The sequence below is a fragment of the Electrophorus electricus genome, chromosome 4 (genome assembly GCF_041902795.1).
Source record: "Electrophorus electricus isolate QZ-2024a chromosome 4, ASM4190279v1, whole genome shotgun sequence".
Taxonomy (NCBI): domain Eukaryota; kingdom Metazoa; phylum Chordata; class Actinopteri; order Gymnotiformes; family Gymnotidae; genus Electrophorus; species Electrophorus electricus.
Genome location: NC_137500.1, coordinates 15,961,584 through 16,033,672, shown reverse-complemented (window position 1 = coordinate 16,033,672; position 72,089 = coordinate 15,961,584). Strand labels below are relative to the sequence as shown.

The 72,089-nt window shown below is 42.2% G+C and overlaps 2 protein-coding genes across 22 annotated transcripts in view; both read right to left on the bottom strand.

Annotated features, from left to right (window-relative positions):
• Positions 1-27,122, bottom strand: part of nrcama (neuronal cell adhesion molecule a) — a 51,457-nt gene extending 24,335 nt beyond the window's left edge. For 12 of the 13 annotated variants that reach the window (XM_035521679.2, XM_081712638.1, XM_081712636.1 and 9 more), the window contains exons 1-2: positions 26,978-27,122; positions 13,179-13,248 (exon numbers count right to left, since the gene is read on the bottom strand). The gene's annotated coding sequence lies outside the window, so the exon portion shown is untranslated. Of the gene's footprint in view, positions 1-13,178; positions 13,249-14,846; positions 14,930-26,977 lie in introns of those variants that run through there. The other variant, XM_081712632.1, reaches the window with a different exon arrangement.
• A 13,268-nt stretch (positions 27,123-40,390) lies between these two features.
• On the bottom strand, positions 40,391-63,941 carry pnpla8 (patatin-like phospholipase domain containing 8). 9 transcript variants are annotated; one of them, XR_014123240.1, is made up of 20 exons: positions 63,673-63,940; positions 62,672-62,896; positions 61,608-61,756; positions 60,996-61,246; positions 60,502-60,703; positions 60,313-60,406; positions 60,053-60,123; positions 59,721-59,878; positions 59,393-59,513; positions 58,901-59,110; positions 58,554-58,670; positions 58,165-58,289; positions 57,613-57,742; positions 57,387-57,490; positions 56,548-56,663; positions 56,147-56,181; positions 55,383-55,755; positions 55,049-55,191; positions 54,310-54,978; positions 52,741-52,935 (listed from the first exon to the last, which is right to left on the bottom strand). XR_014123240.1 is itself a non-coding variant. In XM_027011110.3 (20 exons), the coding sequence occupies exons 2-20, from the start codon at positions 62,865-62,867 to the stop codon at positions 54,709-54,711; spliced, it is 2,781 nt and encodes a 926-aa protein (XP_026866911.2). In that variant the 5' UTR covers positions 62,868-62,896; positions 63,673-63,939; the 3' UTR covers positions 54,265-54,708. The 9 variants fall into 9 exon arrangements, 7 of the variants coding, with proteins under 7 accessions (XP_081568757.1, XP_035379458.1, XP_026866911.2 ...); XR_014123241.1 differs by having other exon boundaries at positions 54,423-54,978; XM_027011110.3 differs by lacking the exon at positions 52,741-52,935 and having other exon boundaries at positions 54,265-54,978; positions 55,383-55,497; positions 55,582-55,755; positions 63,673-63,939.
• Positions 63,942-72,089: the final 8,148 nt, after the last annotated feature.

The window sequence follows — 72,089 nt, the reverse complement described above, 5'->3', positions numbered from 1 at the left end:
ATGCAAAGTAGGTTTATCAGAGTTGAAATTTATGCTTCTTCTTTCATTAAGGCATGACTCTTTGCAGCATTTATTGTTTCCTTATAGAGTGTTTGGGCAGCTAACATTCAGAAAAGCACATGAAAAAACAAATATGGATTATCAGAGGTGGGTGCAGACTAACGCTCCGTGGGATGACCATGCAAAGCAGACTTAGAGTGACCATCTCTGATGCTTAGAAAGCTGCGCCAGGTAAACATCTCTCACTTTGCATAATTCACAAGATCTACAGCCTTGACTCTCAGACAGACAGACAGGGGGAGAGAGAGCGAGGGCAAGCGCGAGAGAGCGAGAGAGAGAGAACATGACACAGAGCTCTTCAAACACATCAGGGACTGAGAGCATGCTGAGTTGGCCTTGAACTGAAGGTGGGGACTCGCCTTATGTCAGTGTAGTTAACATTGAAGATCCATAGAGCACAAAGGAAACACTGCTGCTCATTTAACCCTCGTGTTCTGACTTTCATCTGTTACTTTTTTATCTGCATGAAATGTCTTTTCCCGAAATGATCAAATGTCTTCAGGTAATTTTTGACCCAGTAGTTATTAAATGATTTATAGGTAAATTGAAGCATTATTAAATTATTTGTAGCAACTAAACAGCATGAAAACACTATGAATATAAAACATTCTACTGATATTATTTCAAAAACATTTCATACACACAGAGAAAGAGAGAAAATGGAGGAAGGGAGAGAAAGAGAAAATAACAAAGATAATTATACATGCTTCAATAAAAAAACCTTTCCTGTCAATTTACAGTATTATCCATCCCCGAGCTTCACACCTGACCCTGCTTCTTGTGGGAACACATATTTTTCCCCATGAGAAACACATACCTTTTGTGCTTTTGAACTTGTAATGCTCACAAAGTAAAAGCGTTACTCGTTGGGAGAGCATTGTTTTCTCACATGACATGGGTAATAGGGGTGGTTGTCATATTTCTATAAAAGGCACCACTTATATCAGGACCCCATTTTCTCTCTGCTGAAAACATACAATACAATATCCAACAGGTCCTTGACTTGCTGAGGTCAGAAGATGTACAAGAGGAACAAAATCATAATAGAAGCTAGGAAGAAGAGATATCTGAAGAAGATGATGAGAAATATAATCCTGATCATGATGATTCATCTTCAGATGAGGAAGAACTCCCTGAAGACCATCAAGATAAGAGAGACATTTTTGTCAAAGAACACACTTAAATGTTCCTCATCACGCTTTGCCAATCAGGGCAGGCTGGCAGCACACAATATAATGAAGATGACTCCAGAGCCAAAAAGATTAGCTATGTTCAATGCCAAGGTCAACGTTCTGTCTCTATTACTCCAGCCACTGAAAAAATCATCCTTTAAATGACAAATATGCAGGGTTTCCGCAAGTATGGAGAAGACTGGAAGAACTTGGATGCCATCAACCTGCATGCCTGTGAATCAAAGCCTCTGTGTGTGATTCCTAGTCTGTCTTAAAGCCTAGTTGCTGTTTGTGTTAATCCTAGCCTTTGTTCATTTCCAAGCTTTGAGGTTTCTCTATCTGTATGTTAATCCTATCTTTGCATTAATTCTAGGCTTTGTTTATTCTAGCCTCTGTGTGATTCCTAGCCTGTTTGGTATAACCTGCTTCCCTTTTCCGTTGCCTTGAGTTTGTGTTTACGATGTATTCCCAGACTCTCCATGTTGTCTTCTTGACCCTGGACTATTCTAGTGACTACAACTCTGGATTCGCGTCCACCTCCTTATCGCTCAACTCATTTTTCCTTACCGCTCAACGCTACATATTTTTACAACCTTTTTATCTTTATATATATATATATATATATATATATATATATATATATATATATATATATATATATATATATATATATATATATATATATATATATACACATACACATACACACACACACACACACACACTACTGAAGAAGAAGATAACCATAGTAGGCAAGATTAGATAGAACAAGTCTGAACTCCCTGCTGCACTCCTTACAACAAAGCAGAGAGCAACCTTTCCCCCAACTACCATGTTTGATTCTTATTACCCAAAGAGTAACAAAAATGTGGTCCTCATGAGTGCACTGCACAAGGATGCTAAGACCAGCCATTGTGAAAACAGGAAGTCAGTTATTATACTGGACTACTAGCAAAGCAAAGGAGGTGTAAACAACATGGACAAGGTGAATGGAACATACGGTTGCAGGCAGAGGACTGCCCACATTATTGATGTGTCTGCTTACAATGTATCTGGAATGAGCTCAACCCTACCTGGATGCCTGGTAATCTTAACAAAAGGAGGGTGTTCCTGGAGCAGCTAGGAAAGGCACTAGTAACCCCTAGTAACCCCCACACAGTAGCCTTTGCAACAATTGTGAGAGGTATTCAAGGGGCTGAATCTGCTCCTGATCCACCTGAGGATTTAGCCAGGGCAGGTGAAAGAAAGATGCCAAATCTGTCCCCCAAGGAAGGACAGTAAAACAAACACAGTGTGCTGCAAAAATCAAAAATACAAAAGTACAATGCCCATGTGCATAAACTGACATACTGCTTTACATGTACAGAATACTCCAAAAATAATATGCTGCATTTACCTGAATGTTTATGTTTTTGCTCTCAATTTTCAGTGGTTCAGTAAATTTGATGTGATAATTGTTTATGCATCTGCTAGGCTTATAGCAGATTCTGATTCAATAAATGTTATGAATATATTGTCTTTTGCTTAAATGTATTGTCTTTTACTTAAATAATTTAGTTTAAAAAATGTTATAATAATGACTAAGTTTTTCATGTGTGACAGTAGTTTGTTCTGCTTAAATTGATGTAATGAAAAAAATTAGATAAAAATCAGATGTCATAAATGTAACGTTGCCCGAGTGCCACAGGGCGCGGCAAGGTGCGTGCCATCATGGGGATGTGGCTACAAACACGGTTGTGTGGCTACAAACGTTGTATGGCTTGCACACAGCAGGCCAGACCATGTGACATATGGGGAAGCGTCCCGTGACAGAACCTCCTCCCATGAGGCGCGGCTCCCAACGCGTCCTCTCCAGGACTGCGAGCCCCAGGCCACCCTGTAGACATATAAAGCACGGCTTTGCCTGGTGCCCACCCAACATTAGGCGGGCTAGGAGCACAAAAGCCCAGGAGACTTCTTGACCGAAGGGAGGATGGCAGAATCCCTGCTTCCCTCAGGGCAGTCTGGTATGCTCCTTGTAACATAATTCGCCTAAACACACAAAAGGCGCACATATACACAAACAGACGCGCCTTCACAAAAACACTTCAGGCACTGTGCTGCAGCAGCTGCTGTCACCACAGGAACTGTAAATGTGTCCCCAGCCTCGACAGACATGCAGGTTGCACGTTCGCCCCGGTTCCGGCCGTGCTCCTCCCCCGAATAGTCCTCCTTCTCCCAGCCGCTCTAGGAGTGCCCCAGACGCGGTTTGCCTACCGAGGCTTTGGACAGACCCCTCTGCAGATCCCGCTGGCTCGACCCAACCGCGCTCTTTACGGTTGTCGTGGGGCACATCGGTCCTCCTTGACTCAAGCTCGATAGCTAGAGTGGACACAGACACCGGTCATGGTCCTCTCCCCAATATCCTGGGATCCCGGCGGGGGTGCCTACGTACCTCCTGTAAGGAAGTCCGTCGCTAGCCGAGGGATCTGGCATCCTGTGGTGGTTGGTCATTCTGTAACGTTGCCCGAGTGCCGCAGGGAGCGGAACAGAACACACAGATTCCCTCAACTTTGTGCAGCATTTAATGACATTTAAACATGTAAGACAATAGTGGCACTCACACATAACAGTAACAGCGAACATAAACACACAACGCTAACGATAACATGGGCTACACTAACATGGATACTAACATTACACTGACAAACAAACAATGACCAACAGTGAGGGATGCACTGACAGGGGTTTAAATAGACTGACAAAACACTAACGATTAACCCCATACAAGGGTGAACCCCCATGCACACGACAGGCCATACCACGTGACTTATGGGGGGTGGAGCGTCCCATGACAATAAAGACTGTCATGGAACGCTCCCCCCCACGAGTCACGTGGTACAGCCCGCTGTGTGCAGGGGGAACCATGTCTATTTGTGGCCATGCCCTCCATAAGGACACACACCTGCATGGGGTTTATCGTTATGTGTTTGTCTGTGTATTTAAACCCCAGTTAGTGTGTGCCTCGGTGTGGGTCACTGTCGGTGTAGGTGTTGTTGTAAGCATTAATAATTTGTATAATCAAAGTTACTGTTGCTTAGCCTTTGTCATCATTATTAATGTTCACGTTGTTAATGTAATAATGTTCACCATTAATGTTTTGTATGAGTGCCATCATTGTCTTGTATGTTTTAAGTCATTAAATGTCTTTCAACGTCGAGGGGGTCCGTGCGTCCTGCTCCACGCCCTGCTGAACTCAGGCGGTCACAGAGACATGGTGAAGGTGTGTCATTTCTGACTCTGAGGACAAGGGGAGTATGCAGTAAATGAAGGCATTACAAGGGTTAATAGTCACACAATTAAACTGCATGCTACGAGGAATCATTGGAAATCATTGGAAATCATTTGGCCCCAGTACCACTATTGCTGAATTTCATTCTGTGCTTCATTTTTATAAAAAGCGCTGCTTGTCGAAAGTGTATGCTGTGAGATTACTCATGAAACACATCCACTAACAAACCACAAGAGTTTTCTTCATCTCAGGTGTTCTTGCTGAACATGCTGGTGAACAGCAGGTGTTCACCAAGTCTAGGCTTCACCATGGAAAGCGCTGTCATAGTGCGCTACCATGGTCTTTTTACCGTTAATCACAAAAAGGGATTGTGGCAACAGTGTCGCTAAAAATACCTGCACACCATCGTCATACGCCACCTTGAAAGGGCCCAGCTGCATGAAGGTCACCTAGAACAGACACTGTTGGAGCAACTTTCTCATTTCGGTCCACATAATAAGTCCTTTCTACTGTTGCTAGATCAACGGGTATGTGTTCTAGCTCTCGAAGGAGAAACTTAAATCCTTTGTTGAAGGGAAAAAAAGGAGGACATTGACTCAAATGAAAACTGCAAATCACAAGCCTCAACTGCTGCATTTAGGCCCAATGGAACCAAAGGCCTGATGCAAAGTGGACTGCAGGGGAAAAATGTATTTGTCAGCATATGAAAGTGAATGGCAGGGGCTAACTCAACCATCTAAAACTCTATATGATGTTAAGCAATGGCCCACCTGTAGAGTCGCAGATTCCGCACATTACAAACTTGCAATAACATCATGCATGAAAAAATACATTTGGTGTCCAGGTCCAGCTATGTGAAAGGATCCAATTCATTTATGCAAGGAAGGAGCGTCTCATATTTCGAGCTAGATTTTTGCATCACAAGTCGATTAGCGGCACCAATGTGGGTCAGATGGAAATTGCATCGTTCTAACTGACTGGCTTCAACTTCGCATATCATTATCTCACTAATGACTAAGGATAAAAGTGCTTTCACGCAGAACCCACTCAAAAAGAGGCTTGTTTGAACCATCACTGAATGCACATCCACAGCAAGAATGGCAAACAGTAGGTGGAGTGACACCTGTAACTGCAGGTGTAATAAACTAACAGAAAGTCATTTCAGGGTTGGAAAAACAGAAACAACTGCTGTTTGGGACCACTGAGAAATCACTCCACTAACACCTGGCATTTTGCTTGTGTGTTGTGTGCAGGATTTGTGTATGCCTTGTGAGGAACTAATGACTCTGCTTCATGCTTCACGATGTCCAAGAAAGCGGAACATTCCTCCATGCCTTCATGGAGCCACCTGAAATCAGCCATTAATGAGGCACCCACACTCCATACACCATACATCATGCACCACACACCAGAGGTGGTATAGACAGCCAAGCCTTATCCTAGTCCCATTCTACACTCCCATGCTACGCTCATGCTACCATTATTATAATAAATAATAGTATAGTAATAACAACACAGAGAGACTGGTGCACGCACACCAACACACTCACACACACACTTTTGCACTCATCTATTTGCACTCATCTATGTATTTATACTTGTGTAATTTGGTGAAAACCCCCAAACGTAGGCCTCAAGCATCAAGGAAGACTTGTGTGAAGGTGTGTGTGTGTGTGTGTGTGTTGTGTGTGCGCGCATGTACACCTGGGAAAGAAAGGATTATGCCCTTCCCCAAAACTGCTACTTAATTTATGTACTGCTCTTAATTTAAGTACTGTACATGTCAGGTCACATGACCTGACCTCTGGTGCTGCAAGACAGATATGAACCATAATAGGTTAGCTGATAAAAGACTTAATTTTGCACTATTTGGCAGACCAAAAAAGTTCTTCTGCCAATCACAATAAAGGAGCTTTCAAGAAAGAAGTATCATGAGGTAGACTCAGTACACACACACACACACACAGCAACAACAGCAGCAACAACAGCAATAACTCTGTGAGTCACCTTCTGAAGGCTGTGTTTATACTGAATGAGCAAACCAGTAATGAAAGTGTGAGGCTATGTGAAAGACAAGCTGGCATTGCTCAGTGGTTTGAATGCCCAGGAAATGCCTTTGAATTGCTGGACTGGTTAGACATAATTGTAAACCCAACAGTATGTTAAAAATAAGAATGCCATGTCACTATGATTTTATGCCTTTGTTAACACACTCTGATAAGAGTGCAAAGACTTGGTTTTGGTTCAGTCGTACATTACGTTACATGATCTATAAAGTCCTAAACAAACTGCAGGAGGACACACACACACACACACACACACACACACACACACACACACACACACACAAACACAAAATAGTTGAGGGTGAAGGGGTACACACATGGTCAGAAAGCTATGAGCCTAAAGGACTGGGAGTGGCCCAGCTAAGCTTTGTAACCTTTCATCTCAGCTACCACCAATCAGGTCAATTGCCCCCTCACCAATAACTTTTCCTTCTTATGATCTAGGGAGTCAGTGAGGCGACATCATCTTGACTGAGTCACACTATGATTGACAAATATGAGACCGTAAAAGGGAAGCCAATGCATTGGACCGTGGCGCCGACTCCGTTACGTGGGCATGGCGGCTGTGAGCGAAATCCCTCTTGAGCTCCCCTTCTGCAGGCGATTGGGCCACTTTCCTTCCTGGCTCATCACCATAGCACGACGTGGCCAAGGCTCCTTACTCCTCTGGGGTACAAAGCCAGAGGGAAGGACCATGAGGCCTGGAAGAAGCCCCACACCAGCACACCCTGCCTGGGGTAGCCAGCGTTGGCTCGAGCATGGTGCTTTGTTAGATGACTCCAGGTGCCAGGAGGCATGGTTGTCAGATGAAACATGGCATTTCTGAGTCCTATACCCTGATACAGACTAAAATGCACTTTATAGCTATACGGCCAAATGTCTAAGCCATTGTAATTTCTGTGAACATGTGAGCATGAATTGTTGTGATATGGAATTTATATTGGAAAAGTTACAAGATCAGATCCTGACAGCCGGTGCATGTTTGCTCAGGCTGCAGGGGAGACTTCATGCTTTTGACTTAAGTAGTAGTTCTAGTCCTGTTTTATTCTATTCAATTTATCTCTAAAGTGTTTAAATAACGGTTAATGAAAGGACAAGCTGCCCATGTATTTATCTCAACATAATGCCTGCATTAACTGAAAGTGGTATATGCAAACGGTTAGTGTGATTTACATCTGAATAGAGTTTTGCTAGTGTAGTGAGACTCAATTAAAAGCCGGCCTGCATTCATCTGGTCCCATTACACAGGCCTCACGCCACGTTTTGTGTGCTTCTTAACTTGCCTGTGTAAACAAACACTGGTCCAGTTTGGCACAGAGGTGCATGAGATTCCATGCCAAAATGACTTCTGTTGTTTGATGCCATCATTAAAAGGGTTATATCTGACATATAACCAACTAGCTGTTATGACCCAAAATAAATCCCATGTATTTACTTTGTATGCAGTCAGTATTGTAGTGGTAGAATTAGTACCACTAGTAGTTCTTACAATAGACAAGGACAACTACATGTGTGCATGTATGCTACTAAGAAAATATCATAGCCTCTGGAATGCAATGGGCAAATTATTAGCAGGCACACATGTAGAGAGAGAGAGAGATACAATAGACCAGTATTAAGTACAGGGCTGCTAAACCTACATGAACTTAACAAAACCAAAGTTACAAAGATGACAGTACCATCAGTGAGGTTTAGACCTGTGACTAACACCTACACCCAAAACAGCCACTTTTAACTACCTGTCTAATGGCAAATCCTGAGACAGAACCCAGAGTACCATTCAGGAAGAGTTCTCTCTGGTTTAAGTGATTGCATCCAGAACAGCTTTTAATGTTCTCTCTTTTTTTAAAGAAAAAAAAAAAGCTCTTTCTATTATTTTTAAATAGACTTTCTCATTTTTTAAAACACTTTCACCACTTTAGTTTATTTCTACTAAGGTACAACCCTTAAGTGACCAAACACTGTTAATGAGCAACTGGGTGAGTCCATATGGGAACGAACACATGGGAACGAAAACATGGGAACACATGGGCAAAAACGAGTTCTTTCATTCCTTGCAACAGCACCTCCACTCTGCCGAAGCCTCGGGGGTCGAGTGACGAGCCCAGCACTTCCCCTTCACTCTGTATCCACGGCAACATGCTCATCTGACAGGCCCGGTTGGCCTCTCTCACATGCGCAAATACAGACGAAGAGGCACACAAAAGGCATGTGGGCCCGTCTGTCATTTTAATGTAAATGTGCCAAGAGGATGGACACTGCACAGAGAGCCGCTCGAGAGCTCTCCGCTGTCCTTGGGAACAGACCAGAAAGAACTATTCTTTACCTAAGCACTGAGTGTCTTCAGGGCAAATGAGCACACTTGATTAAATGTCTCTTTTTAGGCTACAGTTTGGCATCCCAGAGAGCTGGGTTACAGAGGCAACGATACAGCATTCCAGCATTACTGCGACTATTATTTACCTACATGCACTTTTTTGACAAACAAAAACAAGTATTGCCTTACACTTACACTGTTACTCAACATAACAAAGCGCTTACTTTATCTATTTTGGAGGACATGACTTTATGACAGGAAAAGGGGCCTGAATTTCATATCCAGTAAGCCGACACAAATGTATCCGATTTTCACTGCACTGCAAATGAATACACCTGTAACAGTTTTCTTTTTCACTAGCTGGTCTGCTCTACAAAGTCCTCTGGTATGCTGTCAATAACAATTTTCAGTACAACCAGCTCGCCCGGAAATCAGAGCTTTCTAAACATTGCGTCTGTGTTGTGTCTGTGTTTCAGGGACTGGCTTTAGCGTAGCAACCCTATCCAAATACATGAGCTCAATGCTTTCCACATAAGACGGGGAGTGTGATTGTGCACGGTTAGCAGGACCTGCTTGCTCCAGTGGTGTTTGCAGTATGAGAGCTTTGTTTCTCGCCTGGGCTTTGCAAGTCTGCTGACCATCAGCAGACTCCCAGTGGGGCCACATCAGTTGTGTTGCAGTGTTTACCAGCAGTGTAAGCCAAGTCTGGTAATAATTCTGGTAAATAAAAATGAAACTTCTTTCTGTGAAAAGTTCACAAACACAACAGCTGCCAGTTGATAACACCTGACATAAACAGACTTAGCATAGACATATGGGTAACATGGGATTAGTCGGCTTGAAAAGTGCATGCTCCAATGGAAGAGCTACCTTTGAGTAAGGACATCTCACTAAAAGCTCACGTAGCTGTCTGAAGGCCCATGTAGCTGTCTAAAGGCCCACGTAGCTGTTTAGCACCTCCACATACACTTATATGTTGCCATGGACCACATGGACAACAGAGTGACAAAAGGTCCTTGTCTCTGCTAGTGCTAACTTCTTTCATTTAGATGAATGCCAATTACTTCCCCTGTGTGGCTGTCATGAGGTAGGTCCAAGGCTTCTCCTGCCAAGACCAGACTGAGAACCTGCCATAGAGCATCTTTCGATGATTATATGGAAGATGGCTATGATACAAAAGTATATTCATGGGTATTAAACCTTTCTCCTTTCTAGCAACATTTGCCATAATTTGGAAATGTTGAGAAATGTTCACAGTAGTTTGGGTTCCTCTAAATTCCAACTTTTTTTTTATTCACCTCAGTTTTCTCCCGGTGTTAGCTATCTCCAATTCCACCTACTAGTTTACTAATTTTCCCCCTATCACACAATATATCCAAGCCAGGTGGGTGAAGGCTAGCACCTGCTTCCTCTGATACACATGTAGCCAGCCACTGCATCTTTTCAAACTGCCACCAGTGCAACATCCCTGGATGGCTTAACAAACTTGGAGGAGAGAGCCAACCTCCAGCTCCGCCTACACTGGCCAGCAGACAATCAGATTGGTTAGCACTGTGCTGGAGGATTGGGGGGGGACATCAAAACAACCCAGAGAGTGATGCTCTGTTGGACTCTCTCTTCGCATTTCCAGGGATCAAACCAGCAGTCACCTGATGACAGTGCTAATTCCAATGTTCTTAGGCAAGTGGAAGACCAAGTGGATGCAGTGGAAATCAAGTATGAAGTCAAGTGTCTTTTCTAAAATAATCAGATACATTTACATTTACGTTTACATTAAATATAGTTTAGCAGACTGAATTATTTACTTGTTTTGAAGTCAGTGGCTAAGAGAACTTGATGTATTGTAACATTGCGGTTAAAATTAAGTAACAGAAAAGGTACAGTCTAAAAGACACAGATGACCATACTGGAAACAGAGACCAAACAGCAGCTAAACTCCTCACTTGCAGCACTTGACTGAAGCTCTCGTTACAGGAGATAATATAGTTTATACACTTCATTATGTGCTAAAGTGCAAAAATCCCAGCTTTAGTTTCAGTGCTGTGCTCACTGTCCACAAAGCGAATAATGCACTCCTGGCATTGGGACTTGAGCCCCAGTAAGCATACCAATATGGTTCTATCAGAGCACCCCACTTGCTTGCACTAAATGTCACAGTGAAGCAGTGTGGTTGGCCACAAACTTGAGTAGAACCGGCCAGCCAAAGCACCAAAACACTCAACAGTGCTGAGAAAAAACGGGCTGTGGTTTTGAGAATCCTTCAACGAGACAATAATGGTTTGAGGAGTAAATGCTAAACTGCATAGCATGAAGAGCACCTCGAGGGCAGGGCCTGGAGCTCACAGCTAGTCAGCCTTATATATGCCGTGGTCAGGCAAGAACGGGGGCAGGTGGTGGAGCTCGGAAACTCAGAAAAGGTCAGAACAAAAGGAAACACAGGAGGGAATCTAAGAGGAGAACATTTTCTCGGACCTCAATTTGGACATAACCTCGTGGAGAATTTAAGGGCAAAATTTACATGTGCAGAAATTTCTCACTGAAATTTGCTACATCCAAAATCTGACAGTTTTTACAGCCTTTCTCAAAAATGCTCTGCTTTTGTGGTAGCATCTTTTATTTGCTACATCTTTTTCATAATGTGGCCATCATGGTGCTTTTTGAAGCCAGTTGAATTTTCATTCTTTACTGTAGCCTTGGGACAGAGGTGTAATTAGTTTTATGGTTTTCCATCCTTATATACCACATACTTATATCTAGTCACAAAAACACAGTACACAAACATACAGCAGTGTATGAAGAAAAAAAAAAATCATTATTGCTTTTAGCATGTGTGTGCAGGGACTTTGGGCATCCCACATTTTAATGAAAGTGAGCCAACAGGGAGTGTTCAAAAGCAAAACTCTGTCCCAGATGCTGTGCAGAAAATACATAGAATTTTTTAAGGGAAAAAGAAGAGGGCTGTATAGGATATGCTGACAGGTGAGGCTCTCTTGCACACCCCACTTATGGTGATCTAATAACAAAGTCAGCAGAAGCTTTAAAGCTTTGTCTAACCTGGGCTTTTAAGCTTCTGAGGCAGGTTCACACCATGCACTGCAGGAGGACAGGAAAGCTAGATATTTGCTTTTTAATCAGTGAATATGGGATCTAATTTGAACTAAAAACTGTTTATGATGATGTAGGTGATAGTGATTATGATGATCATAGCTACCTAAAGGAACCAAACCTCAATGGGACTCACAAGTCAAGTCAATTTTATTTATATAGTGCTTTTTACAACAGCTGATGTCTCAAAGCAGCTTTACACATGTCCGAGTCCAAGCCCCCAGTGAGCAAGCCAAGGGCAACAGTGGCAAGGAAAAACTCTCTAGAGCAAAGAAACCTTAAGAGGAACCAAGACTCATAGGGGAGGGCCATCCTCCTCTGGATTGTCTGATTACATGAAAGAGAAATACAGAGAATTTGCTAGAACAGAAAAGATTCTATGAGGGTAGAAAAAGCCAGTACCAATACAAGCATGAACATTTACAATAGATTGCTCTATTTCCCTTGGTAATAAAAGTAATTGCCAATATAGATACATTTCACCTTATGCAACTACAAGTAAGAAACACTGCTCAACTTAACAAAAGTAATTTCATATGGACAACAATGACCCAAAATCTAAATCAGACCGGAGCTGTGCAGGAATGTCAGGTCAAATAATAAAAGGTGCTATTGGTATTGATATAAGGAACTTATACGGAGCCTCTGTGCTGTTAAACAGTATCTGTAGTGGGAAAAAAAAAAACTGCAGGCCAAAAACACACACACACACACCCACCCATACACTCATGTCCTTGTGTCATAGTCTATGCGTCAAGACTGAAGCAACTGACTAACTACCACTGCAGTGATGGTTAGCAATGTTCTCATTACAAGGTGTCAGGGCATCTTACATACAGAGAAGACACAGCATAACACGGCTCAACCAGAAACCTGGCAGGTTTGCATCTATTCAACATCCCCAACAAATAACAACACATAATATAAAGAGTGTATTTGTACTTTATAGTGAGAGATCTAACTTTTTTATCTGATATGCTAAATTTCTAGGGCTATAGAAAGGATGTTTATCTGGTTAGCTTTTTGATTTACAGATGTAGAAGAAAGCAGATTTTAATAGAATTAAAAGCCACACACTATTCTACAATAATTACCTATTCTCTCTCTTTCTCACCCTTTCATGTTAGGCCATGGTTAAATATTAGCTCCTTGATTTACACCCAGAATGTACAAGCTAACAGCCCTACCTTCTTGATTGATTCAATTTGGTCTTGCTTCTGTAGCTCCTACAAGTTGGTGAATTACAGGATCTCAAACCTGAAAACACAAAAATATCACACTGTCAATGAGATACAGAGCCTTTCATTTCAGAATTAGTGCCGCTGGCATTATTCCAAAATAATAAAAAATAAATAAAAGATTTAATTCTCCTAACATCCTTTAAGAATTCACAAGCATATGATTCTAAGAGAAAATACATCAGCCAATGTGGGACAGCTTTCCAACACATGCACTTGTTCAATGGAATATCCTGAGCCTGTAAGTCACCAGTGCCTCTATGTGTGCCTGAGATTTTAGATGAATCTTTTAACCCACCTTTTTATTCTAGCAGCACCACTGATCCCATCCAAATCATTAAAAAAAAAGGTTTTATCACATTGCAACAAAAATAAAATAAAGCAGATGACTAGGAGAGAGCCAGTGATGAGGAAATGTGTTCACTTATAAATACAGAAATATATATAAATAATATAATATATATGTAGAACATATAGAGAGTGCACACAGTAATTAGATATTGGAATTCCTGCTGGGATTTCAGACATTCTCGTGGCCAATGTAAACATTTGTCTTAAATTAACAGACAAAATGATTGAGGAACCAGATTTGATTTGCACATGTAGACACATGTGAACACGCGCACACACACACACTCACACACACACACACACACACACACACACACACACACACACACACACACACACACAAACATACACACTGTGCTGATTCGTGACCGCGCATATATTAGCCTGCTCCCCGGAGACACGTACATTAATTTCACATTAGCAAAAACATCACAAGGTCTCCACAGCTTCCAGAGCTCCTGAACACATTGTCTCATTTTCTGCTCCTATATAAGAACCAAGCGGACAAGATCCCTCCTCCTTGGTCCCCCACTCTCCCAAACCAGACACATATTCAGAGACACTGAGAAAAAGAGAGATGGAGAGACTGCTAGAAAATGCACTCGCAGGCTCACACCTTGCTAAAGCTGACCTGAGGCGTTTCTATGGAGACAGGGCGAATGCCAGATTTGGAAGAGGGGGGTGTTGCTGGCAGATTAAATAGTTGCATCTATTATTTAAAGACCAAACCTGGAAAACGCTGCATCATCGTACAGCTGAGAGAGGCATGTCAGCAGAAAAGACTGTGAGGGTATTCACCAAAGCATATAGCTAAACAACAAACCTATACACCTCCACTAAAAGCATAGAAACAGTCCAAAATAGCAAAGAGGGGATTTTCCAAACCATATGTTCCAAAGACCAAAACTTTAAAACTTAAGACTGTACAAAATGACCTCTCAGTCATACTATACTGCTATAATATCTGAATGTAAACGAAGACTTTTCCTTCATTGATCAGATCAAAACAGCTGACAGCAGTTGTAAACGGTACCGTGTGCAGCATTTGGTGTCTTTCACTCTGAAACAGATTCAAAGCCAAAGTCAAAGCGAGAGAAGGGAAGAAAGAGGAGAAGAGAAAGAATGCATGTACCCCTCCAGGTGTAACACTGACCCAGGGGTGTGTCAGCTGAGGAGGGTGAGAAAAAAAGAGCAAAACACCACAAGCAATCCTGCAAGCGTCTCGGTGAAAAGCAGCTGTTCTGGGTTAGCGGTGGACAAAATTACCTTGCTGTGGAGGCAGAGAGTGGCAGACAGCGCAGGCACGGTCAGCGTTTGCAGCAGGTATGCCTCTCGGCCTGTTCCCTGTGGCTCTACAAGCCCCACGATGCTGGTGGTGTGTGTGGCCCCATGAGCACTGACACACACACACACACACAAACACACACACATGAGGTGGCACACACACGCATACGCCTCTGCCTCCTCCCCCCACAAGATTAACATGCGCCTTTGAAATCAAACAAAGGGGGGCGGGGGGGGGGGGTTAACACATTTCCTGACGCTCATTTTGACAGCATCCATCAAGGTTGAAGGATAGGGGTTGGGGGTAATGAGACGGGGGAGGGACTGATATCTTTATATTCATATAAATGACAGACCCCGCAATAGCTGTGCACTCCAGTTTCGTCCTCCACGGCTACTTGTCACTGATAAGCCAAAGATTTTAATTAACCTCTAACGTTTGAAAGCAGTGGTCCTGGACAAAGGGTGTTCTCTGCACACTCAATAAACTACAGGTCCTATCATGCTACACAAAGCTTGAATCCCAGAACCTTGGCTGTTCATTTCAAATGTGTGGAAAAAGTAAAACCTCTACCAACATTATAGAAATCAAAACAGCTATATATCATTGCTTTGTTTTTTTTGTTGTTTGTTTTGGGGTTTTTTTTTTGGATGGGGGGGGGGGGGTTACAAAAAGCTGCATCTGTAGCAAGCACATGACCCATGACATCTGTTTTTATACAGGCTACTATTTGTACAGCATCCTGACTATTATCAATTTCACTGATTAAACACACACTTTAATGCTTAACATCTGCCAGATCTATTGCACGAACAGCAAGTGCAAACTGTAAAACAGCTTTTCAAAGCTACTTTTTTATAGATTATGTGGAAGACGATTCCCAGAACATTTCTCAAAACAACCACATTCCTATAACTCTCTTGAACTTCCAGGCTAATCGAGGGACAAAGGCATTTTGTCTCCAATAATATTAAATTGTTCTTTGAGTCAAGGCCATTAAAACCTTTCCCAGACATAACAGCTAGTGGGTTAAACTGGACCAAAGTATGGGCATAACACTAATCAGGACTGCAGCACTATCAGTAACAAGGTTATAAAATGTACTGTCTTCACACAGCTTTATGAAAAAAGACTCAATGATGAAAATCTCACAATATTGTGGAAAAACTCCCATACATAGAGCTGGATTTTTAAAATCACATACCCCCACATGTACGGCCATGTGATATGTACATATTTTTCCCTGGGCTCAGATGTTGTACAATGAAAGGCAGTAATGACTTTCCACTCTCTCAGCATTTTTCATTTGCACAGACAGTGTGTTAACAATCCTCAGACTGGGAATGTTCGTGCACACACATGCGTGCACGCACACACACACACACACACACACACACACACACACACACACACACACACACACACACACACACAGAGGAGAGCTGCACAAAAGGACATGCAGAGGCCTTTTCACACAGAGGATTTAGAGCTCTCCAGCAGAGAGCAGGACCAGTGCTGTCTCCTCTGCCATTTCCCCCTTCCAACATCAGGACGTTGTCAGGGCCAGCAGACAATAAGGGACCCGCATCCCACCAGCCTCCGTGTGGAGCAGCAGTTGCCTGTTATGCAGAATTGAATAATTCAGATTTCAGACCAGGAAAGTTAATTACTTTATAGTATTTTCATGTAATCAGCCAAAAAAAAAAAACAACCTCAAAACCCCCCTCCCAAAAAACATTTACTGTAGATCTGGGTGGGGGCAGACACTGGGTTTAGAAATGTTTGCTGTTAGGAAACAGAGAGAGGACCCCCACTTGAAAATGCTAGATTTCATGAAAAATAAACATTTTTGGGAAGTCATACTGCTTGATTGAAGGCAGAGAGGCAGAAGGAGAGGGGCGCAGTGAGAGAGTGAAACAGAAAGAGAGGGAGAGAGAAAGAGAAGAATAGATAGGGAGAGAGATGAAGAGGGAGAGGTAGAGAGAGAGGAAGAGAAGGAGAGAGGGAGAGAGATAAATAGAAACAAAGAGAATATCGCACTGTATTCTTTACTATGAAAAATTCAAGCTACTATGAACACCTTTCACAGACAAAAATGTTATTATAATTTTAAAAAAAATATGACAAAATATGACAAATCTGTGAATCTTCCTCAGAGCGAGAGAGAGAGAGAGGCATTACTGTTAACTATTTTACAATATCATACCACCTGAGAGTAAGTAGATGATAATGTTTTCATTTTGACTTCATCAATCAGGATTAATATCTGAAATATCTTGCCCCCTTCGGTATGTTATTATTTTAATTATTACTTATGGGTGCTGTTGCTATTTAATTCAAACAATAATACGTTCAGTTACAAACTGCATCCAGCTGGTAATATTATACTTGATACAGTCCAGTCAAAAAAGGTATTTTGAACTTAACTGAGAGGGAGAGAGACGGTCGGGAGGGAAGGAGAGAGGAAATGAGAAGGGGCGGGGTTTGTTACACGTGCAATTAATTGCACTGACTTAGGAGCTGGTGTGCTACCTCTACTGGGGCTACATATTCAATGAGAACGTGCGCTATGATTTTTCATGGTAATGTAGCAGGCTGAATTATAGCCTCCTGCTAGCCATGAACAAAGCAGACTGACAGCAGGGTTCCACACAATTCCTGTGGTTGCCCGCAGTTCCCCGCTGATGCATATGTGGCAGGATGCAGGGCAAAGCTCATTTCCAAAATTTAATCTAAGACACTCTCAATGTTGCATGTGGGCAGAGCAGTATTCTGTTTAGAATAAACTGGGAACAGCATGAGCTCTCTTTCTCCATCTACCTTGTCCTCTGTTGACTTTTTTGTCACTTCCTGTAGTGCCAACCTATATATATATATATATATATATATATATATATACACACACTCCTCTGGGTGGGTTTTTTCCTTCAGGCTCAGGTGCTCTACCAGAGGCCTGTGAGCTTGGGGGTCCTGCATATTATCTTAGCTGTTCCCAGGATTGCACTCTTCTGAATGGGGATATCTTTGATCCTGTTCCTGGGAACTGCTGGAGCCATTCTCCCAGTTTAGGGAGAATGGCAAGACCTTAACTGCTACCTCTCTAGCAAAAAGAGTTACACTGGCTAAGCCTGGGTCAACAAGGTGTGTGTCAGATGCTTGGCATATTTAATATATATTTATTTATTGAAAAAAGAGTGTTTTTCTCTTTTTTGAGGTATTTCTGCAAAGAATTTAAGTATTGAACTTATATATATATATATATATATATATATATATATATATATATATATATATATATAGATATTTAAAATTCTTAACAAAACAATTAGGTAATTCCCTAATGTCTGTGCTTTTTTGCCATGCCTTTCTGCAGTGGCAGATGGGTATGGGTAATGTGTAATGTAAGCCTATGGGTAATGTGTCTCAGCCAGTTCACCCAGGTGGGTCCAAGGTGTAGCCAGCGGACAAAATATGGTTATCCAAATGGATCCCATGTATCAGCCCATTTGAAATACGGGCCCCACATGGGCATATTGGCTGGGACAGGAAAACAGCATATGGCCAGGCATTAAAAAGAGGTACCAACAAGGCCTCCATGCAGTGGCTAGGTATTGCAGTCACTCTGCAAGAATCCAAATGCAGAGATCTCATTATTGCCACAAACTGATCTCCAATCCTAAATCCCCTATGTAATACAACATTTGTAAGGGGAAAAGACAAGTTAACAGAAGAGGAAATCAAATCAGAGGCCTCTAATCTTCAAGGATTCACTTCTATCTTCTCAACACGCCTTTCAAATGCTGTCACTGTGTGACCCCCAGAACACGCGGCCCAAACTTGCGACATCATCGCCATGGTGATCCTCCATGGCAACAAGCCCTGGCAATACCACTGCCACCCTGCTGACAAACCAAAAAACTAAAACTCCAGAAACAACCTCATCTCATATATAGGATGCAAGAAGGGTGTGAGGTGAGAAAATAAGTTGTGTAAAGAAACAGTCAAAATCAGGGTTGGGGTGGGGTTTGGGGGGGCAGACAGCAAGCTAACGCTGAAAGCACCACCAGCTGGAACTGCAAACAAAGAAAGATGGTGCACCAGCTGCCTGAATAAAGTGTCAAACACTTCCACTTCTAGTGCAAGACTGAGGGAGAAGACCTTAGGGGTAAAGGAAAAGCATAGTGCTATGCTATTATTAGCTTCACTAGACAGGAAAGATTTTCCCTAAGCCAGTAGGCTCACTCAGCCAACCAAAAAATACAGTCAGTGCACAGGCTCATGATATCACACTTGGCCAGACTGATTCCACAGACTGTCAGTTCGATATCTACTCAAATCTCGCTTTCTGAGTTTGAACAGATCTCTGACAGAGGCAGATAAGTAGACATATTTTAGGTTTTATTTTAACTGTAAAATGAGTTTGATGCCCATCCAATAGAATTCTATCACTCACCCTTGAATGTCACAGTGTGGTTCAATATTTTGTGTGTGACTTTCGTCAGCCTTGCTGTTAAAGGGTTGGTGTTTCAGAGTACAGAGTTGAGAATATGCCCTGGATATTGTCATGCTTACTACATAGCCAAAAACAGCATTAGATCCAATATGTAGAGATGCTCTGATACTGCAGAGCTACTGTAAATTAATAAATAACAGCATTATTTTCAGAACAGACACTTCCTGTCACTTGATTCTACCATATGACCCCACCCCACAACCCCCATCTGTGTGGCAACAATATAATTCAATCTTTTGAGGTTTGGTGAGAGACCAGAGACAGCATTCGTACAGTATAGCTGACACAACCTGTGCTGTGATTCCTTGTTAGCATGTTCCAAACCCCAAACCACACTGCCTTTGAGCCTATGGTACAGCTCATCTCGAACCACCATCACTCAAGACACAAAGAAAACATATCAAGGCTCTTCTGTCCTGGCACCCAAATGATTGGGTGATTGGGTAATTTCCATGGGAAATTCATTCCAAGTGATTGGAATGAATTTCCCATGGCTGTCTGTACAGTCACTGACTGTCATCAAATGAAGACTGAAGACTCAACTCTTCAATGGACACTTAAATATGCACAAAAACCACAAACTTATTTCCTTTTTAGTCAAGGCTTTAGACTGACAGTACTCTTGACATGAACCTACTATGGTCACATGAGGATACATATTCAGTAGGGATTACAAAGCACTTCTGTAAGGTGCTCTGAAAGAATGGACTGTGCCAAATGTTGCAAATGGAAAATTCATGTCCCTGGAGGACAGCAATATTCTACTGGAAAGCATTTTGCATGCTACAGCTAGTTAAAATTAGCTAATTGACAACCAAGAGTTAACCATCTCACTAGTTTATGTTAAGCAGGAAAGGAGAACAATGATAACATCAAAGTGTGTTGCAATTGCAATATTCTCAGCTGTACTGAGGACAGAGTCATCATACGCTACCCAGTGTGTATCTTATTAGAATATACTATTAGAATACCAGTATATTGAATGCAAGTATACCAACTGGAATATAGCCAGCTTCTATTCTCCACCTGTCAAAATGACAAAGGGGACTGTCCTCAACAACAGCAGGGCCATTTAGCCCCATTTGTATCCAGTCAGGCTTGAGTGGGCAGCGATGCCAATTCCCTGGCGTGTGTGCCCAGTGCACTCACCCATGGCCCTGTGCCCCCACTTTGTGTACATGCAAAAAAAAAAATCAAAAAGCCTCTTGCCTCCATTTTCATTAGGCAAAGTGGCATTATGACATCTACAGCATCCTGCATTCAAATCCAGGCGCATGATCCGGACCAGTGAACGGGGATGCCATGAATCAACACAGGTCACTGGGTCATTTGTTGCAAAGCTAATAATAATATCACCTAACATGAAAAGAATTTATTTTGAAGCCTCTGAATTCAAAATCCTTTACACATACAGTGCAGTACTAGAAAAGGCACCCAAGGCAATGAAGGGGAAAAGCGGGAAAACTATAAAACTGAAATCCAAGTGTGAAGCCATAAAGACTTAAGATCATTTAACTGGGAGCAGCTTGTCAAGATAACTGATGAGGCTGGTGGAAGCTTGTGTGGTCCTGGTTCTCCAGGAATACCAATCTCCAGAGAGAGAGAGACAGAGAGGGAGAGAGAGGGAGAGAGAGAGAGAGAGAGAGAGAGAGAGAGGGGGGGGGGGCATTGTTAGTTGGAAGTATTATTATAAATAGTTGTTTTTTTCTTTTTTTTTCCCATCAAACCATGGTTTGTAGATTGCATGCTGATGTCCTGCTTTTTCCACATAGTAGTACACAAGACAAGACATGCATCAGAAGAATGCTGTCTGATCAAATGAATCCATATGTTAAATACCAATTCTATGTCAAAAGAAAGCTACACTTTCTTTAAGTTTCACTAAGGCCATAAAGGGGCAAAAAATTTAATCAGTCTGAAGTGACACATTATGTAGTGTCCACTGCACTGGCTCTGAGCAGTCATTATACTGTCACAAATGGCTGAGAGGTTTTCTTTCTCACTCTCTGTCTCCAGGGAGTGAGCAAACTTTGTCAGTCATGTTTGTCCACATGCTACCATTTTAAAGGCCACTCCCAGCCCAATGTTCTTTGCCAACTTAGACTTTACGTCCTACACCTTATATGGATGCTTCCACTCAGTCCCCTGGCTGTGGACTCCTCACCAAATGGCTTTAACAAGAATCACTTTAATATCTCACACCACTATTTACTGAGTAACTAAGTCGTGTTGGGATGCAGGATCATGGTGTTAGTTAAGGACCAGAGTCCCCCTGCTGCTGGGTGGGGTGGTAGCATCCTATGCACTGTCCCATTGTTCCACAAATATTCCACAACCCAAGGGACAGTCCTAATCCTTAGCTCAGTGTTTGGTCAGTATACCAGTATACCAGATTGTTGATGATATGCACTGACTACTCTATTTAATCAGTCCTTAACTGTCAATTGTAACATTAGTAACTACAGATTCCTGTTTAGCTAGCAATTCAGTGAGAAAAGATGACTGAAGCAAATAAATTTGGACTGCATCTTGAGTGTAGCCATTCACAGAACAAAGCCCATAACCATACACACATTTGCAAATCAGCTTGTAAAAAAGTAAAATTATCCCTCAAGACACGCACAGGCATGCACACCCTCGCACATTGAGCCATTTCATTTCTTTAAACAACACCACCATATATGAGGAGCTTGCAGCTTTTAGTTTGCAGCATGATGTGTCAGTGAATATCATTGTCCCGATCTCTCTCACAGTGGTGGACTCAGTCAAAATGAGCTTCCCTCCCTCTCCCCGCTTGTCTCCAGTCTCTGAACATCCCCCTATTCAACTGTCCAGTACCATTCAGTTCACCAGTTCACGGCCCCACACCAAGCCTGAACCATTGCCTGAGACTGTCAATGCGGTCTATCCTCATAAACCCAGTTATTAAATGGTATTTGTAAAAGTATGATCACTAATTATTAGAAGCCGTATTTCTTATGGACTAATGGAATCCGATGCTCAACAGAGAGCTTCCTCCAATGGCAAATTCCCCACTGCAAGCACAGCACATGGCACTGACACTCTGCTGCTGAGATGCATCATTGTGGGGTTCAGAGGGTATGCCAAGACATTACTGCTCCACTGACCTTATACATATATATCACACTCTGGAAAAATGTATGCTGTAATGAGACTTGCACAGGGATGCAAGCAAATGTCATCACTCTAAAGTCATCAATGCACTTTTCTTGGAGTTCAGAATTGTTTCATATTTAGCTAATAATCATAATTTAGTTAATAATCATATTTAGCTAATAATCATAATTTATTCTACAATGCAAACAAATGCAATGCAAACAAAAACAAACAAATGACAACAAAAAACTAGCAGTACTGCACATATACAGGAAGTAACTACTTTGAGCTAGCCAATAAACATAACTCATTAATCACAAAAAAAAAACAACATCTAACTACATTTCACATATTTAGCATTTACACAGAGAGAGAGAGAGAGAGAGAGAGAGAGAGAGAGAGAGAGAGAGAGAGAGGTGGGGGGTGCTTTTTTAGGATATCTCTTCAGTGAAGGATGGTAAGCAAGGTCATAAGTATCAGAACTTAAAACCTAAACCGAGAACCTAAACAGAGGATGCATAATAAGAGAAGGTCCACTTACAGTACATGTTGACTCCAAAAGTAGGACCAGATTACACATACACACTGGATATGATTCTATAATGCAGCATGGCTGTAATGTTTAAAACCAGTAAAAAAAAAAAAAAAGCAGTGTGGGAGAGCACTGATCTGCAGAAATGTAATCATGTTTCCTCTTTTCTCACTACTTGTACTGGTTGAATGGTATCATATAAATAAAACTCTGCAGCCTAGTATCAGATTAAGAGTCAAGATGAAGACTGACATGCAAAGACTACTGGAAAACGATCACTTGCTTCTGTACTTTCATCTTCCAATGCACCTACCAGGAGCATCTCCCTTCATTAGATTATCTTACATTCTGAAAACTGGGCTGGCTTGTCGATCTAAAATAGCCAATACATTAGTTCACAATAACTTATTCAAATTCTGCATTTCTTTTTTAAGCCTTCAAAAACCACTGTAAATACATCAACATGCACACAAGCTAAATCAAATCAAAGAGCCAAACCATCCACTAAGGAATGTTGGGCGTTCTAAGACATTTGTTAAGGTGACTAAGTGTTTTGAGATCAGGGCAGGAAACAATGAGGTTGGGCATAAGTGTGTCCCATGAGAGGGGATAGCTGCACAGGGCTAACTCAGGGCATCAACTGCCAGCTATTTGGCCATAGCTATGATGTCAGCAAGAATTTCTCTGAAGCAGAGAATGAACCTCTGATCACAGAGTTGAACCCAGAAACCAGAGTTGTAAAACCCAGAGGTAAAAAGGCCCACTATTTAAAATAAATTAAAATGTAATTAAAATAATTCACTAATTAAAATAATTAACATTTCTCAGACTGCTCAGGTTGTTTACATTTATGACTAAATTTTGTGATTAAGTTGCATGGGTTGTAGCTTAACATTTGTGACTAAACATTTAAGAATTACAGTGTTAATGGAGAAAAGACAGAGTCACACTTAGTAAGTGGTTTAGAATAGGCCTAACTCACATTCAGCCCTTATATAAAAAATGAAGTTTCAGTGAGTACATGAAACTATAAATTCAAGGAATTTAACATTGAAATGAGCCCTGGCAGTACTACATGTGTCCTGGGGGGAACAGACAGAAGTGCAGCTTCAGTCGGGGTGCCAAGTCAGCGGTGCAGTGCAGCACATGTGAGCCACCAACTCATGACCGCAAGCAGAGAGCAATGCATTAGCACCCTACAGCAATGGAGCCAAGAGGAATGGCCAGTTGCCTGACAGAATAATCGGAGACATTTTGAACCAGACACTCATGGTCAAAGGTTAGGGAGCCCAGCTGCCAGTGGTTGCATTAAACCAACTCTGGTCACATTCAATGTCTTTTACTAACAGCACTTTTCCTGTGAATATTCATGAGCCACTTTCCTTGACCTCTGCAACTCAGTATGTGACTGAGAGCATATGGGTCACAAGCCTGAGTGAGACTGTACAACCAAGCAAGGGGAGCAAATCAATTCATTGTTTCTTTTTTTTTTTTTAAATGCTTACTACAGGCAATTAAATGTGAAAGGTCTGTGGGCTTTTCTTGACTTGAATGTCCATATTTTGCAGTATTATTTAAGAAAGGTCAAGTGGTTCTACAATAAGCAGTGACAAATAAACCAGTTAGCCACAGTCTAAAGGCCACTCTCTGGAGAGAAACTCAACAATATACCACAGCAGTCAAGAAAAGAACTGAAGGCCTCTGAGCTATCTTATCTTCTCCTCTTGTTCATTTTCAGAGATAAAGGAGTTTACATCTACAGTTTGTCCCCATCCTCATACCACTCATTCCACCTCTGGGGGCAGTTTCCACAGTAGCCTAAGAGGTCTCTGTATTGAGCCAGACTAATTTTTCCCATGTCATTTACATTAGTTGACTGAGTCAACGGCTTGATCACATCAATAATAGATGGAAAAAGATGACCCCAAAGTGCAGCAAGACTTCCAATTAATAGACTGGGGAATAAAATGTAAGGTTTCAAAGTGCATCTGTGGTTTGTCTCAGTATCACAAAATAATTACAATATGGTCTTTGACCGTAATCTTCTGTAGCCGAGAGAAAGAGATTCTTTTTAAAATGATGCTGTTGATAAACATAGGTATAGAACTAAGGACACTATTGTAGACACTTATCAAGAGTCTTTCAAAGAGTCATGAACATTTAAAAATAAGTAATTGTGCTCGCTTTGGAGCACCTGATTTTTGTGTGGTAGAACTGGATACTATTTAATACAGTAATGCACAGTTCCTCAAGCTTCTTTCTCTGGAAAATAATCATGTCAACGGCAGCAGCAGCTGTCTGTTCTGCTCCAGGAAGAGGTTGGGAGAACCTGCAACAGGTCTCCCAGTTGCCCTTTAAAAGTGAGGAGACTTCTGCTGATTCTTGAGCGAGCATGACCCAGCAGAGTTTCTCCTCTTCACAGTAGCAAGAACCACAGCAAGAGCCTGTTATGGTGAAGCACAGACCTTTCTTGATTCCCCAGGCTGGAAATATGGAAATGTAGGTCAGCTCTCACAAATTGGCAACGCCAATTTAGTAAGGAGCTGAGGACAGAAGGAAATCCCCTTGAGTAGAATTGGAGAAGAACATGTTCACTGAGCCATGGAGGAAGTAATCGTAAGATAAAACCTCATCTTACTCTCACACACAATGCCATGTCCATAACACAGCAGAGAATGACATTCACCAGTCCAGTGCTCTTAAGTAGATCCTAACCCATTTTTTTCATAATTTGTCTCTTTATTATTAACCTTCCTTTTTAACCCGTTAATTTTTTTCCTGCTTTTTTAGGTTTGAGTCCTTTTAAACACTTTGCTTTGTAAATAAACGCGTAGTTTCTCGAGCAGAAAGAACAATGTCTGGCTCTTCTGCCGCCCCGATGATAGAGAATATGTTTATATAGCTTATATATCAAAAAGAAATGGCTATAAGGTGAAGAGTTTAATCCTTAAAATGCTTTCTGTCACAAAGCCACGTGTACTAAAAAACTACTGCACGTCACCGCTCTTCTGAAACCTCGTCGTTATCGCATGAAAATTAAATCTAATCCGCTCCTGAGAACAGCTAATTATTATAGTTCTTAAAACAGTAACGGTCCCTTGGTATCCAACCATCCGAATATACGATTGGAATTCTATGCAGAGCCACAACTGTATTTAAATGTCTCCATACACAGATAACGTCAAAACAACCACACAAGCTGTATCATTATGTATGTCTGACTGATAGAGGCGTGCTGAGAGATAGCTTCAGAGGCTCAACAAATGCCATATTCCCTATCCAAATGAACGAGGTAGCCAGTGTGCACAATATGTCATAAAATATAAAGGTGTCTCTGCTAATGTTTTCCCTACCTGTAGTGTATAGCTCAATATTTTTCACAAAACCCTAGACTGGAATCGTTGTACCTGTGAACAGCCTTGTCCAATTGTGAACAAAATCACAAATGATGTCTTTATTCACTAACAATACGTTCCCACCGTATTGGGGAGTTGTAAAATGTATACGACGCTCATGTAAATGAACAAGATTGCTGGCGAAGAAATTAGACATATTGGCTGTTGACGATTTGGAAAGATAGTCATCGAAAATGGCCTGTTCAGTTATAGCAGGCCTCTTCATCAATAACACAACAGCATAGAAATAATGCAGCTCGGTTTATCATATTACGGGCTTGCCCAAAACAGACAACGTATATCCATTTCTCCTGATACTGGTTTCAAAACGTAGATAACTGACACCTTCCATGTCCATAACAATATCTGCAACATCGTCGGTTGCTAAGAGGAATAAACAACTAGTCATCCTCCTCATCGACACATCCACTGCACCAAATGCGCATTTTTCTTACTGTAAAGCCGGTATAGGCTACATGAAACGTGAAATATATTTGGTATTTTGCTTGAGCAAAAAAAAACAAACAAAAAAAAACACCCGTGCCCGAAACTCACCGACTATCGTCTTTGATCTTCGACCCTCTGGTTGCATAGAACTGAATATGTTATGCTTTTTTCCCGTGTATCCCGGCTAGGGTCTGTCTCCGGGCAGTCGGCACCTTCCCGCAGCCTAAATGCGCGCGGTCCTTTCTCGCTCCTCCACCAGCTCTACTCATGCCGAACGAGCAGCGCCGACCCGCGCGCGCTGTGTGCAGGCGCAGCCGCAGCGACATCGACCTATTCAGGTGATGAGGGGCTCAGATCACCAACAGAGTACAGGCAAGAGTAGAGTTCCTGATGAATGTCTAGCCTTAGAACATTTCTCTGAGCCTGCTTTTTTAACAAGTGGAATGAATAAAAAGTTGAAGTACCGTCCGTAAAGGCGATACATTTGCCCTGGCCAACAACGATTTTGCTTCCTGAAAATAAATATAATTTTCTTATGCATTTTGCGCACTGAATCTAAATATGGTTTTAGATTTTCTGTATCGCCCATAGTTGTTGTTTTTTTTATTCCAACATACTCGCATGCCATTAAAAAAGTGGATTTCCTCTGTCGACAGACTATTGCTGAACACTGAAGCAGGATGCTCCTGAAGCAAAATGTAGGGGAGAATCATATATAAATATGAAAAATAAAATCATTATTTATACATAAGTAATATATAGTTTAATGTAAATTTGAAGTGTTCCTTCACTTAAAAACCATAGAGGATAGAAAATTCTAAATACTGATTCAAATGTAGTGTAAAATGTACTATAAGGTCCAACTGTTTTAGCTTGTGAGGCAAAAAAAAAAAAAAAAAAAAGTTCAATTTTTTGTGGCCCAGTGTTATAACTCTCATTACCCATATGCCAGACAGCCAAGTCGCAAATCAATTTCAAATCTCACAGCGGCAACATGCCAGTGCTTCGGATACGGAAGTACGAAAACCAGAAATATCCCATTTAATTCAGTATCCTCACTAGACCACTGACCTGGAAACAACTTCATCTGTCCCAATCGCAACATACACCCAGTGCAATAGAGACAATGTCTTGATTTAGCTAGATCAGTTATAAACGTCTTGGAGTAGACACCTTTTTAGAGTAAACCGGTGATGATACCTGAACAGTGTTGTGGTTGAGGGAGATTGTGGTTGGCCTACCTCGAGTCTTCTTTTCTCTTTAGCATACATAAGGTTGTAAAATGCAAAGTAAGACTATCAATTTACTTCGTAATTACTTGAAGATTATCACAGTCCAGAGACTGCAGATTCACCTTCATCAAAGGTGGTGAAAAAGTGACTCTCTCAAACCTTTAAACACATTTACACACACCACATCTTTAGTCCAAAAAACATCACTTTCTTTCATTTTACTGAAAGATGTTCTGTGACACCTTTCATTTATGATAAGTCTTCATTTACCATTCCTGCATATACAGACTAGATGATAAAATTGGTTAATTTTTCAGCAAGATCAAGCACGCTGCCATGCAGAGGAAGTTCGATGTCAGCAAGATCCCCACACAATATGCAGATGAAACAAGGAACAGGTTCGACTTGCGCAGGAAGGAAGGAGGGGACCCTGACAAACTGTGGGTAGAGATCAAGGAAACCATCACTGACATTGCTCAAGAGCACTTTCCATACAAGAAGCCAGTGCATGGTGGGAACTGGCTAACTGCAGCCTCCCTCCATATCGCTGATAAGAGAAGAGAGGCTAAGCTAAAGGCTGGCAGGACGAGCCAAGGCGACTCAAGGCTGTCTTCTAAATAGAAGCCAGGAAAGACAAAAACAACTTCCTGAATGCCTGATGCACGAACCTCAAAGAAGCCAATAAAAAGGGCCACATCTGAGAATTATTGACCACTGTGAAACAAGTGAAGAAGTCTTCACGCAACCATCAAGGAGCATGATGGGAATGAAATCAGTGACCAGCAGGATATCAAGAAGAGATGGAAAGAATACTTAGAGGATCTATACACTGGTGCCAGGACTGACTACTCAGAGGAACTTAATGGCCAGGAGGAACTGGAACCAGACCTTTTGGAAAGTGTGCTTTGGTTTGTCTCGTTGGATTATCATCTTGTTGGTTAAGGTAGGATCTGAGTTCACTTACTTTTGTCTTAATTTCTGTGAAATTCAAGGCTTGTTGTCTAAACCTAGTTGTTAGTTGCTTGGTAGCGGTAATTACTCACTACAGGTGTAGTTTCACCCTGACCTTAGGTGTGAATTGAGGGGTGGGCGTATTGAACTGAGTTAAATTAGGACGACTCCTAATCAACATCTGGAGGAGGTATGGTGGTGTTCTCAATCAGTTCATCTACATCTCACCTACAGGACTTCACAAACTCAGCTAAGTATCTTCTCATATTATTTCAATCCTTTATCTCATACATCCACAAATCAAGCATCTGAAATGTGCTTCACAATTCCTGTCCACATATCCCACAGGTCTCCTCGACACAATCATAGACGTCGCAATCTCAGCAACCTCACTGGCTTCACACCATTACATATCGTGGTGGCAGGAGGGCTCTGGAACTGCCAATCTGCTGTCCAGAAGACTGACTTCATCTCAGCATTATCATCCCTCCACTTCCTACACTTCCTGGCTCTGACAGAAACATGGATCACCTCTGAGAACTCGGTGACTCCGGCTGCCCTGTCCTCTGCCTTTTCATTTATGCATTCTCTGAGGTGTCTTGGCAGGGGGAAACTATTTGCAACTCTGTTCTTTTAGTTTTGAACTGTATTAAACAACATTTCCAATCATCTTAAACACTGTTTCATTGCAAGAAAACAGATAACATGCTGTTGGAAACTATTTGCAACTCTGTTCTTTTAGTTCTGAACTGTAAGAAACAGCATTTCCAATCATTACAATCTCCTTAAACACTGGTTCATTGCAAGAAAACAGATAACAAGATGTTGGAAACTATTTGCAACTCTGTTCTTTTAGTTCTGAAATGTATTAAACAAGATTTCCAATCATTACAATCTCCTGTGGCACAGGTTTACTAATGTCTTGAGAGTGGCGTTTCACTCCACTTTCCTTCTCTACACTTTCCATCTCCTCTTTTGAATTTCATGCCATTACAGTGTCTTTCCCCATCAAACTTCTTATCATTGTCATGGACCTGATCTTCACCCATACCACCACAACGTTGGACATTGCAGTCACCCCCCTCCACCCCTGGGACCATCACTTTCTATCCTTCTCTCTCTCCCTTCCTTCTCTTTCCATCCAGTCCTCTCCGACATGTTCCTCCTTCCTCTGTCACAATCTGCGCTCAATAACTCCCTCTTCCCTTACTTTTACTATTTTGTCCACCCTTCCTCACCCTGATTTTCTATCCTCTCTCTCTTTATATACAGTTACAAATACTTTCATTTCTACACTCTCCTCATCAATGAATCTTCTGTGCCCTCTCTCCTCCAGATCCGCTAAGTCCTCCCCGCCTGCCCCCAGCCCTCCTCTCTCCACAGATGAAATTCTTCAACTCCTGACTTCCAACAATCCGACTACATGTCCGTTGGATCCAATTCCTTCTGCTCTGTTCCAGACAATCGCAAGAGATCTGCTTCCTTTCATCTCTGTCATCATCAACAACTCTTTATCTTCTGGATATGTGCCTACTGCATTCAAAACTGCCAGGGTGGTACCAATCCTCAAGAAGGCCACACCTGACAGCTCCAGCATTACCAACTACAGACCGGTATCACTTCCCTCTTTCCTCTGCCCTTGAACGAGCAATTTATAATCAATTGTCTCTTTTTCTCACCCAGAACCAGCTGCATGATCCCAATCAGTCTGGCTATAAATCAGCACATTCTACAGAAACGGCCCTCATAGCGGTGACTGAGAAACTTCATGGCTCTAAAGCTGCCAAACAGTCATCTGTTTTGATTCTTCTAGACCTTTCAGCAGCCTTTGACACAGTGAACCACAACATTCTCTCTGTTCTTTCCAGGCTTGGTGTGACTGGCTCTGCTTGGAGATGGTTTCAGTCCTATCTGGATGGATGGTCCTATCAGGTGACATGAAGAGGATCCACATCCAAACCGTGTAGACTCTCCACTGGTGTTCCACATGGCTCAGTATTGGGCCCCCTTCTCTTCTCTTTGTATACTCGTTCTCTTGGTGATGTAATATCTCATGGTTTCTCCTACCACTGCTATGCCGATGACACTCAATTATTTCTTTTTTTTCCACCCTCTGACACACAGGTCTCCAGATGTATCTTGGCATGCTTGACTGACATTGCGTCATGGATGACAGCCTACCACTTGAAACTCAACCCCAGTAAAACTGAGCTTCTGTTCATCCCAGGTACTCCCAACCCTTACCATGACCTCACTGTTTCCTTTGAGAACTCCCTGGTATCACCATCTGAAGCTGCCCATAGCCTGGGCATAACTTTGGACAACCAGTTGTCATTCTCAACTCATGTTTCTAATCTAACCCAGTCTTGCAGATTCCTCCTTTGTAACATACAAAGGATTCGACCCTTTCTTTCGCAGAAACCTACCCAGGTGCTTGTGCAGTCTCTTGTGATCTCAAAGCTAGACTACTGCAACTCGCTACTTTCTGGTCTTCCTCTAAGAGCCATCAAACCTCTACAACTTGTCCAGAATGCAGCAGCATGACTGGTCTTCAATCTTCTGAAGTTCACACGTTACTCCACTGCTGCGCCCCCTTCATTGGCTCCCTGTAGCTGCACGCATCAGATTTAAAACCTTGATGCTTGCCTACAAATCCAAAAATGGACCAGCCCCTTCATACATGGTCAAATGGTCAATGGTCAAAGCCCGAACTGTACCTCGAGTACTTCGAACCTCAAGTACAGCTCGGCTTGAAATACCTTGCTTCAGGTCTCATGGATGACAAGCATCGAGACTATTTTCTGCCCTGGCTCCAAGATGGTGGAATTAACTCCCGCTTGCTGTCCGGACAGCAGAGTCCTTTGCAGTCTTCAAACGCAGACTGAAGACCCATCTATTTGCAGAATATTTAAAGGACAACTGCCACTGCTCCCTTATTGACTGACTAATTTATTACTTATTGTAGGGCATTATTTATGCGTTTTAACAAACTCTAGCACTTATTGTTTATAGCAATTATCATTGTTTAAGATAGACCTTATGTATTTTGCACTTCTAGGTATCAGCATTCATCCCTGTATTCTACAGTATTCTAGTTCACTGGTATGTTTAATTCTAACCTACTATACTGTACTTGGATATATGCTATGAGTAAATGACAAAGCACCTTTGTAAGTCGCTCTGGATAAGCATGTCTGCTAAATGCCATAAATGGAAATGGAAATGGAAAGTGAAGTGGAGTGAGCACGGAGGCAGCTGCCAAACAACAAAGCACCTGGCATCGATGGAATCCCTGCTGAGCTACTCAAACCAGTCCCAAGAACTGCACTGACAACACTATGCTGGAAGATATGGTGGACTGTACATGGCCAAAGGACTGGAAAAGATCAGTTTTCATCCCACTGCTGAAGAAGGGAGACACCAGGGATTGTGTCAACTATAAATTGATCGCCCTGATTCCTCACGCCACCAAGTTGCTTCTAAAGATCATCCAGAAGCGCTTGGGCAACATCCTTGATCGACACATTCCTGATGTCCAAGTTGGATTCTGCAAGGGCAGAGGGACCCCTGACCACATCACAAGTCTGAGATGGATCATGGAAATGGCAAGGGAGTACCAAAAGAAGCTCTACCAAGGGAGTACCAAAAGAAGCTCTACCAAGGCTTTTGACTGCATCGAGCATGTCAAGCTTTGGGTAGCACTGAGAGAGGTAGGCGTGCCAATGCACCTGATCAGGTTGATCAGGTCACTCTACGACGATCAAGAAGCCACAGTGCAAACCAGGTATGGGGACATGGAGTGGTTCAAGATGAAAAGGGGCACAAGACAAGGGTGCATACTCTCTCCTTTTCTTTTCAACCTCTAGTCGGAGGTGATCATGAGGAAGCAGGACTTAGACAATTGGAGCATTGGGGTGAAAGTAGGCAGAAGAACCATCAGCAATCTGAGCTATGCAGACGATACAACCCTGTTGGCAGAGAATGAGAAGGACCTGAAGAAGCTGATCCTGAAGCTGAAAGAAGAAAGCGGGAAGATGGGACTTCAGCTAAACATCAAGAAGACCAAGATCATGACCACTGCTGACAAGGAAATCCACATAAAGATCAACAATGAATAAATAGAACTGGTTGATAGCTTTGTATTCCTTGCATCCCTCATCGATAGCAGTGGAGGCTTGACAGCACAGATTAAGCGTCAATTAGCGCTGAAGCATGCAGCCATGGTGAACATGGACCAAATATGGAAATGCAAGGATGTCGTGGTCACCAAGCAAAGGCTGATTACAGCCACCGTGTCCCCAATCACGACATTTGGCTGTGAGACGTGGACACTGACGAAAGCAGACAGAAGAAAAATCAACGCCTTTGAGCTGTGGTGCTGGAGAAAATGCCTATGAATCCCATGGACAGCTAGAGTTGCCAATAAAGCTGTTCTGGAACATATCAACCTAGAGGTGTCCCTGGAAGGCAAAATCACCAGACAGAAACTGACCTATTTTGGACATGTGATGAGAGCAAATTCACTGGAAAAGGAGATGCTACTCGGAATGGTCAGTGGTAGGAGGAAACAGGGAAGACCAAGGACCCGTTGGATACTATCAAGTAGGAAACGGGAATGAACAGAATGAACAGAATGAAAGAAGCCATGAAGAACAGGGAAGCATGGAGGGGACTGGAGGGGACTGGCCTACAGAATATCCAAGAGTCGGACATGACTGAATGGTTGAACAAAATTTTTCAGCTGAAGCACAAAAGAAAAGAAATAAGTGAATGGGAACTAGACTGATTATACTATACTGTGTGCACAATTATTAAGTTGAATTTTTGAGTTTTCATTATCATTTTATTATTGAACAAGTACAGTGCTCTCAGTCAATCCAAAATGTTAACAAACTTCAAACCTGAATATTTAAGAAAGTAAAAGTGAGGTTTTGGCTTTCTTAGCAGAATATATATGTGTGCATAATTATTGGGCAACTATTAGTGTGCAGAATTATTATGCAACTAAATAAAACCTCCCTGTTTAAGAAGGGCCCAAAGTTTCTGAATAGGGTTTAGGTCAGGTTAGGAAGGGGGCCATGTCATTAGTCTGTCATCTTTAAGGCCTTTACTGACTAGTGATGCAGCGGAGCGCTTCGATGCATGCGATGGAGCATTGTCCTGCATAAAAATCATGGTCTTCTGGAAAAATGCAGGGTTTTTTTCTGTACTTCTGCTTGAAGAAAGTGTCTTCTTAAAACTGGCAGTAGGTTTGGGAGTTGATTTTGAGTCCATCTTCAACCAGAAAAAGTCCAACTAGCTCATCATTAATAATTTACCGCGGGAATTCATCTCCGTGTTTATAATCACGCTGTACATTCCACCCAGAACACACAAGAGGCTCTCCAGGAGCTGTATGGAGCGATTAGTGTACTGCAGAACGTTCATCCAGACAGACTGTTTATTGTCGTCAGAGACTTCAACCACGCAAATCTCAAGTCAGTACTGCCTAAATTCCATCAACATGTGAACTTTGCAACAAGAGGAGCGAACACGTTGGATCTCGTTTACACAAACATTTCTGGTGCATACCGGGCGGAGCCCCGCCCCCACCTCGGATACTCTGATCACATGTCTGTAATGTTGATTCCTGCATATAGACTGGTCGTCAGATGCTCGAAACCGTTTCTGAAGCAAGTGAGAACCTGGCCAGCAGGAGCCATCTCTGCTCTTCAGGACTGTTTTGAGCAGACGACTTGGATCACGTTCAAGGAGGCTGCTACTGACGGTGGCACTGTTAACCTGGAAGAGTATACAGCATCAGTGACTGGCTACATCAGCAAGTGCATTGATGATGTTACTGTCTCCAAGACCATCACCACACGCCCCAACCAGAAGCCATGGATGACTGCTGAGGTGCACATGCTACTGAGGAACCGTGACTCAGAGCCAAACTGTCACATGCTATCAGGGAAGCAAAGCGTGCACACGCACAGAGGATCCATGGACACTTCAAAGACACTGGTGAAACACGGCGCATGTGGGAGGGCAATCGGGCCATTATTAACTACAGGAAAACATCACCTTCCTGTGACATTGATGCCATCCTCCCAGATGCACTGAATGACTTCTATGCATGGTTTGAAGCACAGAACAACGTTGCAGCGGAAAAGTCCATCCCTCCGCAAAATGACCAGGTGCTGTGCCTGACAGTGGCTGATGTGAATTGTACTCTGCGTGGAGTTAACCCATGGAAAGCTGCTGGACCAGACAACATCCTGGGTCGTGTGCTCACAGAATGTGCTGACCAGCTTGCAGATGTCCTGACAGACATCTTCAAAATCTCTCTGAGCTGCGCCGCGGTCCCAACATGCTTCAAGACCACCACCATTGTCCCCGTGCCTAAGAAGCCCACAGTGTCGTGTCTCAACGACTACCGTCCCATCGCACTCACATCCATCATCATGAAGTGCTTCAAGAGACTCGTCATGAGACATATCAAGACCCAGCTTCCCCCTTCTCTGGACTCCCTGCAGTTTGCGTACCGCTTCAACCGCTCTACAGATGATGCCATCTACCACACTTCATCTGGTACTCACACATCTGGATAAAAAGGGCACCTACGTAAGAATGCTGTTCATAGACTTCAGTTCAGCATTCAACACCATTGTTCCTCAGCATCTGATTGGAAAGTTGAGCTTACTGGGCTTGAACACCTCCCTCTGCAACTGGATCCTGGATTTCTTGACTGGTAGACCTCAGTCAGTCCGGATTGGGAGCAGCACTTCCAACATCACCACACTGAGTACTGGTGCTCCCCAGGGCAGCGTACTCAGCCCTCTGCTGTTCACACTGCTGACTCATGACTGTGCAGCAATGCACAGTTCGAATCACATCATCAAGTTTGCTGATGACACGACCGTGGTGGGTCTCATCAACAAAGACAACGAGTCAGCATACAGGGAGGAGGTGCGAGAACTGGTGAGCTGGTGTAAGGTCAACAACCTGTATCTGAATGTTGACAAGACAAAAGAAATGGTTGTAGACTTCAGGAGAGCAAGGCGAGATCGCTCGCCACTTGCCATCAACGGCTCCTCGGTGGAGATCATCAAGAACATCAAGTTCTTTGGTGTTCACATAGCGGAGAACCTCACCTGGACCCTGAACACCAGTTCCATCACCAAGAGAGCCCAGCAACGTCTTTACTTCCTTTGGAAGCTGAGGGAAGCCCATCTCCCATCACCCATCCTCACTACCTTCTACAGAGGTACTGTAGAGAGCATCCTGAGCAGCTGCATTGTTACCTGGTTTGGGAACTGCACCACCTTTGACCGCAAGACCCTCTAGAGAATAGTGAGAACAGCTGAGAAGATCATTGGGGTCTCTCTTCCCTCCATCACGAACATCTACATAACACGCTGCATCCGGAAAGCCACCAACATTGTGAAAGACCCCACACACCCCTCACATGAACTGTTCACCCTTTTGCCATCTGGAAGAAGGTACTGCAGCATCCAGTCCCGCACCTCCAGACTGTGCAACAGCTTCTTCCCAGAAGCCATTAGACTCCTGAACTCTGGTTAACTCAAATTCCAATTCAGATTCCAAAATGGGCACTTTTATACATGCTTATACACAGTCACACACAGACACACACACACACACACACACATACATGCATACATACATACATATCTATACACACACTCACACATTATTTTGCATCGGACTAGTGCTGAAGACAAACCTCACACAAACAAACTATGCACTCCTGTTGCAGTCTTGCACATTATCCTACTTGCTGCTAGAGTACTGTACTAAATCAACACTGTACTCTGAACTGTTCTGGCTGCTACCAGTGACTGCTATGTTCAGGGTAGCATGTCACTGATTCCTATGCACAACTCGCTTTACATATGCCCAGTACTGTGTACTGGACTAAATAATTGCACTGTCTACTCATTTTGTGTTTGTCCTGTCCTGTATTTATTATCGTTTATTTAATGTTTATTTAATGACATTTTTGCACTATATTGGACTGTTTGCACTTGTGTAGCATGTTGTCTGTTGCACTGTTGTTTTGTGTTGCACCATGGTCCTGGAGGAACATTGTCTCATTTTTGTTATGTACTTGTATATAGCTGAAATGACAATAAAACCTCTTTGAACTTGAACTTTGAACTAATACTAGCCCATAACAGTACTCCACCTCCAGAGTCAAAGTGGATCTTTTTGCCCATTACTGATCCAGCCATGGGCCCATCCAACTGGTCCTCTCATCTCATCAGTCCATAAAACCTTTGAAAGCTCTATCTTCAGATTTTTCTTGGTACAGTCTTGACATTTCACCTTATGTGTCTTGTTCAGTTGTGGTTGGGTTTGAGCCTCCCTTACCTTGGACATGTCACTGAATACTGAACACCTTGTATTTCTGGGCACTCCAGATAGGCTGCAGGCTGCAGTTCTGGAATATGACAGCACTGGAGGATAATGGGTTCCTTGTCGCTTCATGTTTGATTCTTCTGAAATCTTTGGCAGTTAATTTGCATCTTTTTTTCTCAACATGGTTCTTGTGACCCTGTTGACTATTTGCAACAAAACGCTTGATGGTTATGTGATCACTCCCCAATATCTTAGCAATTTTAAGAGTGCTGCATCCCTCTGAAAGACTTTTACAATTCATTAGATCTCTTTTTCAGCCCATTTTGCCTGAGGAAAAGAGACTGCTTAATAAATATGCACACCTTGACATAGGGTGTTGATCTCCTTAGGTCACACCCTCACTCATTATACAAATACACATCACCTCATATGCTTAAGTCAAATAAGCAGTCAAGTTTATACAGCTTGGAGTTGGAAAATGTGCATAAAAATGAGGATATGGTCAAAATACTCTCTTGCCTAATCATTGTGCCCACAGTGTATACAGTAAACTGATTTGGATTACTTAGTTGGCTTGAAGTGCTGCGATTCATTCCTGTTCAGTTTTGCTTTCTTTTAAATTAAGTATGCATAGATCAGTGTATTTTCTGACAAAGCAATATTGACTTGTTATTATTTGTTATAATTATTGCTACAAGCAGTAACCATATGTTTCACTGTACCAATACAAACAACAATTTAATAACAATGTTATGTTATCAGTTTTGGCGGGAAATATAAGAATGTGTGAGGGGATGGTTGTTAGGGAACACATAAATAGGCTGATCTGGTTCCTAAGAGTCCTGCTGCTCCCAACTCTTGGTACTGTGGCAGGAGAAGAGAGAAGGTCTGGATCACTCATCACACAATACAAAGTGTGTGCTTTTATTTTCATTTTTGAAAGAGCATTTCGAAAACCGGACCAAACATGATCAATTTCGACGGACGTTTGGTGTTTGGTGAATGTGCCAAAAGCATAAAGCACACAAATGGTTGTCTCTAGGCTCTGGCAGTGTCCTGAGGCACCAGTTCAACCTGAGTGCATGTTTGTTGGAGCTGAAACTACAGCCCTGTGTACATGCCCAGCCACCTCTCACACACACCTGTGGGATTTGTCATATCCTTTTATTTTTCCAGCCATGGAGAAGACATTCCTCATAGTGGGTAAAGCTCCAGTAACTAAGGTTATGCTGGGAGCTACTTCAAAGATGCTTAGTATAGGGAAAATGCTTCACGGGCTAACTTAAAATGATACATTTCACAGGCTACTTCACTGGAGAATGAGCACAACAAGAATCTGCAAGAACATGCAAGTATAAGTGTGTAGCATGGTATAGCACATGAGCCAGCAGAGACTGTGTATGGCTAATCTCATTGCTCTGCTTTTGACAGGTCTCTTTATTGCCTGAACTAAACTGTGCAGTTACCTTAATGTTTCAGCTTTAGGATTCTGTTCTCAATACCAGTAATTCTTGCCCCTTACTGAAAGGCTGGAGCTGGACGTGGCAGGAAAGTCAGAGAATACAGCAGAATATATTTCATCTTGATGATGATGTGAAATCTGGTATGACAAAATATAATCTGCTCCTTCCTGATTAGTGGTTCCAGTAGAAGTTATGCTCTCCATCACAACAAATCTGCTTGCATTTTTAATAAGCTATGTCTATACCATGCATTAAAATTGGCTAGACACAACAGGAAAGGGCTGTTTTGAGGTTCTGGTATTAATGTGGGCCAATATTACAAAAACATGGCCTATGGTCTTAGACATGACCAATAAAAATTAAATGACTCAATGTTATGGCATTGCCTACAGGTATGATACATATACAGGGTTTGTACCTGTGATGATTCACTCTCCACTGTAATGCAATGTAGTAACTTATAGCACTTATAGCACCTGTTACGGAAAGATGGATGCCTGTGTGTATATGTGTTCCAGACCATTGCCAGGATTTCCACCCTGATTGAGACATTGCCCCTTCCTTGCCGGGTTTCCCAGCCAACTGTGTTGGCTATTTAAAAGCCCCTCCCAGAACAGAGAAGGAGAGGAGAGAGAAAGGAGACTGTGTTAGTTTGGAGTTGTTTTGCTGTGATTTAAAATTTGTATGAAGTTTTGTGTATGACCTTGTTTTTCCCCATTTTTGGACTTTGTTTTTGGCTTCGCCCCTCTTGCTTCAGTAGCTGTGTATATATACATACATATAGATTGTGTAAATATTGTTTGTTTGGTATTTTGGTGTTGGACACTGGTGGTAGGGAGTGACTGCCATTTTTGTTGGTTGTGGGTTGTGTCTCTGTTTTTGTGTTAGGGAGTTAGAAAAGTTTGTTGTAGGTTTCTTGTTTTCTTAGTATTAGTTAGTGTGTAGTTTTATTTAATTAGTGTGGGTTTTGTTTGTTATTTTGGCTTGGGTCACTCCTGGAAACATTTACACGAGTTTGTTTTTGTTTTTGTTTATGAATCATAACCTCTGTAAAATACACTGAAAAACACCTTCCAATTGTGCTTCTGTTTGTTTTGTTGCTGCTCATGTTTTCACAACTTCCATTACATTAGTCATTTGTACTTTTTTCCTTGTTACAGCCTCACAGCCTAGATGGGGTCATAACACACCCTTAAACAATTCTGATGCTATAGAAGCAGCGCAAACTCTAAAACAAAAAAAGTCTAAAACTAAATTCTTAGCACCAACTACTGGTGGTTAATTGCAGAGCCTTCAGGAAGAATAATTGCTTCTTTAGATTTCTTTGAGACAATTTTGTTTTTCCACCAAAATGGAAAAGTGGATTTTTTTGGCTTTCTAAATGGTTTTCTGCATTTTTGCTACAAGTTTTGGCCCCTTCAATTTACAAGATATAGTTAAAAAACAAACATACAAACAAATATTATGCAGAAATACCTTTTGACACTAAGTACATACACAGATAAGACACAAACTTGTAGTCTGAAGTGAGCCATTTGTTTCTCTATAGAATCTAAAGAGTTGCTCTTATTAAAGCACTCTGTGAACTTTTGTAAATTGCATAACATCATTACATACAATGATTTAATGTTCCACTGTGTACTGAAAACTCACTCTTGAATATGACAATGATGAATGTTTAACATGTTCATTTCAAATAATTTTAAATAACATTATTATTGGAGGATTTAAGTCCTCATCATGTAGAGGATATATATATACCTACTACAATCAGCAAAATTATTTTGTTTTCCCTATTGAAACCTAACCAGTAAAATGAAAAACAAAAATCACCATTATTTTAACTCATCATCTGAAACACTGAGGTACTAGGATTTAAAATGGAATCTTGCTGCAACAGTACACACTATACAATAACTGTTAACACAATGGCCCATTTAAGGAAGTTGGTTTAGTGTTGTGTAACTTGATGATAATTCAACTCTATTAAAAGCTGCTCCCAACAGTGCTTTGTGTGATGGCATTTAACAATATTAAATATAACAAAGTTGAACATGACCTATACTCAATCATCCCACTGAGAGTAGAAAAAAATCCAGGTTAGAGCTGTAAAGAAATCTTTTAGCCCACAATCACTTAAATTATAAACAATATCCAAGTGCTTTTAAAATTACAGTGCACGTTAATAAACTGAAGGTAACTATGGTTTGCTTTTAAAACAGTACTGACCAACAGAGGGCTTTGGTGAGACACAAATGAGACAACAACTAATTTCTACAATTATACACTAAAAACAATTTCTGAATGAACCCGAACACAAACAAACAGAAAACAATGAAGATAAAATATGCTATCAGTTAAAAGTGCCTTTTTAGGCAGACAACACAAAACCTTTCATTGACCCAAATGTTCAAGTCAAGCTCTTTAATGATTTAAATAAACCTTCAACTTCCCAAAAAGTGCCTTCATTGGCCCTGGCTAGGACATACCAGAGACAGGTGAGAGAATGATCAACACAGCAAACATTAGGATGTACCCACGATGAGCCTTTCATTACCTTGCAGTTCCTGTCAAAATCATGCAAATTTGCTCATAAGCTTTGCTACTGAATCGTCATTTTAACAACAGAACTGTGGCTCAGACTGGCCTGCTGCTAAAGTGACTGCACAGTGCGAGCTGCACAGAGATAATCCAATGACCTATTCATGGTCTTGGGGTCATCTGCTTGTGCAATGTCAGTTTAGACGGTGCTTTTACGAACACTCCATGCTGCCACCACGGTTCGACAATGGTCACAGTTTGGAGTGGAAGGGGAGGCCGTCGTACATGTCCGCCTTAAGCTGCAACCACTCGGCCAGCCTCTGGATGGCGCTCTTATTCTGAGACAGCACACTGGCAGCCTTCTTCATCTTGGCTTCATTGCGCTCCAGGTAGCGCTGGCCCTCAGCCTGCAGGAAATTGAGCTTCTCGCGCCGGTTCTCGTCCAGTGGGATGTCCTCGCTCATGTAAGGGTTGAAACGGAAGTAGGTGTCTGGGGGAAGGAGGGCGTCTAGCATCGTGTGGACCTCTGCAAGAGGATGGGGAAGAAATGTCAGCTTGTATGTATACTTATATATACATAAAAGACAAGCTAACGATATCTCTATCTACCCACACCTTACCTATTAAGAAAAGTTATAATTGCATGAACAGCCTTGCTAAATCACTTAACTGGAGACCCCATGACTGTTGGCCAGTACAGGAACAGACACGAGTTGAGGAGAGCCAAGTTGCTCACCTTCGGTGTCGGTGGCGCTGCTGATTACATGGGTGAGCTTGGTCTTCAGACTGGTGGAGGTACCAGAGGCACTCTTGCTGGTGGCCTCGTAGCGTCCTGTGCCCAAGGACACCACACACTGCAGTGGCGTGTTGGGCCACAGACACTTGCACTCGTGGATAGCCAGCGCCGTTGGGTTGTTGATTAATAAGCCACCGTCCTGCACACACAAAAGAAACAAAGACAGACAGACAGACAGACAGACAGACAGAGAGAGAGGTCATAACTATGATGCTACCATCTCTCAAAATACACAAAAAAGATGGTGTGTGATACTTGTATAACAGCAGGAGAACCAGCAGGTTAAACATAAGCCCTGGCAAGGATCTTAAGCGACATAAATTTAAAATGGCATTTTAGAAAGTTTCTGAAGTCAGCCATACTCAAACGCAAGAATGTAGCTATATGTTCTGAGTCACAAGATGTAGCGTTAGTAAATTAATTCTAAAAACTCTATTACACTGTTCCTGGACATGAGCCTGAAGTAGAGCAGGTCACGTGATATGTGCTGTATTATAATGCTGCACTTCTCCATAAGAGACATGCATTTAGACTGACTGGCAGGTAGCTCTTGTCCTTCAAAGTCTGCCAGTTATGATTCAACAAGGTGGGGGATGGGTACAAGTGAGGAGAGGGGGCGGGGCTCCTGGGCGCAGCCTACGAGGGAGGGGCTTGAGTGTACTCAGTACAGCTCAGTACACCTCTGCAGAAGCAGTCATTACACAGGCAATGCAGACTCAGCAGATGCCCAAAAGGGGCCATGGGGTGGGGTGGGTTGCATTAATTATGGGTATTTATAAGTGTATGTTAAAGAGCAAAGGAAAAGTTCTAGATTTCATCCCCTCCTCCTATCCTCTGATTGTTCAACATGGTCACTGTTATTTATCTCCAAATGCATTAGAAACCATTTTGTTTAACTCAAGAAACAATGCTGTTAGTAGGCAGACAAAACATTAAAATGCAGGCCTCATAAATAACACAATAACACAGGTCTATTCACACACACACACACACACACACACACACACACACACACACATACACACACCCCCACCCACCCACACAGCCCCACACCCCTACAGTAAAAGCCTTGGTAGAAGCATAAGCACCAGTATCTATTCCACATAGGGTAGGGTGTGGGGTTGCGCACTTTGTCTTTTCAAGGTCACTTGGAATCAATCCATCATCTCATTCAAGTCACCAGCTGGTCTATTTCTGCACTGGATATAAAATAAATAAATAAATAAATAGATTAAAAAAAAAACCCTCTGATGACAAACAGTGAGTCTACCACACAGGCCTATGTGCATATAACCAGCTCTGGCACACAAACTCTTAATGACATATGGGAGGACATATTTTACAGCTTTATGTCTGTCTTTGCAGAGTGAGTAATCCCATTATATTATTTTTATTCCACTGGTACATATAGAAACATGCAATTAGTTCAGCTGTTTATCCAAAGCAAACTGAATTATGCACAGTGTTGATGTTCTAATACCTGGTGAGAAGTCACAAATCTCACAAACAAAAGCTTATCAGAAGAGGAAGTTGGAAAAAAAGACTGACACCTATACTTTTCTATATAGTACACTGGGTTTTTCAGGTTTTCAATTCACCACAGACCACATGATATCATCTCACTCTCTAATATAATCAAAATAAGATGAACATTTCTGGTATCTGCCATCTTACACTACAGGCTGTAAGGACCACACAGACAACATACCTGGTCCACTTATCCAAGCAGGCTTTAAATGAGGCAAAACTACAAAGTTCTCGCATTTGTTAGTCTTGTTAAAATAAGTGCTGTTTGACACACACTGAAAGATTAATCTAAACAAAATCAGATCACACCTCTAACATTAGGAATTCTTGAAAAAAAAGTATCTGGTCCACTTGTCTGATATGCAAGGCTTATCTCGCTCAAAAAGGTTTAATTCGATCCACAGAAAATTGGCTGTTTCTGTCATTTACCATGAATTCCCAAAGCCTTGGCAACCAGGCAAATATTTCCACTTGCGCCATAGGCCAAGCAGGCTCTCCAGCACAGACAATTCCCTCTCATCTTACTGTGGTAGCACCATCAGTTACGTGCCTGCCACTTTCCTGGATCAATGGGGCCGGCCTCTTCGAGGGGTTCACGTCTCTTCAGGCAGAGGGCGCTTCTGAATTGCCGCATTCATTTGGTGTCATGGCTGCCCGTTTCCTAGCCCTTTCCAGACAACGGGCACATTGAGGGCCCTGCTGGGTCGGAGCTCAGTGGGCGACAGCACAGCAGGATGGCATAGAGTTGCCCTTCGTGCTGCTACATGCCGCCCAAGGACTTTGCTCTCACTCTCATGACTGTGGCTTCCAGTCATGAGTAAATAATAATAATAATAATAATAATAATAAATAATGCATTCAATTTATACATCGCTTTTCAATAATCCAAAGACGCTTACAAAGTATAAGAGAGAAATCACACCATAAATACGGAGCCAGCAAAAACATAACAGAGAATACAATACAGTACATGTACAGGACAAGAACAGAGAGGTAGCTAACAGATCGACCTGAGAGTACAGGTGGAGTATAGGGGTGAAGGAGAGCAGAGATGAGAGCGAACTGTGATGGGTGCAGGGAGGGAGTGATATGCATGGGCACATTTGGAGTTTATTCTCCATGGAAAAAAGCAAAAATAAAGCATAGTAGCAATCTGGCGCTTGCAGAACAACTCAAGGAGCTGGGATGCAGTAGAGCAAAGGTAACACTCAAAGTGTCTAGTACAGCACTGAGGAAACAATGCACAGCACTGGAAGAGCATTCCTGTGAGCTTAAATAGAGGATGAAACAAAAGGCAAATGAGGGACCAGTACAGGTAATAATAAATCATGGGATTGGGAACAAGGAAGTTGTGGTGTTTATGTGTGTGGCAGTGGCCATGTCCCTTGGGCTGGGTGCCTGGTGCACTGTGACAGGAACAAGATTTTAAGAGCTTTTAATGTAAGGAGGAGAATTTTGAAATGTGAAATTTAAGCAGAAACCAAAGGACATGTAAAATGGGTATGATGAGATGAGGAGGTATGAGCCACAACACATGTGGCTGACTTATGAAACATCTGATGTTTGTAAAGCATGTCTGAGAACCCAATACTGGGAGAAGAGAGTTATGAAAATAGATAAATGAAGGAAATGAAGGCATGAATAAGAGATTCAGCAGTAGACTGTGAGACACTGCAAAATTTTGATGTAGAAAATTATGCTTCATAGCCAGGTTTCCAAATACCTGAGAGTTGGGATAATAATTGGTTTCATCCTTAAGTATATCTGGGTGTCATTTTCATATCAATGAAAATCCAGTTTGACACATATGATCAAATGGAAGGATGTAGATAATAAATAGCAGAGGTCGAAGAACTAAACCTTGAGGGACCCCCTGAGAAAGGGCAGAAGTAGAATAAGTATGACCTGAGAGAGTAATGAACTGTTTTCTATCTGAGATGTAGGAGGTAAGCCAATTAAGAACAGAAACATTAATACCCATCTCATGGAGCCTAGAAAGTAGAATAGAATGAGAAGCCATTTCAAAAGCAGCAGTTAAATTGAGTAGGATAACAATGGAGAGGGCACAGTAAGATAAGAGGAGGTCATTTATGATTTTTAATGAGAACAGTTCAATACTATTCAAAATGTTTTAGTTTTTGTAGGGGCACAAGTGACTATCAGGTCAGCAAGAGCACTATTAAACATTAAAACATATGCTTCAGAAGAAGGAACAGTCTAAAGGTGAGCAGAGGAGATAGACAGGAACGGTAATAGAAAGGTAATTGGGTAGACAGAGTGAATCCCACGAAGGGAAATTAGTCTTCTAAAGGAATGACGATGGGAAGGCAGACGGACCATAGACAAAATAAGCATGTGGTCTGAAAGGCTCAGTGAGCGCAGTGGCGGTGGTTATAGGCCGCTATGTATAAGGTTAAGTCTTGTTCAGAGTGGCTCAAAATTATAACAAGCAAGTACTGTCTGGTCAACAGTGTAGCCTCAGACTGTGTTTGTATGTTTCTTTCATTTTGGGAACTTGCATAATTTGAAAAATTATTATTTTATAATTTATTATTATTTATTTATTATTTAATTTGTTAGTTACCCTGTTCATTACCCGCAGACAAATAAGTATTTGATAAATAGTTCGTTTAAAAGATAGTTAATCATTAATTACATTTTTCCCAGGAATCTTAAAATAATATTAGCATAATTTAATTGTCAATTTATTGAAGTGTTCAAACCACTACATGCTGATCTCAGTGCAGGGGATATCAGTCAACTTCAATGACCTTTTTTTTTAAAAAAAGCTTTGAGTGTCACTGTCAAGGCCTCAAGTGAATAACATGACAGCACTCTGATTGACTGAGCTCCTTAGATCCATTAAAATCAGACATTTAAATCAATTTTGATCTATCTGTATTTATAACATTAAAGATTCCCTAAAATACACTTATTTAAAATTGTTCTCTGATGTGACTTTGTTGGTATGTGACTTTGCTCAAGGCGAAAAATGACCAGACAAGGTTTTATAGACCTATTTACATCCATATCATTTTGCCCTAGAATGAAACTAGCTGTTTTATTTTTTTGATGGGTTCACAAATAATTGATGAATAATTGCTGTGACTAGCTCTGTTACAGGCAAGGCACTATGATGGCTCACACAGAATTAACAGGTCAAACTCAATTGCTCACTAGCTAGCTGAGAGAGGTGAACCATGCAGCCTTTTGGCATCCAACTGTATGTTTGAGCCTGAAATTGAGGATATTTCAGTTCTCAAATAAAACTGAATAACAAATTGACCAAAAGTTGACAAAGATACATTTTATATTATCTTATATTTTTTGAGTATGACATGCAGGAAAATAAAAGTAACCTCTGTGTAAAAAAGATTATCATACTTTTTTGATAGTTATACCACTTGGTTTCAATATTGACACAAAGTAAATTAAACTTGTTAGCTTACTATGAAACTTTCAATGTAAGATGATCTGTCTTCAACCAACAAAAAGCAGATAAAACCACATAGCACAGAAAGCTATCTACTTAGAGGTTGCGGTCATATTCGAATAAAGTTATAATTTCCCCTTTTTCAATGTCAAAAGCTGAGAAAAGCCTTCTTGATATTATTGATATATGGTTTGAAAAATTGTCCAGAGTGAAATGTGCAGAGCAAACTACCAACTTATCCAGGATCCTGTTTCTCCATTGTCAATGTGTTTGTTCTTCACAATACCTGCAGAACTGTTCAAGTTTCGTCTGGGCCTGGGGTAGAATGTGGGCTTTTGTATGCAAATTTTAGGAGCATAAATTTGAATCAGTCAAGACTGTTACATGACAGTCTAGGATTTTTGGAACTTGTCTGATTTAAGACCTTGTTTCGCTTATGCAGGACTTACATTTAAAGAGGTAACAACAGTGTTTGAAGTTCACAATATGTCAGTTCCATGTGACAACCTCTCTTTATTCAACAGTTTTCCATTTTATTTCTACTTTAAAACTTTAATGGCCCATAACAGCTACTAAAACACTGTTGATCTCAGCATTGCCCCTTAAATGACTTAATTATTGGCAATATAATCAAGGCCCACTTAAGAGTACAAGGCTGAATTTTCAAATCAAATCAACAGTCACTAGCAGCAATGGCAAGTTTACCTGGTGCAAGTCGTTCCCAAGAACATACTCCTGGAAATAGCCTGGGGCTGCAGATGATGCTCGGATCGCCTGCCACATCATATGCTGGCAGCCACCTAGGTAGTGGAAACGCACCCCTGGAAGGAAATTGTAGTTTCTGAAGATGTAAGCCTTCAGCGGCAGCCCTCTGTTTACTATGGTGCTCACTGCTGCGACCTGGAAGATGAAGGCAGCACTAATAAACAGAGTGTTGGTTCAACAAGACAAGAATGGTCACCTAAGGGTCTAAATGAAACTCACCTTTGGGCAATCTGGGTCTTTGGTGGTTTCAATCATAATACTATCCCCCATTCTCTCTCTGTCAGATTTAAATTGCAATTTAAAAGTACAATTTAGGAACTCAAAATATGTTTAACAGACACTACAGCATACCCCATTTCAGTAACACAGGCAGTGTACCACTGTCTTTCACATGATGGTGTACACAGCCTTTGTACTATTATAAATTGTGGGAAAAGAGCACTGATTCATTGTCTCACTTGAGGATGTCCTCCCAGATCTGGCTGTCGTAGAAGGCGTGGCTCCAGCCCATCTTCACTGTGCCGACGATCAGGTTCTGCTTGAAGACGTCGGAGCCCAGCTTCCTATAGAGCTCCTCACACTCAGGCAGAGGGATGCGGAACACACCCAGCATGAAGGCCAAGATGGCACCTGCCCGGCAGCCACGTTAGTTCACCATCAGCTACAAACGTGGGCCTTTCACAAACTGGCACCCAAGCCCTGTTAACTACTGCTAATTGCTGAAGCTAAGATGATGCTGATGTATTTTTATTAATATTACAGTACAAAAATAATGTTATCGGATTTTCTTTACATTTGGCTTAGACTATACGAAACGGAAACACAGTCAGTGAGCATAGACATGGTATATTCCTACATTCCGTGTACCATAACAGTGCCACAGTGGTGCCAAAAATGTATCAGAACACAATTTATGGTACAACAAACTAGAATACAGACGTGTATTGTTTTCATATTCATTCTTGAGGCTCATCTTATATTCGCTTAACACGGTCAGGGTCACACACACCCCTGCACTGCTATTAGCAGCAGCTAAAGTTGACAGCCAACAGGTAAACCTAATGTGCAAAAAAGTCTGGTCATTGGCACATGCTTCCTCTGCTAAGAAAATACCACAGCTCAAAGCACTTTGTTCAACAAAATACAGGCAGCACAGCCAACTAGTAAAAGGTCTCATCATTGCACTGAACAACTAATTGATTTGCCTTTTTTTTTGCTCACACTGATAATCACTTCAGTTCTCACTGATGCCATGTTACAGCAGTACAATGGTAACTACATTTACGTGCACACCAACAGTCAATCTAAGACTCCTAGTCAAACTAAGCTGTAATCACGTAAACAGCGAGGTCGGACTGTCCCTAAAGCATGTGGTCCAGGCCAAATTTAACTGTGAAATTGACTATTAAAGGTAGATTCAGACATGCAAACGCTGAGGTCGAGGCTCTGTGTCTCATACAAAGTTCTTGTGACACATTGCTGTAATTTCTTGCAATAACACAAATGCGGTGACAACTTTATGATGACAATACAAACATGAGTAACTAAAGATTTCTGGGAGGATAAGGAGATGCCATTTAAGATTAAAATTCAAAACAATGCAATTTTTTGATGTTGGGAAGAAAAGCAATGTGGACTTTTACATGAAATGTATTTCTGAATAATTGCATTATAACTGCAGATAGATTTTTAAAGGAATGGTGTCATGTCAGCATCAGAAAGCCTGTTTTATTTTTTAAAAATATGATGCTTAGGGGGTCAACTTTTTTTGCTTCATGAAAGGAGTATTTACTGTTTTAAAGTTGGAATATGCTGCTGTGTATGTAAATAAGACTAAACACATTTTATTCAGCTATGCAAATGTGATGGATAGGTCCAGCGTCTTGGACTAAGATCTCAGAAAGGCTGTTGTGTACATGTAAATGTCACATTTAGACACTTAAACTACTTTTTACTACTGCTACAATATTTTACTTTTATATGTTATTTCAAATTGGCAGTTTTTTCGGGTCTGTCTAGGGGCCAGTTTATTCTTCATCTGAGTGCTAGTACAGAAAAGAGACTTGAGGCATGTCGTCCCTGTGTCATAAGGAGCGATAGTTCAAGATGTGCTGTACTTGAGGGATGAAGGGCTCCAAATACAGGTAGGTCTGTTTTTGGCTATGTAGGCAGCATCAGGGTTTTAAACCTAACAAAGAAAATGCTTGATGTTTTAACTGTATGGGGTTTTCTTTGGTAAAGGGCACATTTTTACTCTCACACACAACTTGATGCTTACATTGATTTATCCTGCACAACCTCCATGTTATGCACTACCTCCACCACTGAAAGACTGTTTGTACGGTTTATGTCAAGTTATGGTCAAAAACCAGTAAGAGAGCAAGGGTCTCAGTAAGACATCTACAGCTCTGTACCTGTGCTGACTCCACAGATATAATCAAACAACTGGTAGACTGGCTTCCCGGTGAGACTCTCCAGCCTGTGCAAAGTCTGCAGTGCAACCAGTCCCCTAAGAGAAGAACAGCAGGGACACATCACTCACTCCCATTAGAAGTACTCCTCCACTACCCTTTAACCCAAATCCAAAGAAAATCTCAGCCCTGAAAATGCTTGTGTCTCCATCTAATGGAACTACCTTGTCCCTCCACCATCTATGGAGAGGACTCGAATGCCTCTGCCCTTGACGGGGTCAGTGTAGCCCACTAGTGCAAGAGCCAGCCTCACTGCAGCCTGTAGATTAGGGTCCTGTGACTGACGCAAGCGCAGCAAATATGGGATTACTTTCTCCTGGGGGGTGGGGGGGTGGGGGGGTGGGGGGGGTAGAGAGAAGAGAAAGAGAAACAGACAGACAGATAATAATGATAACTTAAACTCATAAGAAACCAATGAGATATACACACACAGTCATACATTTACAGGAACACAGACTTACTGTGACAGCAACCCCTCTAGTCTCAGGGAATTCCAGCAGGTGGTAGCTCAGCTCTTCCACCCTGCTGATTGTGATCTTCATATTGATGACTTTCCTTATACCCTGTGCCAGTGCTCTAGTCTTGTTATCCACACTCACACGTGCTTTGATCTACATGCCAATCACAGAACAATTCAATCAGACAAGAGGACACTACTTGCTTGCATCTGACAGTTCTAAGGGTTCACATCCACATCCAACCTGGGAATTTCATAAGAGATATAATACCCAGCGAAGCACAATGACATCAGAAGACAAGCAAGTAATGGACACCTACCAGCATTTTGTTGGGCCTGTTTCTCAACCCAGGTCATAATTTTTTTCTAAGCTTCCAGCATGCCTAAACTAAGCCATTACGAATACTGAATACTTCCTTCAGGCATAAGGGCAGCTGGGTTAGAGCAAACAATATGTACCATGACCTGAACACGGCCATGAGAAATACTGCTATAAATGACTTTAATGACTTTAACTCTGGACCGCAGTGGAAAAGTACCACCTGAAGTAAAGCTACATTGTATAATACATGGCTTGGAGTGATTCAATCCACTGCGACAATGGTTACTATATCCACATCCACTCCCAGACATCACTGCTATGTTTTAATAGCCAAAGCCAAAAACATGTTTATTTTGGGAAGTAGTTTCTTGTGACACTCAGCTAACCCAGCTTAGCCAACCTAGTTACCTTCTGGTCAGCATATACAAAGTTTCTATGCCTATTGATGTTGCATTTAAGAGTTTATTGCTGCTGCTTATTCCTAGTGTATTGAGAATTGTGATTAGGCTTAACTGGAAATCAGTGTATTATATAGTGTATTATAAGTACACCTAGCAGCCAGGTAGGTGTGTATTGAGTGAATTTATAAAAATATAACCAGGTTTTATAGTGCATGATCCAGTAGGGTGTCGTATGTAAGTCCTATTTTACAACTGTTAATAAAGCCTGAGATCAACAAGCTTGCTATAATGTCTTTGGCATGCTTTTTTCTACTGTGGTCTGTGTTACCTTTTCCTTCTGGGAGAGCACACTTTGGACCTTTTCCTTCCCCTGCGCCTTGGTTTCCACCTGCTCTGTGTTCTGAGCCTTGCCCACTTCATGTGCCTTGTCCTTATTTGCAGAATCGGCCCTGAACTTGGGAATCAGAGGGGCAATGTAGTTTCCCATAAAAGCCTGCATTTTGGGCCTCTTGTAAGACAAGTAATTGCTGATGCCTTTTTTCTGTGGGCTGGGGATAGCAGGCACAGTGCACTCTGTGGTTGGATGACTTGAGCCCACACCAGTCTGGTCAAGGGCAGGCGGGGTGGGTGGGTCTGGGTCAACTTTCTGAGCCACAGGCTGTGGCACAGGGACACACTGCTTTGTCCCAATGTAGAGAGTGGCACTTGGCAGCGCAATGGTGTCTCCGCCCCTTCCTTGAGGCCTGTTTTCCTCTTGGCTACTGCTCCCAAAGTATGTGTTCACATGCTCAGCCAAGTGGTTGTAGGTCTCATCCATGTCCACGGTGAAAGCTGTTGGCTGGAAACGCTGCAGGGTCTGTTTGGATACCGTTGTGGACACAGCTCCTGGGGGCATGGCTGGGCTAACTGGCAGTTTGAGGGCATCTCTGCTAATGCCTTTGCCCTTCACTTCCTCTTTGGGTTTTAGATGCACAGGTGCTGACACAGTCACAACCACAGCAGATTCAGGCTCAGGGCTCTCCATTTTCACCTGTATTTTTTGGCCCATGGAGGTAGCACTGGGTCGGAGGCGTGTTATCTTGGAGAAGACCTCCGTGTTCACTGTCCCACTAATGGCTTTGGAGACAGAGTCTAATGTGTTCTTGATACGCGACATGCGGTGAGGCCACTCAAGCGATCTCTGGTATTATTTATTAGAGTGGGGCTTTTAGATCCTCAGTACATAGCCTTCCAATTCCCACACCTGAGTAAAGCTTTCATCCATGTAGTGCTTAACTTTGGCTTGCTGCCATCTGCTGAACAAGTCTGTCTTTGTATGCAGTAAGATTACTCATCCTTACAGCCACCTGAAAAGATTAAACCTTTAGTTAGCAGCAAAAGAAGAAATGCAGGCTCTGGAGCATGATATCTTGCATGTTTAGGGCAAAGTCCATTCGATTTGACGGAAAATATGCGCTAAACAATCTGAAAATTGTGACATTCTAAGGTATTTCTGAATTAGCCATTACGAAGACCGAATACCCGGAAACAGCTTCCAGAGTATTGGTCGCCATGGAAACCCGCAACAACATTAACCCAGCTAAATAAACGTCAAACTTCGATCGTTTTATAAAGGAGGACTTTTTTTAACCTAAGAATACATCCATCGTAACCATAATGGAGACCACACCGGCTGACGAACAACTGGACCTGAGGTCATCAGAATTTGTGAATACTGTTTTGGATGGCACACACAGCATGCTGACCTTATCTAAGTCAGAGAGTAAACAGTCTGACTGGAATATTGACTGGGTCTCTTGTAAAGACTTTACGGTCGAGCTGGGGAAAGAACAAATCAAGGAGTACATGGGTACGTGGGAGATGCACCCAAGCTGGCTGTTTAGCATCAGGTTTATCCAGGAAACCGAGCTTGAGTTCCAGAAACAATATCATTACAAGGCCCTGTGGAGTATTCCTACCTACCGTCACCCAATCCCTAAAAACACAGCGTCTGTCTACTTTGTCATCAGGATCTCCAAGATGAAACTTCAAACGCTGCCTGTGGAAGTCCACTATCAAGTTGAATCAAACCGAACAATACATATCCCAGGAAAAACGAGATTCCGTGAAAAGTGGCTCAAAGATGTGATTGCGAGCAAAGCTTTACTTCAAGATTCTATCACTTTCTAAATGACTAATGGTTAAACGTGTAAACGGGGTTCTTTTAAGTAAAAACTAAGTATTCCTTTAAAAAGTAGTATGCTATTTCTTGAGAACAAATAACTGACAAACCACTCACAACTCACAGCCAACAAAGAAGCGTTAACTACATTAAAATCCCCTGCTAAAGTGAAAATAGGACGTTTGACATGTAGCTAGATAGCTACTCAGCCAGCTAGAGATAGCTAGCTAGCTAACTAGCTTGGTTTTCGGGTACTGCCTACAAAAGTTGCAAAAGCAACGAGCTAGCTAGACAACTGTGCTAAGATACCGCAACGACATTGGGTTAATTTTATTACCAGGGAATAACTTATTCCACAGTTTACCTTACTCTAGCTAGCTGTTGTGCTAATATGGGTTTGTTGTATCGGCCAGATACCATTAACCTAGTTAGTTAATGCTACGGTAGTTAATCAACTGCGAGCTAGCTAGCTAGCTAACTATCTAGCTATGAATGGATGACAACTTGCACTTCATATTATGAACCGTTTAATCAGACACATAAAAACAGCATAACATACCCCTTTCATCCCATACAACTTGCTATCATTTTGTTAAGAAAGTGTGAGCTGAGTGAAATGAATCAGAGCAAGTCTGTTCTTTACAAAAGCATAAAAAGAGCTAGCTACGCTACCTTTAGTAAAACGTCTACGTCTTAGGTATCAAAGGGGCAGGTTATTTTCCTCCTTCTCTTGAATTAAATGTGCTCTTCTATAAAGGGACAACACGCTTACTGCCACCTATAGGACTATGCAATAACCACAGTTTTGCATAATTTTGAAGTTTCCTGACTTATACAAATTCTGTTGTACTCTCAAAAAACCCAAAATGAATTGAGAAATAAACATTAAAAATCATTTTAGATGTTCAGTTTCCATATGATAAAATGTAATGCAGAGGGTAATCAAAACCTACTTTTTTTATTTAGCATTAGCTTCAATATTTGTACATGGAAAACACAGGAGTTCCTTGCACTGGATATTCTCCTCAATGGCTAGTGGGAAGTGTTCCTCTGGGGTAGGGTGGAGGTGGGGATAGAGTATATGGCTGGAGTTAATAGGGGGCAGCCTAGCTGGCAGTATCCCCCTCCCCTCCACCAGCTTCTCCAGAGCCTGAGCCCGTCTCTCCTGCTGTAGCCAGTAGAGCATCTCCACACAGTCCCAGCGCATCTTCTCTCCATATGGCCGTCCCTGCAACAGTGCCAGGCCAGTTAATGCAATGTTGGAAATCCCTAACCCAACCCGCCAAATGTGTACACACCTTATAGGTGACAGTGTCCTTGAAGGTGACAGCTATGTGATGGATGATCTGGGACAACAACTTGTCCAGAGCTGCTATCTGAGACTGAAGTTTCTCTCTGCTGCTTGCCTCCTCCATCCTGGCAGCAGAGGTACCATTGTAACCTTGACAGGGAGGGACAGGGCTTATGTGTACCTCTAAGCAAGATACAGGAAGAAGGTAACACACAAAAAAGCAGCCCAATTCAGCCATTCCTTTGGCGTGTCATGCTGCAATAAATAAAGGCTTCAACAGTTCATAAGCTTTGGTGGTTTATTTGTTTCCTGATTACAAGCTGAAGCCATGAAATAGACACCTCGCTGGAAGAACCTGTTGGGATCAGATGCCACTTTCTCAAACTGCTCCAGCTGCAACAGCACTTTCTCCCTCTGCTGGATCAGATTAGTTGCCTTCTCCCATGCCACTATAGCCTGAGGACACATAGGATTTTGCACTGTGTGTACAGACATTGGTGATGAAGCAATAGATGGTACAAGTGGGCTGTCGTGCTCCACCTCCTCCAGCCTGTCACGGTGTGTGGCGGAGCTGTACTTGATGGCCATGTCCAGCCTCTGTGTCTCAGACAGGTGCAGCGTAGTCCAGATTCTCTCCAGCCTGGCCTGCACCTGCTCGTCCCCCTCAGGCATGGTGTGGGTGTGGTTGTCCACTGCCCCCTGCCCACCCCTTACCTGCAGCCCCCCCCAGACACACACAAGTAAACAGTGACCATTATGTATACAGATTCATTCAGACACTCCACTGGGATTACTGTGCATGTTATTTACTACAAATTTTGCACATCTATGAGATTTAAATCCAACTGTTAGACAGTGAGGGACAGGTTTCCACAGGTGCCCTGTTCATTATCTAAGGTTTTGCAGAAGGGGATAGCCATTTAAAAATGCTTCATGCTAAAATGCTTCATCAAATAACTTAAGCTTTATCTATGTTTGTGACCCTGTCAAATATCTGCAAACTAGATATAATCTGAAATTGCTATGAAATATAAAAGATTATGAATACATGCTAGAAAACTTTAATATCTCCACTCCAAAGAAAAAAAAAACAACACAATCTCACCACATGCTGGATTTCCTCATCTGCTCCTTCCACCTCTGAAACACATGAAATTTTGCCTTTATGGCAATGCCCTTTCACCTTTACACAGAGTAAATAACAAGTATTATTATTATTATTATTATTATTATTTAAAGCTGTCAGAAGTAACAAAATACCCCTTCCCCAACAACAATATGGGTTTGAATGCTCAAGGCTACACACAGTGTGCCAAGTGGAAATGAGGGGCACTGATGTCATCAACCCTCAAATGACGGCTCCACCTCAGACCCAAACTAGCCAACATTCTCGCCATCAGTGAGCCAGCTGCCCCAGTACTTCCAGTATGAAATGGCATCAAAATCAGTGACACTAACTAAAACAGCTTTTCAAGGGAGGTGTTGCAATGGGGGGGAGCAACTTGCCATCCAATGCTGGCTCTTTTCCCAGACCTCCCAGCAGCACGGAGTTGACGTTCCAGAGGCCGGGTGTGTAGGCCTGCTTGTGCCTCCTCAGGGCGTCGGTCTTTGCTAGTTGCCTCCTGGGATGAGAGAACAGCCATGTAAACGAACATGAACAGGTTTATGCAGTAAAAGCCCCTTTAAAGACCGGGTTTCATAACCTGTGGCAGGTAAAGGGCGATTATAGATTACATAATCACAGGTACTGTTAAAGGATGATAGATGTTAGGATGGAGGTATATGGACATTAGGAAAAGCACTACCATTGTCAAGAGGTTTTATCAGATCTACGTTTGAATCTTCATAGATAGGTGAGAGATATCATAAGTAAATATCAGTGGCTAACTAAAAAAATATCAAACTATATCAAAAACACTTTCTGCAGTAGCTTTGACTATAAACGCCTTTTGGAAAAACAGCTTTCAGGCTTTCCTCAGAGATTGGAGGATTAAAGGATTTTCAGTATTTATATTTGACATCAAATTGCTCTTCATACTAAGAAAGATGAACATACTAATGACCATGAAGCTATGTGCTTTAATGTACACTCAGAGTGTGACGGTGCACCCCACCACTAGCCTACATCGTATGTCGGTGGCATTGCACACAGCCTGTTGCTTATGTTTTTCTGTTACGTGTTCTTGTTTTGCCTCCTTCAGGTAGTGTGTGTTGTGCCTCATTCATCACACCACCTGGTGGTTGTTGTTATTATCCCTTTATAAGCCTTTTCTTTGACCAAGAGAATATCAGCACTGAAAAGAAAGCAAGCAGCAATGATTTCCTTCATCTTTTGAAAGAATTACCTTTTCCTCTCTCTCTGAAGCTGCAGGAGCTTCTCGCACTCATCCTCCTCATCGCTGTCATCACTGTCGTACAGGTGAAACACCACGGACAGGTAATCTGACTGCTTCGTTGAACAGAAAGAAAGAGTTGGACAGTGTAATCTCTCATACCAGTAATCACATCGATAATTTCACACACAAACCCTCAGAGACACACGGACATGATCACATACAAATAGAGATTCACCTGGTCAGAAAGGTAATTAAGGTAATCATTTGGTGTCAAATTAGACTTCCACCATCGGTGCCATGCCGCATATGCACGAGACGTCACATCTGTTGGCCTCTTATGATCTGCCATCATGTCCGTGCGCTTCCTGCTTTCAGTAAACCATGGAGTAAGAGAAGAGTGACTGAAGTAAACCATGACAAAAACAAAACAAAAACAAAAACAAAAAAAGCTGAGTAATGGAGCAGACTGAGAAGAGAAAAGTCAGAGAGGTGCATTTTCATCAATTCAGCCACTAGCATACTTTGCACAGCTGACAATTAGTTGTTTGGATACACTATACATGTATGTCACAAAACCTTTTGCGACCTTGCACTTATAACTTATACTTTATTGCGACTTTGTATACATGATCCCAGAGCTCTCAAAAATGTTGCCCGTGCTGCTTGATACTGTAATGTCCTACTGACTACAGATGGGAAATGATAGCTGTTTTTTGTTGCTTTTAGTGAAAATGCTCATGAAGAGAGAAAGAGAAACAGTGAGAAGGAGATGGAAAGAGAGAGTAACCTGTGAGATATGCCATAAGGATTTGGCATGTGTAGCGAAGAGTTCATCAGTTTCTTTTCGTGATTCTTCCTTTTCAAGTCAAGTACAGGTATGCCAATGTTCAGACAAGTCTCTATCATAGGGTCCTCACAATTAAAACAAAATGATCATCATTTTACTATGGTAAACATGTTTTTTTTGCATTTAAAAGCTTGAGTTTTAGCAGAATCTGTATTAAATATTAAGAAAATCAGTAATACAAAAAAGAGCCTAATTACTTAAACACAACATTCATGCACACTTTTATAAGTTTTGTACCACTTAAAATGTATGATATGAACACATATGATAAGGAACACAATTGAAACAAAAGTATGACCCAGAGCCAGGAAGGCATGCAAGGTACCGACCTCATCAAAGTTTAAATACTGAATCGGAAGACTTTGAGATAACTCTTCGTAGACATCTTTAATTTCATCCCTGTCAAACAGGTTGCGATCCAACCATTTAACTGACAAAGCTTCAATCTGGAACAAATATTTAGTAACACCGTTATCACTAAGATGCTATTTAAACATATTAAAGCACTTCAAACAGGCATTTAAATGGAATGTAGATAAATGATGAAGAATTATTAAACATACCTTATGTCACAGTTATCTTGAAATCACAATTTAAAAAATAGCTCCTGTAATACCCAAGCATGTGTGTGTGTGTGTTTGAGTGTATGTGTGATATATCGGGGGAGTTGCGGCACCTCTCCAGTGAGGTCATTGTAGACAGGGGGGCACATGCTGATGCTGATTGTATCGAGGCACACTCTGTCAGAGACGCGGGAAGCCGCCGCCCACACCACACCCTGGGTGGGCATGCTCACGCTTACCACCTCCGCCTGGGGTGGCTGTGGCCTCTCTGCCTCGCCCTGACCTTCCGTCTCTCTTCGCCGGCCCTCTTCGTCCTCCAGCCTCTGTCCCAACATGGACACGGAGAGAGGCATGAGAGAAACATGCCCTAAAAGCATTGAAACATCTACAACACCATCTGCCTGACTGTCAATTATACACGGCACTGTCTCACAGAGCACTCATTATTTCTGTGTCAGATATTCTATCCTGCCTTTCAGACTTATCCTGCCTGTTAACTCTTATGGCCAGGGTGCATATGTGGCATGTGTGCTTCATACTTGTGTGCTCCATATGGATGTATGTGTGTGTGTATGTGGGTGGAGAGTGGATGGGTCTGTGTTTACCCACAGAACGTGGGTCAGTTGTTTGAGTTTGCTGGAGCCACTGGTGCTCAAAGCTCGGATGAGAGGTGGGATATCTGTCTCAGAGTCAAACTTTTCCACAGGATTTGCGTCCTGTAACAGTCTACATACAAACACTGATTCAACACTCATTTAAGATGTGGAGTACCACAGCAGCTATTCTCTGTAACTGAGCTTCAGACAGATATAATGTAACCACTGACAATAATGTGTTCATTCGCCTCTAACTGGCAAAAATCTGTTCCAAATTCACATGCTAGAGTAGAACTTAGGTGGTGTATCTGTGACTGTCAGTGAGTGTGTAGTGGACCTCCTAAGATCCTCAGCAGGGGTGATGTGCTCCTCCAGGCCAGAACCCGGGCTTATAGACAGAAGCCCTAAAGAGGACTGAGATCGTGCAGGCAGTGCTGCCATCTCCAGCTCCTCCAGCAGTGTCTCCCTCTGCAGCTCTGGCATGGAATTACATCCCTGAGAAAGCCATCAGAAAAATATAAAACTTTACTGTTAACTTTCAAAACTAGATAACAATAACACCTCCAGCTCTTCAATGGATTAATCTTTGACAATCGCTCTTGTCTTTTTTACACATTTAGTATCATGCATAAGGAGGTCAAGAGGTTTAAGTCCATAAAAGTGGATTACCTTCAGCCGGGTGGTGGTCTTCAACTGATCTTCCTCTTCCTCTGCTTTAGATGTTGAACAGGGAGTGGCACCTAAACACACATCATACACAGTAACTAACAACATCTGCCTGTATGTGAGGGTGACAGGGAACATAAAGAGAGAGAGAGAGACAGTGATGGACAGTAGAAAGGTCAATGAGTGCTCGGGTGTGTGTGTATGTGTGTGCCCATGTGTACAGAGCTTTTGTGTGTGTGTGTTTGTGCCCACGGGCAACGTACAGAGTGTCTCCATTTTGCTGGTTATCAGCTCCAGGTGACAGGGTATGAGTTTATACACACATTCCAGATCCAACTCTCCTATTTTTTCTTGGATCTGAAGGGAGATAAAAAAAACCCTCAAATGCTCCATTGATCTTTTTGTCTCTCTTATGCATACATGCCCACACCCACAAACAAACACCTAACAACCTCTATAAGCTCTTTCTCCACTGTTGTCTGCTGCTGCCTGCTTGCTGCACATTTCTTACAGCCGGGCTTTACGTGTAACCTGAGGTCCAGTTCACGAGGACAGGCATCAGCATGCATCATTTCCACCACCTGTTGGTACCCCGTGTCCTGTGTTGCCTTGATACCCATAGCGATGCGACGTCGTATGGAGTGAACGTTCAGACTGTAAACAGATATACTGTGAAATAACAGTAACAGGGGTGGGGGGGTGACACAAGCCAAGCCACTGGATAACATCTACTACATAGCCAGGAGCCTAGTTAAACATTCACTAACCTCATGTAGTTGCATATGGATTGCTGTGCTTAAACGAAAATACAAGTACATGGATGCTTATTGTTAGACTCACCTAGAGGATTTGTTACCAAAAAAAACTTTAAAAAGTGAGTACGGCAAATGACAGAATTGGCTCAGGGGTGGAATGAGAGGACAGAAGCCGCTTTAGACACTCTTACAGGCTGCTGAGGTCTAAGGCCATGCGGGCAGCCAGGCGGTTGCGGTTGGCCCATGGGCTAAAGACGCTGCGCCGCTCCAGGGCATCCAGCAGGTGGAGGTAGTGCAGGTAGAGCCGCTCGCAGATGTGCAGCACCTCACCAAAGGTCCTGCCCCGTAGCCACCTGTTTTCGTCCGAGGTCAGCATGGGGTCGCCGAGCATCCCGCAGAGGTCCCGCCAGATCAGTCCCAGCTTGGACGTGATGAGTGACACCTTCGGAACCACAAAGCCAGCAGGGAATTTACAGACTTTTTAAAAAAGAAATCATAGACCTATACAGATTTATACAGATGCACACTTGCATTCCAACAATAATGGTCTCCACATTGAATATTATTCCAAATCTCTAGTAATCATAATGTAATTAACACTCTTCCAAGTATTCCTGGTAGAATGCTTTTACCGGTATACAAATGCATGAGGTAGTTATTTTGAGTGCCTCCTATTTTCCCCTCCTTTCCACATTAATTTCCTCATGAATTATTAATTATTAGTTGGGGCTTCTGATTTAAAGTCCAGTTTCAGTTCTTTTCCATCTTAGACCTGATTTCTGCGAGGCTAGAGAAAGACTGACCAGCATTTCCTGGTCCTCAGTGTGGGAGAGTGGGGGTGACTGCTGGTTGAGCCTGCCTCTCAGCTGCTGGCACAATTCAGACAACGTGGCTGGAACGTTCATTATCTTCTCAGAGGCTGATGACTCAGATCTTGCCTCCTGAGCCCTGTCTAAGAGACACAAGTAATGTCTTGATGGAATTATTTGGAGTAGAAAGGAGTAAAGGTTTTCTATTATAATGCATTATAAACCTGTAGAAGACCCATATTGTTGTCCATCTTAAATACTTGTTAGACAAATATGTGAGAAAGAAGACAAAGGCAGTTTGATAAATTTGAAAAAAGAGTATTATAGGTTATGGATTCCTTTACATAACATTCAAAGCTATAAAATGTCTAGTACAAATTAACAATTCTTATTTTGTCAATAATAAAATAATGTCTGTACAATAAACCTTCCAAATGAAAAACCATTACATTGTTCTTGGTGATGCTATGAAAGTAGTGGCTGAATGTTTGTGCTTCTCGCAGTCTTGTTTTATGTGCTATAATATGCTTAATTTTTATGTGAACAAGCTAACTGCTATTGAGTAATACTGCTCTAGAAAAAACCTTTTTTGACAAATTTTCCAATAAGAAGAGCTGGTATATTCTTTTTTTTAGTATTTGTTACAGGTGCCCTTTAGTTATAGTCCATCCTAGCACCAAGGGAAAGAGTTTCCCAGCACCATAATTTAACTTAAAGTGCTGGCATCTTTCACTACAATGTCCAGCAGTGAACAGTTAGAAAGGGCTTGACTGCATATGTCTGATCTATCTGTGAAGTCAGGAGAAAAAAAGCTTCTGTTCTTAAAATGGCCCCCAAACTCATCTAGATCATGTTGATTTTTTTAACTAGTTGGACCTAGTATTATATCTCCCATAGGGATGATTTCATCATATAAATGAATTAATTTCCTCCAACCAAGAGTTCTTTATATATAAATGTATGTTTAGAATTGGTGTAATGGATAGTGTAGCATGTTAATTGTGTAAAATGTGCAAAAGAAACATCATGTAAAATGTATATGAAAAGAAAAATGTAACCTCTTTTCTTCACATCATCTTTGTCTGCATGAGAGAAAAGTGATAGTGGTCCCAGAATGTTCTGGAAACACTTCTGCGTGTCTTGGCTGTAGGCAACCTTCTGGGCCATGGATGGCACCATGTCATCACGTTCAGCTTTCAGCCTCTGATTTACAGCACTTGCAGTGTCACATCTTTTTATCAATTTAACAGACATCCTCACCTGGTATCACTATGGAACATTACCTAAAACAAAAGAAATTAAAGACCAAAAGGTTGGTCCACTGTGGTAGTTCTGTGACCATTTCAGGATATAACGTGTACTATATATATATATATATATATATATATATATATATATATATATATATATATATATATATATATATATATACCCTCATATATACCCTCAGACAATGATTCTGTGCAACAAGAAGACTGAAAATCTTACGTGGATCATCAGTACAACAATATTCAATCTGTCTACCAGTGTGCTTTTTTATGGCATTTTTGGCTACTGACAATCATGCACTGTATCCTTTTACAGTTAAAATGACATGTCCTATAGCTAATACTAATACATTCTTCAATAAAGCCAAAGCAATAAACAATCATTCTGCAAGGATACAAGGAAATATTACGCGTATTACCTACGCAGGCCTACTGAGCATGCCATTTGCTGTTTATACACAACGAAAGAATGATAAAATCTTAAGTATATTATTTACCATGCACGCTATAAAACTTAAAATTCAGAGTTTATCTACTTACCCGCAAACTGAGCTAGTCAATATTGTTGATAGCTAATCACCATTAAGTATGTGGTTAGTTTACCAGTTAAAATTGTAACATTGTAACTAAGCACCCAGTACAGGGAATTCTGTGTTAACTGTTCTGGTTGGGAAATGTAGCTTGTCACTCAAACAAAACTCAAATTATGAAGTTATTAACACTGTTGTTAGATTTATTTTTCGCCGTCTTTCGCTAGCTAGTTTACAATGGCCACAACTTAATCGACTTACCCGCTAACTATTACTTTGTCGGAGTCCGTGCAGGTCCTGTTGCCTAGAAACCAAGCCAGGGACTCAAATCACTTACAGTAAACAAAGGCACACCTTGACTGTCAACTTCATACTTCATACTGTATATTACCAACTCAATAGCCTTCACTTTAAGAAGGAAAATCAATCAAGTGTTGCGTATTATAATAAATTAGACAACAGTAAGGATGTGTGCCGTTCGTGTCTCATCCGTTGAAACTTCTAGAGGGTACTTCAAAAAGTGACGTAGACCTCTTCTTAAGTGTGTTCCCGATTATGTGCGGGAAAGTGGTTTTGATTTCACTGCAAGACACAAAGAGAAGAGAAAACGCAGTTTAAATCACGTAAGGTCTGCACAAATTAGCCTGCACTGGTTACGTGATCAATTGTGATCTGAACTCAGTGCTTTGTAACGAATGTATATCAAATTTCTCCACTACGTTTGGAACGTTTTTAAAGTTTTAAATAAATTGACATTCTAGTACATTTGTTTTCAATATCAGTCCTGGGACCTGGGACAAGTGCAGCACTACATACAAAATGTAACTAAAACTCTCTATCCCCAAGGCCTTTAGCAGCTCTATTGCAAGTGCTACTTTCACTTAAAAACAAACAGTAACTCAAGAAAAGAACATGAAGGTACAATAAAGATAGATAAGGAAGTTCACCTTCTCTAATTCTTATAGGGCATCACTTTCCAATAACACTTGCACATCTCTACTTTTTCAAAGCATGGATGAGCATTGTTTGTTACACAGTCAGTTCTACTCTAGGGATCTGTCTGTGACATAATGCAAAGGTGGGGAAGCTTAAGCAATAAGTGTGGCCATGTCAGAGGAATCACACAAGTGTGTCCTAAAGCCTAGTGTTTGAGTCATGTGGGTTGCAGTGTGTAAACATGGGTAAAGGTACACATCAGTGGGTTCAAAGGAGGTTGGCATCTCAGGATGTGTGGCTGAGGGTAGCGCACCCAAGGGACACCCAACAATGCTCCCCAACCACTGTATGGTCTGCAGCCTGACCTCTATTCTTCATTTCATCCTTTTCATCCCAGCTGAAGAAAAGAACCATGTTGGACACATGATGAATCTCTGCATTTGCCACCATCAATTGTTCTCATCAACCTGTAGTTCAAGTCAGATTTCACTTGGGATGGACCTTTGTATAATGAGGCCATTTTAGCAGTAAAACCAATTATAGTCTTTAATCTGGAATGTTTTCAACCATACTAGTTGACCAATTTGAAAAGTGACCTCTCAATCTTAGTCAGTGTTTTTTCTACACTGCATAGCTAGAATGTAGAGTCTTTTTCACATGAACATGGGCATCTCTTAGTGCACTAGAAAGATTTTTTTTCAAGAGTATTAAAACTTTAGTCAGTAATCACTGCAACTTGTACACTAGGGCTCTCATATGAACAAGAGTTTAGATACAAATATTTACTGCTTCATTTCACTTTATTTTAATGTCACAGTCAGGGTTTATGAACTGGAAATAATAGCAAAATCTTAGGGAACTGAGCACTTTTTACCGTCAGCAGGATCAGTATTCATATATTCAAAATCAAACTCCAATCACAGGTCCAATCAGAATGTTTTCTATTGAGGAGTCACTGTTTTTCCCATCTGTAGTCAAAAAAGAAATAAAATTTCTTATTATAAAGCACTAAAAAATTCACAAACAGTAATGCAAGTTGAATGTTCTGGATAAAATATATGGCCTGCCCTCATCACCAATGCCTCTCACAGGAACTCTAGTTTGCAATATTTTAACAGTTCAACATCTTCTCTGGTTACAGACCACCTCAGAGGAAGAATCATGTGTCTCTCCATGCACCACTTTATGAGGGTTGCTGGATATTGAGATTCTTCCTGAAGACCTTGACCATAATAGACCTGAGTCAAGAGCTGGACCCTTCTTTAAAGCTACTTTGACCCATCCTGTAAGGGTTGGCACCAGGTCGAGGCCCCCTCCGGCCAACAGGGGGAGGTAGGCACACTACCAATCAGGCTTGATGCCCAACAGCTGTGCATGGTCTATATAAGTCCAGTCACTCAGTGCTTGGGCTTTGCTCAAGTTTTATGCAAAGCTTCAGCTGGTAACTCTGGGTATTAAGGTCTGTGAGCCATTGTGCTACACCTCTCTTCTGCTCTGTGAGGGTTTCTGGGTTTTTACATGTCCCCTCCCTTCTCCAGTTTTCCCTCTCAAGCCAGTCTCTCTCTTGAGGTGCCCATTAACTGCTAAAATTCCTCCCTGTTTTCTGGTTTTGTTTGAGAAGTTTTAGAGTTTGGTTTTCCCCAGTGCATCGGGGCTGCCATTCTTCCCATGGCATCCCTTGTTTTCCCTTTTTCCATGCTCGGTGTGGTGTTTAGTTTTTCCTCTCATTTTGTCCTCCTCCATTCCTTTGAAGCACGATATACGCAGAGTTTGTTTTATAGCTGCTGCAGTCTAGCGGGAGTTTGCTCACCTCGCAACAAAGCAGCTGGGGATTGACTCTACCTTTTTAGTTTTTTACTTCTCTTGTTTTACCTGTTCCAAGATCTAACTGTTTTGCACACGGGCCCACCATCATTAAAGTGTGGTAGCTCACCCAGTAGATTGTCGGTGTCATCATCTATCTGACTTGGGTTTGAGCTGCATTACAGAAAGACCCAGCCATGGACCCAGCACAACAGAGACTTAGAACAGGTAAATGTAGCTCTGACTAATCAGGGGGTGACCACTGGTTAACATGTGCAGGCCCTGCAACAGGTTATCTCAGTTACAGGGCCTGACATGGACTAATCCTGCTGCTATACAAACACCAGTGCCTTTGGCTGCCCCTAGTCAGGAGGCAGCTGGGGCTGCTGCAGAGCTAGCCCAAATCCTGCCTATCTTGTGTTCGGAGTTGTTGCTCCCTGTCCCTGAGTGCTATGCTGGTGAAGCAATGCTCAATGGCTTTCAAGCCCTCTTGGTTCCCCACAGAGCAAGCAAAGGTGGTGTACATCATTTCCCTTCTGACTGGGAGGGCTCTGGTCTGGGAGCACCACATTGATGTATGTTCCTCTTTGGCAGAGTTTGCTGCTGCCCTCAAGTAGACCTTTGTCTATCCAGTCAGTGGAGGGGATACGGCCTCCCGTCTCCTTAATATACATCAGGGGGAAAAAGAGCAGTGGCTAATTACGCCATCGAATTCCGCACAAAGGCGGCCAAGAGTGGGTTGAATCCCACAGCGCTGATGGCCGCTTTGCACCAGGTTCTCAACGAGGAGCTTAAAGATACTCCTGCCTCTCTCGACTACCTGATCAATCTGGTGTTGCAAATTGACAATCATGTATGGGAGAGGTGCAGAGCATGGGGACCAGATGTCGGTCAAGGCTCTCGTGCAGCTCCGCATACCCTTAGCCCTGTTCATGTGCCTGACAAGCAGGGGGAGTCTGGACCCCAGCCAATGCCGCTCAGACACACCTGCCTTTCTCGAAGTGAGCGCAACGCTTGGATGCGGGAAGGGAGGTGTCTGTGCTGTGAAAGCTTCGCCTAGCTTGTCCTGAGTGCTGGGGGAAAAGAGCTCAAGGGTTGTTCCTCAGTACCACAATTGCTTGGGGAATGTCGAAAACACGTCTTCAGGCATTTGTGGACTGGAGTGGTGGGCAACTTTCTTGACGCTAACAAGTTAGCCCTGTTGCTGGTCCCACTGGATGAACCCCTACCCGTTGCTGCCATTGATGGTCAGTCCCTTGAGCCAGGGGTTATTGGCCATCAAACTTGTCCAATCACATTGCGGGTCGGCCTAATACACCAAACAGATTGTGCTGTTTGTTATCTATGCTCCCAACTTGCAACTGATTTTGGGGTACCCCTGGCTTCAGCAACATAATCCTCATGTAGACTGGCTGAGCCTGTCAGTGCTGTCTTGGAGTTCGACATGTCAGACCTCCTGTCTGCAGCTACCCAAGCCTTGGTCTGGGGCTGGTCATAATCCCGACAGTCCGGACCTGTCTCGGGTCCCCCAGGAATAATGGGACCTGAGGGATGCATTTAGCAAACAGAAGGCCCAACTATTGCCTCTGAACTGGTCATATGACATGGCAATAAACCTCCCCCCGGGCATCAGTCCCCATACAGGCCGCTTAGTCTCCCTTTCGGGGCCTGAATGTCAGGCAATGGATGAATATATACAGGAAGCCTTAGCCCTAGGGTTCATCCGGCTGTCTACTTCTCCAGCTGGTGCAGGGTTATTCTTTGTCGGGAAGAAAGATGGCGGACTACACCCCTGTATAGACTACCGGGGCCTTAACAGAATAACTGTCAAGGACTGCTATCCATTGCCCCTCATGATCTCATTTTTACTAAACTGGACCTGCGCAGCACCTACAACTTGGTGAGAATCCAAGAGAAAGACGAGTGGAAGAGGGCGTTCATCACCCCCTCTGGGCACTACGAATATCTTGTCATGCCATCTGGGTTGATGAACACACCTGCCGTCTTCCAATGGTACATCAACGAGGTCCTAAGGGAAGCCCTTGACAGGTACAGTTATGTGCAAAATAATAGCAGTGTTTAAAACAACTGAGAAAAAGCTCAATCCTCATAATAGCATTTTATTTCCATATACACAAAGGCACTGGGAGCACTGGACATTCAATTCCAAATGAAAACATGAACAAAATATCCATTTTTAAACTGAAAATGAAGAAAAAAGAATAATGGGCTGTTCAGAAAATAGCAGTGTCTTCATTTTCGTTTACAAACTCGAATATTTACAGTATAAATTGAAAATTGTTTACAGATTTAGCTTTTCTCATGATCACTGAACTAATATTTAGTTGTATAACCTTTATTTGTGATAACTGTTTTACATCTGTGTGGCATGGAGTCAACTAACATATGACACCTGCGAACCGATATCAGCCCAAGCTGACTGGAGTACATTCCACAGTTCTTCTGCATTCTTGGGTTTTGCACCAAAAACAGCATTTTTGATGTCACGCCACAAATTCTCAATCGGACTGAGGTCTGGAGATTGGGCTGGTAACTTCATAACATCAATTTTGTAAGTCTGGAATCAGGATGTTGCCTGCTTGCTGGTGTGTTTGGGGTCATTGTCCTGCTGAAAGATCTATTTCAAGGCCATTTCTTCTTCAGCATAAGGCAACATGACCTCTTCCAGTATTGATATATTCAAACTGGTCCATGGTGCCTGGTATGTGATAAATGGGTCTGACTCCAAACCATTATGCTTATACCTCCATGTTTTACAGTCTTCACAGTGTACTGTAGCTTGAATTCAGTGTTTATGGGTCATCTCACAAACTGTCTTGTGGCCTTTAGACCCAATAGGATTAATCTTGCTCTCATCTGTCCATAGAATGTTGTGCCACTTCTCTTTAGGCCAGTCAATGTGTTCTTTGGCAAACTAACCTTTTGAACATGTCTTTTTTTTCAGCAGTGGTACTTTACAAGGGTTTCTTGCAAATAGTTTGGCTTCAGATAGGCGTCTTCTGATTTGATGCAGTACACACAGGTAACTGAAGATCTTCTTTGATTTCCCTTGAGCTGATCATTGGATGCTTCTTTGCCATATTCTATGATCTACGCAGATGGTAGTATTTATTTTCCTACCACGTGTTTTTGGTTTTGTTTGCCATTTTGAAGCAGTTGAGATCATTTTAACTGAGCAGCCAATTATTTTCTGCAATTCTTTGTTTTCCCCTCTCCGATCAACGTCTTGATCAAAGTTTTTTCTCTTTCGGTACTATGTCTGGAACGACCCATTTTACTCACTGAGCAAGGGCTAAAACTAACAGGTACAACATTTGCTGCCCTTCATTAAATAACGGCCATAACTGACACCTGTTTCTTCATAGAATGAATGACCTCACTAATTGAACTCCACACGGCTATTAACTGCTATGAACACACCCCTTACATTAAATGAGTCAATTACACCCAATTAGCAGCGTGTATGCCATGACTGTTGATTCTGTTGGTTGCCTTTACTCAGCTACACCTAGTCATGAATTATTTTCCCTTTTGTATTATCTTTTCTGCCAAAATCAGTCATTAAATACATTAGTGATGTTGGACTCCTATTATTTTGCACATAACTGTATGTGTTTGTCTACATGGACGACATTTTAATATACAGCCAAATGGTAGACAAACATGTTATCCATGTTAGGTAAGTCCTCCAGCTTCTACTCAAGAACCACCTCTTCGTCAAGATGGAGAATTCCATATTCCATGCCCAAACCATCTCCTTTTTGGGATTTGTTGTCTCCCACAACACGTTATGCATGGACCCTGCCAAGGGACAGGCTGTAGAGAACTGGCCTAGACCCACCTCAGTGCATCTGGTCCAGAGCTTCCTGGGCTTCACACAATTTTACTGCCGGTTTGTTAACTTTAGCACTGTTGCAGCCCCACTGACCACATTGACCAGGAAGGCATCTGGTCAGTTCTGCTGGTCCACTGAAGCCCAGCAGGCATTCGAAGAACTAAAGTGCCGTCTAATCATGGCTCCTATTTTTCAGCTCTCTGATGCAGAGCTTCCATTTATCATTGAGGTAGATGCATCTGAGGTGGGTGTTGCTGCAGTTTTGTCCCAGCGATCAGGTGGGGACAAAAAAACTGCATCCCTGCGCCTACTTCTCTCGGCATCTGTCCCCTCCAAAAAGGAACTATGACTTGGGTGACCGTGAATTACTGGCGGTCAAGCTTGCGCTCAAGGAATGGAGGCACTGGCTCGAGGGGGCAAAACACCCCTTCCTGGTCTGGACAGACCACAAGAACTTGGCTTACATACAGCAGGCCAAGCAACTTAATCCGTGCCAGGCCAGATGGGGACTGTTCTTTGCCCAGTTTGACTTTACTTTACCATACCGGCTGCACACTAAGAACACTAAACCAGATGCCCTCTCCCACCAGTGGGAATGCTTGCCTTCTTCTGTTCTGCCCTCGACCTTTATCCCCAGGGCCCATGTCTTAGCGCCGGTCCAGTGGGGACCCTCCTTGCTGAACCAGACCCAGGTGGAGGCCCTCTGGGGCAGTTGTATGTACACAAGGCAGTTAGAGTTCGGGTCCTCAAGTGTGGACATACATCCCCCTTTTCGGCACACTTAGGAGTCACACGGACGCTTGAGTTTCTCCGTCGGCGGTTTTGGTGGCCCGGATGGAACCCGACGTCCAAGCATTGTGTGAACTCCTGTCGCACCTGCACTTAGTGCAAGGACCACAGGACAAGACCTGTCTGTTGCACCCACTGGCTGTGCCTTCACGCCCTTGGTCTCACCTGTCATTCAACTTTATTACAGGGCTGCACACATCAAGGGGCAACATGGTGATTTTGGTGGTCGTGGACAGGTTCTCCAAGACTGGCCACTTCTTTGCACTGCTAAAACTGCCATCTGTGAAGGAGACAGCTAAGTTATTGCTTACCCATAATATATGCGCAAGTAGTTTTATAGCTGCTGCAGACTAGCAGGTAATTGTTCCCCTTGCAGCAAAGTGGCAGGTGTTCACTCCCCACCTTTTGGTTATTTACTTTTCTTGTTTTACAGGTTCTACGAACTAATTGTTTCACATATGGGCCCACCGTTGTTAGAGCATATTTGCTCACCCAGTAAACTGTTGGTGTCATCACTTATCTGACCTGGCTTTGAGCCCATGTTACAAACACAGAAAATGGAGTCAGTGAATCAAAATAAGATGCACTGTGTATTCAAGCACACAGGCAATTTAGTTGTCTATCCTGCCTTCCTCCTCCTGAGAAGGAGGAACTATTAAAATGTGTGGAGCTATAAATCAACACATTATTACCATTTAAAAAAAAAAAAATGTACTAAATATTTCTTGTGGTAATATATCAGTTAACTTACCAGAGAACTGTCTGAACTGAGCTTGCACTTTTTACAGCCAATATTTATTTGCACTTTGCATGGCTGGCAAGCCTTTTTAGTTAATCCTAGCATGATGCACAGGCAGGTAGGGAGGCAGACAGTAATAGTAAAAAATTGTTAGCACCCTTTTCAATTGTCAGAAATTATTTGCATGGTGGTTCATTCTCAGCACTGCAGTGACACAGACACGATGGTAGTGTCAGTCCAGCAGTGTCATCAAAATATTTAAAAACTAAAGGCGTACTGGACACTAATGACACACACTAGCATGCTGCCACACCAGCGTCACTGCAGTGCTGAGAATACCTGCTCTGTGGTGGTATTGTGTGCCATGACCATTGACATATAGAGTACAAATGAGCTTTAAAAGGAGGCAAATTAACAAATGGACTACACTCTGTAGAACTAAAAAAAGTGAACATGAGTTTAGAAAGAGGTTTAGAAAATTGAGCAAATGAATGATTTCTGCATTAATTGAATCTATCCATTGAATTTCAGTGGATTAATTTATTTACATACGCA

Coding starts and splice junctions, on each gene's coding strand:
- pnpla8 (XM_081712627.1), bottom strand. CDS start 62,867: ATGTCTGTTAAATTGATAAAAAGATGTGACACTGCAAGTGCTGTAAAT. Junction 58,671..58,900: donor ACAATGACCTCACTGGAGAG/GTGCCGCAACTC, acceptor TATTTGTTCCAG/ATTGAAGCTTTGTCAGTTAA. Junction 57,743..58,164: donor CCTTATGGCATATCTCACAG/GTTACTCTCTCT, acceptor TACTGAAAGCAG/GAAGCGCACGGACATGATGG.